Source organism: Saimiri boliviensis, chromosome 21 (genome assembly GCF_048565385.1).
Source record: "Saimiri boliviensis isolate mSaiBol1 chromosome 21, mSaiBol1.pri, whole genome shotgun sequence".
Classification (NCBI taxonomy): domain Eukaryota; kingdom Metazoa; phylum Chordata; class Mammalia; order Primates; family Cebidae; genus Saimiri; species Saimiri boliviensis.
The window spans coordinates 29500951-29573039 of NC_133469.1; the positions used below are offsets into that span (position 1 = coordinate 29500951).

A 72089-nucleotide genomic window follows, 5' to 3' on the forward strand; every position below is an offset into this window, starting at 1 on the left:
CTTTAAAAATTTCTTAGCTGTGATGAATCGGATGCAGGCAGCCTCATGGCTTCTGGCTTCTCTCCTTTCATTCTGACCCAACACCAGCTGCCAGAGAGGTCTCCCTAAAAGGCAAACTGACCAAGCCTTTTCCCTGCTTAGAACCTTCCCTGGCTTCCCATTCCTTTTAGGGTTAAGGTGCAAACTGCACACCACGGTCCAGGTCCTGCTGACTCGCCAGGCTCACCTGCTGGGAACCCCCTCATTCCTCAGACACTCGGGTGAGCTCTTTAGGGCTGTTTATGCTCACTTTATGCTCCTTGGCACGTGGTCACCCTTCGCTCCGACACCTTTCCAGCTCTTGACTGATGAACTTCTAGTCTTTTTCCACCACTGCTCTCAAATATGCAGAGCTGCGTCTAGTCACCGATCTGTATGTGACAGACAGCAGACAGAGAGGTGGGGGGAGAGAGAATGGGAGGGGGGCAGAGGGAAGAGAGGCTGGGAGGGAGAAAGGAAGGGAGGAAGACGAAGGGGGAAAGAGAGAGAGAGAAGAGGGGAGAGGAGGAGGGGGAGGGGATAAGAGGAGTCAATGAAGAGAGGAAGAGAGACAAGCGGAGAGAGATGGGAAGGGTGAGAGAGAGAAAGGGAAGATGGGGAGGGAGGGAAAAGGAAAGGGAGAGGAGAGAGAGATGGAGGAAGACAGGAAAACAGAGGGAGCTATCGGAAAGGATATTTGTCCACCCCAAAGTGTTAAGTGCTTATCCTCGGAGGGGGAAGAACTTTGGAAATTATACTTTCAATTTTGTGTTTTAAAATTGTTTGGATTTTTTTTTTTTTATTTTGAAGCCTACAGCACCCGGGGTTCCCAGGCGGTCTCCCATCCAACTAACTAGCCAGGCCCGACCCTGCTTAGCTTCTGAGATCAGAAGATCGGGTGCATTCGGGGTGGGATGGCCGTCGACTGGCACTCGTGTTTTTAGCCCACTTGCAGATACGCTTTCTCCAGGCAGCATACAACTACAAGAAAGTCACACTCAACTATCACCAGGTCATGGCAGCTGTGAATGCTTTTCAGGACCCCCTCTTTTTTCTCCTAGAATTATGCATGCCTTCTCTTCTGCCCACCCTCCCCAAATGGGGGGGGGGTGTAGCCTGCCACCTGGGAGCAGCTGAAGGACGGGGCCGCTGACTTACCTGCCTGGTCTCCAGTGTCCTGCACCAAGCCCAGCCAGCACAGGCTGGGCCTTGTAAATATCGGTTTAATGACCAGAGGAAGGAAACTCATTGCAGCACCATGCATTGTCCAGGTTAAATCATGGAAAGGATTATTAAAGCAATGAAGCCGCAATGTACTCTCAATTAGCCATGGCAATGAGGAGCATGGGGACAGTTTATGCCACCAAGCTGGGGATCATCAAAAGGCAATTTTCCCTTCTGTGGAGTGCCATGCCTTCTTCGTGTTTTAGTTATGTGCGATTCCCTGTGCATACACCCCACACCCACATACATACACCTTTTTTTTTTTTTTTTCTTTTTAGGGCAGGGACACTGATTCGAATCTCCATCATATCTGGTTGGAGCTGATCACAAAACCACTGCTAGTTTCTTAACACAGATGATGAACCTTCAGTGAGCAGCTGTTCTCAAAAGAGTGGGCCCCAGATTTGCAACCTTGGCATCGCTGCCTGAGAACGTGTTAGAAAGGCACATTTTGGGGTTCACCTCTGCAGGTTGGTGTTCAGAAATCTAAATTCCTACAAGTTTTTCAGGTGATTCTGGTGCATACTCAAGTCTAAGAATCACTGGCTTGAGGCAGGGCGTGGTGGCTCACACCTGTAATCCCAGCACTTTGGGAGGCCTAGGTGGGAGGATCACAAGGTCAGGAGTTCAAGGCGAGCCTGGCCAATATGGCGAAACCCCGTCTCTACTAAAATTATAAAAATTAGCCTGGCATGGTGGCAGGTGCCTTTAGTCCTAGTTATTCGGGAGGCAAAGGCAGGAGAATCACTTGAACCTGGGAGGCGGAGGTTGCAGTGAGCCGAGATCGTGCCACTGCACTTCAGCCAGGGCAACAGAGTGAGACTTGGTCTTTAAAAAAACATCACTGGCCCGAAAGGGGACTTTAGTGCTTGGGCTCCAATTCTTGCTGTGCTGCTAATTGGCTGGCCCTCCCCAGACAAGTCCCTGCACCTCTTCGTGTTTCTACGTCCTCATCTGTAAAACGGGCACATCTACAGTGCCCATCTCACGGGTGTGTCAGGATGGGTGAAGAGCAGTCGAATGGCACTCACACTTAGATCCAGCAGGTGCTATCTGGTACCATATTTCATGGAGTAGAAGCTGCTGTTGATCATCAGGCGCATCCAGAATCCATACAGTAAATGTAGGGCATAAGTTTGCCTTAAAACAGTGTTTCTGAAACTTCAATGTGCACACAAATCCCCTGGGAATGTTATTAAAACACAGACTCCGATTCAGTAGGACTGAGGCCAGAGATGCTGCATGTTTAGCAAGATCACATGTGGGAGGATGCTGCTGGTGTCTGGACCACAGTTTGAGTATGGATTGGATCCAGCCTCTGGGTCTCACAGTGGGCTCACATGACGTACTGACAATGGTCATGGACTGGTCCTGGGAGAGGGTGGAACAGGACGTAGTTCATTTTGCTCATTTTTCTCTGGCTGAAGGATGGCAAGCCTTGGCGTAAGAACTGGAGACATGGTTTGAGCTCCTTCTGAGCCCACCGACTGGCCTAAAGGAAGCCCTTTGATCTCAGCATCCTCATCTGCCAAATAGACCATGCGATGCCCGCCAACTCCATCCCAAGGGCAAGTGGGGAGAATCAAATACCCATGTTCTCAATGAGTGAATGGATGATACAGCTTTTCTTGGCACCATGGATCTTCCAGAGTTTAAAAATGGTGAAATGATGTAGAAATATAAAGGCATCAGGACAAGGCATTGCTGGTGAGGTTGGCTAATTGTTACATTACTGCATGATCATCGTTACCAGTGTCAGTGGTAAGACTTGCACTGTGATTGTCTCTCGATCTCCGGCCAGTCCTTACAGAGTCACTCTGGAATTCTGATGGTTCCAGGGCACACCTGTCAGGCCACCCTCCTGGGCAGGCTTAGCATACTGAGGGCCATACAGAGGGAGCCCCGGTTGCGTCCTCAAAGCCTTATTACTACCACCATCATTTTTGCAGCCACTCTCTGATTTCAAGGCACTGCTCACTTCCAAGGGGACGTGACAGGGCTGGAGAGAGAATGGGTCATCCACACTCATTTCCAGAATGAACAAAGAACACATATGAGGGAGAGGAAAAATGCCTCTTGCCCCCTCCCCGGACATGTGTGTGCACAAATACAACACACACACAGACACACACACACACACACACACACACACACACACACACGCTGCCCCAGACTGCATGTCACCATCAATCAGCGCCTTCCCACTTGCTGTTTTCAGGCAGAGTTCCCTACAGATGTGCTCGGGGGCTGGGAGAAGGAGAAGAAGGTGGAGCTGGGGCTGGGGAGAGAGGGGAGGCAGAGATGTCCTCAAAGAGTTAAAACCTTGCCTCACCAGACTGCGAATCCTCCTCGACTCTCCCCCACCCCCATCCCCCTCAATCCAGCCAAACAACAGCTTGACATTTTCCATCCTTCACGAGAAAGACAAAGACGGGAAGATATTCCCATGATCCCTTTCTGCATGCCTAACCGTGAGCTCAGGTGCCGTAGCGTTTGCCCTGCGCCGGCCCCATCAACATGAAGGGCGAACTCATCCTTTCTGCATCTTTTTCTCGCCACTGCTTGATTAATTGGCTGACTACTACGCCAGTGGAATACCTAATGCCTTTCCTTCCCCTATTCTTCCTTCACAGTTTTTTTTTTCCTCCTTTGCCCCATTTACATATACTTTATATTCCATAATTTTCACCCAAAAAGAAAAAAAAAAAAAAGAGCAGGCCCATCTCAGTAATTTGATGTAATGACGGCATGTCACCAAAAAGAGGAATTAGAAAAATCTGTAGGTATTTAATTTATTCTTGTTTTTTTTTTTCTTTTTTTTTTTTTTTCAAGTAGAGCTCTCTGAGAAAAGCATTAATATTCATGGGCAAGAGAAAAAAAAAGTATACTCAATAGGAAAATTCCAGATTTTTTTTAGGGGTGGGGAGACGGCTAAATTCAATGCATTTTTAAGCACCATTATTTAACTAATAGTGCCTGAGTGCCTCTGGTCCCAGTTCCTGCCTTTCAATGAAAATAAGTGGGTTTTAGGCTGCCTTCAAGGGTTGTGTGTGTTGGGCTCACACCCGCGCTGTTGCAGCAGGAAAGCTGGGTTCTGTGTTTTCTTCCCCTCCGGGCAGGACTCCAATGAAGAAGAAAAACAAATAAAGGCCTTTCCGAGTCCCAGGGCTTGAGTTCTGATTCTCCTTCCGCCTCTCCTGTTGGCTGTTGTAGTTTTCTGCAGATGGAACCATTTCCTTGAGGTTTCCGGCTAGACCACCCTCTTCCCGTTAACTGGGGTTCGGGCTTGGTGCTGTTAATTAACTACCTGGTTATCAGCGTCAGTGCTGAGTTATGCCATAATCATGATAGTTACCAACGAAGCGGGAAATGAAATAACGAAGTATCAGACAGATGCCTTAACTGTGAGGTCTGGAATGGGAGCAGTCTTTCCCTCTCCAAGGCAGGCCTTTCCAAAGGGTCCTGAGGGTGCGTGTCTCTCCTAGAAACGACAATGTATGAGTCATCTGGGATGTGACCCAGTCTAGTAGGAAGTTGAGTTCTCAGCCACAGGGACCTAAATGCCCACCTCCCTTTCAATCAGTGGGATCAAAAACATGCATGAGTTTATGGGTCCTGCGTCTAAATCATTTGCCAACTGTGATCATAAAAATTATTCTTAGCGTAATGATGATAATAAGCAATACTATGTACCATTATTTTTTCTTCATTTTTAAATGGAGTTATAATTTACAGCAAGCTGCACGAATCTTATGTGCAGCTCAATGAATGTTTTACCCATGTTTGTGTCTTGCCCAGATCAATATATAGAGTATTTCCAACACCCTAGAAGGATTTCTTGTGCTATCCAACCAAGTCAATGCATACCTCCTCAGAGATAGCCGCTCTTCTGACTTCTGGCACATAGATTCATTTGGCCTGTTCTTGAACTTTAAACAGATGAAATTTTACAGCACATGCTCTTTCGGGTTGAGGCTGTTTCTTAAAAACAAAGTTCTGGGGACTGATCCATGTTGCTACGTGTAGCGATAGTTCATTGTCATCACTGCTGTGCAATATTTCAGTGCATACACACGTTAGAATTCAATTCTCCGTTTTCCTCTGGATGGTTATTTGGGTTCTTTCCAGTTTGGGCTATTTTGAGTCAGCTGGGCATGAATGCTCTCCTTTATGCCTTTAGGGAAATAGAAGCTCTCTTTTCTCCTTGGACTATACCCAGGAATGGGATATCTGGTCACCGGGTAAATAGACACGTAGCTTTAGTAGAAACTGCCAAACAGTTTTCAGAATGGTTGCGCCAATTTACTCTTCCACCAACAGCGGCTGGGGTTTCAGTTGCTCCGCATCTTTACCAACTCTTTCTATTCTTGTCATTTCTTTTAGCTTGAGCTATTTTAAAGGGTGTAGGAAGGGCAAGAAGAAGCCTTGGCAGGAACCAAGCAAGGAGAAAACAAAGAATGCCAACTGAGAATCAGAAAGAGACGCACAGAAAGAGAATCAGAGACACACACACACACAGAGAAAGAGGAAAACAGCCAGGAGGAACCAGAGACATGCAGTGGAAGTGCAGAGGAAAACTTTGAGAGCAAGGTAAATGGATAGGGAACGTGGTCCAGGAAAGAGAAAAGGCAGAGAGAAAAGAAAAGCAAAAAGAGCGAAGTTGAAAGGGAAGGAGGGAAGGCTGATAGGAGAGAACAGCGGGCTAGAGAAGGGAGGAGATAATCCTGGGTGTCTAACCAGGGAAGCGGGGCAGGTGCGGAAATTGGTCTCTCGGTATTTTATGAAACATGCCCCCCCCCTCAACTTTTTTTTTTTTTAAAGTGCTTCTTGATATTTTTATGTTTATATGTTTTAACTTGGGCCCAACCTCATGGAAAATGCATGAGAAATAAGTGGTCTCTGGGAATGTTTTATACATGGCTGGGGAGTTGTGAGATGCAGCGGTGGGCAGAAGGGAGGGAGGGTGTGAACGGCCCCTCCTTGGGCCTCTCTGGCAGGGCTTGGGCAGGTGCTCTGCGCAGACGGCACTTCTCTCAAGGTTGTGCGGAAGGTAACCCAGGGTGGCAGACAACAGATGCACCCAGGATCCGCTCCAACCCTGTGACCTCGGGCCATCCACACCCCCTGCTCTGAGCCTTGGTTTCCTCCTCTGCAATATGGGAGGCTAGCATTGCCCGTTTTGCAGGAGAGGGGAGCGCTTCATCTGATCCAGGGCTGGACGGGGAACAAAGGGCTCCAGGAAATCTCAGGCAATCCGAGGTTTAAAGCAGAGTGGGAAATGCAAAAGACTGTCTCTGAAATCAACAGAGGACTCAAGGAAACTTCCTCCTGCCTCTACCTGGTAAAACCGTTTCCTAGTGCGAGGTTCTGGTGTGGGCCCCGTCTATTTCCAGGCTTTGTCGCCACCATCCAGGAGCCCCATCCTCTGTTTTTCCAACATGTTGCGTCACTTTGCATCCCTTGTCATCGCACATGCTGTTGCTGTCCCTTGAAATGCCTCCTCATCCAGTAAGACAGTGCTTCTTAAAGTCCTTGTTGGGGAGTAGAAACTAATATCCGTTGTAACAACCAGATGAGAAATTGTACACCCTTTCCCCAGGAAAGCAATCCACATGATCACCGTTTTGTATACAACGTCAGTGGTTTCCCTGGCCTCAGTAGTACCATCTCTGAACTGTGGTTTAGAAGTTTCTGCTTCAAGAACTTGCCGCTAATGTCATTGCCTTCATGGAAGCGTCTATCCAGATTTGTCCTACAACACCATCAGCCTCTCTCCTGGGACTGCTCTCCCTGGGCCTTGGGACTCTGCTCCATCGTTTTTATGTGTCATAGGCTCATATGTCTTCCTCCTCCACTGGCGGAGGAGGGTTTGTGCCTGTCTCTGCATGCCCGAAGACCAACCCAGGAGAGACCCTTGGGAAACGTCAAATGCATTTATCGACATGTCTCTTTCGGTGTCCGTAGTCCGTTTTGCAGTCGCTGCAGAGGCAGGATGGGAGGCTTCTAGAACATTCCTTCCTGAAGCTGGACCTGTCTCTTTGCAAGGATGAAGGCGTCCTCCAGTGGAAGCATGGGTTTGAGTAGGGAAAGCAAGGCCTCCAAAAAGCCTAACACACTCGCTCCCGAGAAGCATGAAGCCTCCTCGTATCATGAGCGTTCTTTACACTAACAGTGGCAGAGCCAGCTGCCTATACTATGGGAGGAAGTAAACTGTGAGAAGTAAGCAGTGGGCTCCCATTCCCGCACTGCCACCATCTCCTGTGTGACCTTGGGCAGGTCATCTTCCCTCTGTGGGCCTCAGTTTCCTCATCTGTATATTGGGGTGGGGTGGGAATGGATGGGGGATCTTCTGCAGGGTTCCCCTCAACTCTGACAGTCTATGAGCTCTGAAGAAGCTCTTCCTGTAATTTATATCACGGATGTGCAGGAGAGAAACAGTTGCAGAGGAGTCCATTTTTCTCTTGTAAATGGGATCTTTTTTAGAGTACTCCAGGGAGAAAGAAAGGGACAGACATCTCTAGAAGGCCTACCCTGAGGCAGAAGACACTGTGTAAACCTGGTCTTGTTCAGCTTCTCACACCAAAGTTTATTTACCTTGCCAATGAATTATATGACTAAAATTTGAAAATGAAACAATACTAGGTTGATGTTTTGTCTCGAAAAATAGGAACCACATGATCCTGAGGAAAATGTGGAAAATACAAAAAATAAGAAGTGGACAAATAATCCATTCATTCAACAGGAATTTATTGAATACCCACTGTGTGCAAATTATGATACAAAGAAACTGGGTTTTTACCCAGCTTTATATATGTGTGTGCGTGTGTGTGTATATACATATGTATTTGTGTGTATATATGTGTGTGGGTATATACACAGATATACATATACACACATGCACATATATAATTATAAGCATCGTCTACAAAATGTAAAGTCTGCAATTTAATTTATATTTCAATTATATTCATTTTGATCTTGTAATGTAACTAGTTCTTAATAAGCCTATCAGGTACAAGTCAGCTTTCTTTCTCCTGATTATAAAAATAACACACATGTTTATTGAAAACTATGTTGACATTACAAGCATATGAAAAGAAAGAAAGATTACTTATAATCTACCACGCGTGCATCTTTCTATTTATACATTTAAAGTCTCAACATACATGGGTATCACTTCCTCACTTCCCCCAGGGGACCCCCTATCGCCCATTCATCAGCCCCCACCAAAGTTACACACCCTAGAATGTTGCATGCTACCCAAAGTCAGTCATTCTGTCTATTTAAATCACCACTTTCTATTCAGCACCTTGAACAGTGCCTGGTGCACAGAACAAGTTCCATAACTCACAAATGCTCTTTGACACGGAAGCCATGATGGACAAGGGGGTCACACGGAACACAAGGTTTTATAATATGCTTTTAACAGAAGTATCACCATGCCACATGTAGTTTCAATACTTGATCTTAGCCAAAAGGCTGAGAAGCAATCATAAGTGGTTTCTGGTGTTATGAAATATTCTACTGTAATATAATAGACGCTGCCTTCATCATATGCTGTCATATAGATAAATGAGAATTTCCCAAGTCTCATCTTGTGGCCATCTAAACAACACGTTCAGAAAGATACTGGTAGCTTCTCTCTGCACAACTTCCTGATCATCATTTTCTTGGGATAAGTTTCCAGAGGTAAAATCTGTGGATCAAAAAATAGGCACATCACATGCAATTCAATATTACTCAGTGGTGAAAGGGAGTGAAGAGCTGGTGCATGTGGCAGTGTGGATACACCTGGGAGATGCCACACTAAGTGAAAGAAACCAGACGTAAAAGATCACATGGTCCATCATTATATGAAATATCCAGAACAGGTGAATCCACAAAGGCAGAAAGTGGATTAGTGGCTGCCCGTGGCTATGGGGAGGAGTAATGGAGAGTGGCTGTTTGAGGGGTTTGGGATTTTCTTTCAGGGTGATGAGAATGCTTTGGAACTAGGAGACGATGGTTGCATGACATTGTAAGTGTACAGAATGCCGTTGAAATGGTTCACCTTAAAATGGTTAATTTTATGTTATGTGAAGTTTACCTTAATTAAAAAAATAAACAGGCAACTTGCTGTGCCCATTTGTGTATCCATCCTCAATGCAGTTGAGTGCCCGTTTCCTCAAAAAATCGGATTCTATAGACCTGGCTAGCTTTGTGAACAAAATATATTGATTATTAGTGATCCCAGTTTTACTTTTTTCCTTGGACTAGTGGATATTTCTATTCCACTGACATGTTTATATTTGCCAGTCGTTCTGGAGTGCTGGTCTTACTGATCTACAAGATTGCATTTCTCCATTCATGATAACCGTTGCCATGTACATCTCAATCTTCAGCACCCATTTATTTTTGCCATTTAGTTTTAACATATTAATTTTTTAATTGTAACTGACCTACAACCAGTGGCTACCACACCATCCTGTTGACTGCCTGCCAGACATTCAACTCCTGCATCCATTTTCTTCTTCCTCATAGAGTCCAAGTCCACCATCACTGTCCTGGAGCCAGCCCTGCCTCCAACCTCAGAGAGCAGCCCCTGACTGACCAATCCAATCACAGCCACTCTATTTCTCTTCTCAAGGTTGGTTACGACATGGACATATGGCACAATCACAGGCCACGAGATATGAAGGAAACTTTGCAGCAGGCCCTTGGGAAACTTTGCTTGGCTTTTACAAAGAGGCATTCATGAGGCAATGTCCCCGTTCTTTCTCTAAATACGGCTAAATGTGGGTGTGATGTTGGGACCTCTGCAGCCATTTTGTGTCCAAGAGGAGAGCAAGCCCGGAAAATTAAGCTAACATGTAGAAAAGGACCCCTGCAGGCACCTTCTCAGTGTTCTCCCACACCGGGCTTCTCATAACGTAAGATAGTGGGTGTCCTGACCCCTTCAAGCAGCTGAGTTAAGATGCCTGTTACTGGCAGCCATGAGCATTCTAACCTACCAGCCCTATCCAGGCCATTGTTTCACTTTTTTGTTTTTTAAATTTACAAATCATCTGCTTCAATAAGTATCTTCTTAAATAAAACTTTTTCCCATAGTTTGATGCATATCCTCAGATTGATTCCCAGAAGTGGAATTAAAAGACTGAAATGATATTAATTGTTAAAGTTGCTTAATTCATACTTTTATTTGCTTTCCAGTTGAAGGCTCTACAGAATTAGTCTCTAAAGCTAGAAAATAAAGGGGTTGGGGCTTGACTCCAGGTCACCTGATATCACATCCAAAGCTAAATATGAAAAGGGAGCTGTTCCTTACTTCCTTTAAATCTGAAATCAAGGGTAATGGGTTCAGTTTGTCTGAATAAAGCATCCCCTGGATAGCCAAACCTTGCTGCCATAAGCATTTCTGTGCTTTCTACTTTATTATGTAGGTGTCAGAATGTATCTCTAAGTGTGATTGGATCTGGGAGTAATGTTGGGGCTTCTGCTGCCATTTTAGGTCCATGAGGAGAGTCAGCCCCTGAAGTAACTGTCCCTGAATAGGGTTGGGGGTTCAGGATGCTCTTAGCAGCAGGTAACAGATACCTTAATCTGGCTGCCTGAAGGGTTTCAGGGCAGCTTTTTGTTTTGTTTTGTTTTGCTTTTTTGAGATGAAGTTTCACTCTGTTGCCCAGGCTAGAGTGCAATGACATAATCTTGGCTCACTGCAACCTCTGCCTCCTGGGTTCAAGTGATTCTCCCATCTCAGCCTCCCGAGTAGCTGGGATTGCAGGTGTGTGCCACCACGCCTGGCTAATATTCTGTATTTTTAGTAGAGATAGGGTTTCACCATGTCAGCCAGGCTGGTCTCGAACTCCTGACTTCAAGTTACCCACCTGCCTCGGCCTCTCAAAGTGCTGGGATTACAGGCATGAGCCACTGCCCCCGGCCAGGACAGCTATTATGTTACCTCGTGGGACACCCATGCAGGGTTGGGACAGACATTAATGGTTGTAATTTCAGGTGGGGTGAGTCATGAGCCCCCATGATGACCTGATGAATCTTGTGACCCATCCCCCAGCAAGTGGCATGCTCATGTGTGTTGGCTTTCTAGGGCTGCCGAGACAAAGTGCTGCAGACCAGGGGGCTGAGAAAAACAGAAATTTATTTGTTTACAGACCTGGAGGCCAGAAGTTAGAGATCAAGGTGTGGGCAGGGCGGGCTCCTTCTGAAGACTGTGACAGCATCAGCTCCAAGCCTCTCTCTCAGCCGCCTGCGGTCCCAGGGGTCCTTGTCTTGTAAACGGCTGCTATTTCCCTGCCTGTCTCCATCACCATCTTTCTATGTATGTCTGTGTCCAGATTTCCCCTTTCGATGAGGATAGATCCTACCCCATGACCATAACTTAGTTTGCTCATCTGCAAAGATCCTATTTCCAAAATAAGGTCCCATTCCCAAGTTTGGGAGGTTAGGATTTCAACATGATTTGGGGGACACAATTCAACCGGTAACACCATCCAAGTGCACAAGCTTGTGCCTAGAATGTCAGGGATCACGAACATATTGTGGTTTATCTAGACACCCCAAGGCGGGATTCTATTTTATTCTGTACTGTTCATTTTTGAGTGAATAATAAGAAAGAAGTGACAGGGTAACCGAGGCCTGAAGAGGGAGGTCCACGCTCTCACAGCACCCATGGCAACATGCAAGGACTGGAACCAGGACTCTTAGGCTTTCACAGAGCATCTCACCAGAATTCCAGCCTTTGCTGAGCCCAGTTCTCTGGCACTCACAGAAGCCGAGCCTTTGAATGAGACAAGCTCATAAAGGATTGGCGGTCCAACTTCAAGGGAGGCAGAGAGAAGCTGGCAGGAGCTGGGAGTGCCTGCCGGGGGATGCTCCTTCCCTGGCAGGTAAAGGAAGCCAGAACAGTGGGAGTCAGGGGCAGGAAGGTGTCAGGGCCTGGGGAAGCCAGAGCTTGTGCAAATCAATATGGATCCCAGGAGGCATGGGAGAGGAAGCTCGCTCTCACGGCAAACTCTTCAGGGTGACAAGGTGGTAGATTCCGGCTTCAGTTCGCATTGGCCAAGACCCCCGGACATTTAAAGGAGCAGCCAGGAGAGGGCGAGGAACCCTTCTCTCTGCTGTCTGTGCCAGCTGCCCATCCATAGGAAGCCAACATGTCAGCCCTCCTGCCCACCGACGCCAGCCCAGAGGTGCCAAGACACCAAGTGCAGTGAAGCCAGCTGGCAGCGTAACGGAGAGCCAACGGCCCGGCCGGCTGGCCCATCTGCTCCTCACTGCCAGCTGCATGCCTGTGGGAGGCAGGCCGGCAGCCCATCCGAGTGGCCGAGGTGCCAGCCACCGGGCGCTCCGGGCCAGCTGGCAGGCTGGCAGGACTGGCCAGCATACCCATCTGCCCACCGGCACCAGATGAACGTGCAGGGGAACCGTGCCCGGGGACCTCAGGGTGCCAGCCTGCCTCAAGTTCCAAGGCATCGGAGGCCCCAGTTCTCCTCCTCCCTCTCTCTCAACCCTCGAGAGCCCTGAGATGCTACTAACAAAGACCCAGACGAAGGCATGGGGAATCCCAGGGTGGGGAAAGGAAGGGTTAAGGAGGCAGGACCCCAGGACGGTGAATTTACAGGCCACCAGGAGCACAGGTGATTAAGAGCACAGACTCTAGGGCCAGATTGCCCGGGTCCATATTCCAACTCTGACACTAAGTAGCTGCATGACTTAGGGCAGGCCTCTTAATTGCTTGAAGCCTCAGTTTTCTTGTATATAAAATGGGAAGGTGGCATGTGCTTTGTTGGACTAAATTGAGGAAGAAATAGAATGTGGTAAACACTCTGGAAGGCCAAGGTGGACAGGTCAGCTAGGGTTAGGAGTTTGAGACCAGCCTGACCAACATGGAGAAACACCGTCTCTACTAAAAATACAAAATTAGCCAGGCATGGTGGTGGGCATGTGTAATCTCAGCTACTTGGGAGGCTGAGGCAGGAGAATTGATTGAACCCGGGAGGTGGAGGTTGTGAAGAGCTGAGATTGCATCATTACACTCCAGCCTGGGCAACAGAGCACAACTCTGTCTCAAAAAAAAAAAAAAAAAAAAAAAAGAATGTGGTAAACACTCAACACATGTTACTTATTATCAATCACTTTATTAGAATCAGATTCAAGGAGTGCTTTAAGCTCAAGCGTGACTCAGACATCACCGGGTCCAATTTCATCATTTTAAAGTGGGGGAATTAAGGCCCAGAGAAGAAAAGGGCCATATTAAAGGTCACAATCACACAAGGAGTCATTTGGGGTGCAGAGGCTAGATTCCAGGTCTCCCGTCACTCTCTTCAGTCCGTTGCCATGGAATGCTCCCCTGAAATACAAGAGGTGATGGAGAAGTAGGGAGGAAGCTTCCTGTCCCGCCCTGATGCATCTGAATGCCTCAGGCGCACAGCTGCTGCGATCCATGGGTAGCCCTCAGAATGCACTGCCTGATACGTGAGTGTGGGTGTTTCTTTCTGAGTGTTGACATCTATTCTTGCATATCTACTGTGTGAGCGTAAATGTTTGGTACTGCCCGACAGATCCAAATCTCAAGTGCAGAGACTATGTTTTATTGGGAACATTACCCCTACCCACAAGTCACCCCTCTGGAATCCTCAGCTATCATATCCAAAAAGCCCTGACATTCTTGAGCCCCTATGCTTAGCACAATGCCTGGAATGTCGCTGGAGCTTTATAAACCTGTGTTAAATGAATGCATGAATAAATGCTTGAAAGAACCTGGTGCAGCTCCTTTGACTGGATGAAGCACGACATTTACTGTCCACCCAGCAACCAATGAGAGTGAAGATCCTGTTAGGATGCGATCTCTCTTAGAGCCTAGCTACCCTTGGTTTGCACGCAGTACTAACAAAGGCGGTTAGCTGGCCTTCCCGTCTACAAATTGAATTCAACAAATAGAAAGGGAGAAGGAGGGGCCAGGCGCGGTGGCTCACGCCTGTAATCCCAGCACTTTGGGAGGCCGAGGCGGGTGGATCACGAGGTCAGGAGATCGAGATCGTCCTGGTTGACATGGTGAAGCCCCGTTTCTACTAAAATAAAAAAATCAGCTGGGCATGGTGGCGCATGCCTGTAGTCCCAGCTACCTGGGAGGCTGAGGCAGGAGAATTGCTTGAACCCAGGAGGCGGAGGTTGCGGTGAGCCAAGATCGCGCCACTGCACTCCAGCCTGGTGCCTGGAGACAAAGCTAGACTCTGTCTTGGGGAAAAAAAAAAAAAGGAAGAAGGAAAAGCTTCAGGTAATAAAGGCCAATGAAGGTGGCTGCTGGTGTCTTTGCGAGCATCAGAAATAGGTAGGATTATTTGCAAATAGCCTCACTAATGGGAAAACCTGAGTGGTCTAGGCCATTCTGTGAAGGGGCAAAAGGGTGCATCTTACAGAGCCTTTCATCTCTCACTGGAAAATAAATGATGCTCATAATGATAGATTTGAGAGTTAGTTCAAGGGCCCCTGTCCAAACTATCAGAGAGCATAGTGCATTTTGCAGAGATTTTCATCCTAAACATAATTGTTAAGATGGTAATTAGAGGCGATCCTCCATCAACCCGAAAGCTTGGCTCTCTCACATGACTGAGTCAGGGAGGTTATATGCTGCAGGATCCACTGCTCTTGGTGTGACTGTAGATGACAATCAGAGAACTGAAGGGAAGCAAAGGGAAGCGGCAGGTGAAGAGCGGGATCAATCAGGATTGCTTTGCATTCTGGACATGAATGTGATCTCCCCTTAGCTACATATGTGTAGGATGGGCAGTTTTCAAAATGATTTCGCATCCATTATGCATCACCTCATTTATTGAGATTCTTGTCTACCAAAGAGGAAACACAAGCACATATGCACACACACAGATGTGCGCACATACGTGAAGACATGCACCCATGCACAAGTACGTGCAGACCCTGACACACAGAGTAAGCCCCATCCTAAAATACCCAAGAAGCAATAAATGAAAAAAACTCTCTTCACAGAAAAGTACTCAATGCACACACTCAAACATGCATGTACAAACACACACAGACATGCAGAGAGATACACGCAGGCTCACACAATTACATGCAATTACACATGATTACACACAATGACACACAATTACATACAATGACACACAATTACATGCAAAGATGCACACATGCACACGGGCATGTACATAAACACACAGGTGTGTACACATATCACCTCAGAACAGTGAGCCTGAAAGATTTTTTTCACTGTCTTGGATTGGTGAAAATTTTTTTGAGACCGAGTTTTGCTCTTGTTGCCCAGGCTGGAGTGCAGAGTGCAATGGCATAATCTTGGCTCACTGCAACTTCTGCCTCCTGGGTTCAAGCGATTCTCCTGCCTCAGCCTCCTGAGTAACTGAAATTACCATGCTGGCTAATTTTTTGTGTTTTTAGTACAGACAGGTTTTACCATGTTGGTCAGACTGGTCTCAAATTCCTGGTATCAGGTGATCCACCCACCTCTGCCTCCCAAAGTGTTGGGACAACAGGTGTGAGCCGCTGCTCCTGGTCCAGGATCATGACTATGAGGAGAGGAGGATGATGATACTGTAACTGCTGCCATTCTGAGGGGGACCTCATATGTTTGAGATCTTGTGTCCACTTACCACCCTCTACATATTTTTCTTCACCCCCTACTCTTCCTTTTTTCTTTCTCCACTTTTTTATTTTTTCCTCTTTCACAAACAGTTCCACGAGTACTTTCTCATTGCAAAACATCGGCATTATACTGACAAAACAAACCTTCCACCTCTATATTTTCCACCTTCATAACCACTCAATTTCTGAGCAATAACGGCTGTGATCAATTTCAAGTGGAACCTGCATCCCCCAATATGACATGCATTTCTGTAGTACATACGGAAAAGCCTCGAGTGTCCATCAACAGGATACAGGCTATACACACTCCGAAATGCCCGTACAATAGCTAAAAATAACCAAAGACAATTTTTGGAATAATATTAGTCAGCATCTACCGAGCCCTAAATGGGAGTTGGCACTCTCCCTGCAGTCCATCATTTAATCTTTTCAAAGACACCTGCCCACGATTAATATTTCCATTTAACAGATGTGAACACCAAGGAGAGGTGGGATTGGGACATTAGGACATTTGTCATGCTCGGACATTAAAATTGGAATGATCCAGAGAAGATTAGCATGGTCCCTGTGCAAGGATGACATGCAAATTTTTGAAGGTTGTTAGGATGTCTGTCCAGCCAGCGTGTTGCAGACCTGAGATTCAGACCACATGATCTGTCTCTAAAGCCTGCATGCTTAAGACTCACATTAAGATGACCAAGAAGCAATCAGTGAAAAAAAAAAATCCCTTTGCAGAAAAAGGCGTATAGTACGATCCCATTCATATAGAAACTGAACACATATAGGTGGGTGCATACATGAATGTATGGCTTTTTATAACTCTTGTGACATCCCGCAGTATGGTTTTGACAAATGGCTGGTGCAGCACAGAGGTGAACAGACTTTCTGAGGCCATGGAGCTGGGTTCAAGTTCACCTCCCTCCGACTACACAGCTTGTGCTGTATTCACAATACTTTCCTTCCTATGATAACAGTGAACTGTGCTTGGGGGTGGGTGAATTGGGAGAGGATTGTTTTGTAAAGAGTTTGCCCTCAAAAGCATCTTTCGGGGAGAATATCTGTCCCTCACTGTGTCGTGCCTCTAGAAGGGCATGTGTAGCCCCATGAGGTTAAAGAAGAAAAAACTCTGGGCTGCAAAAAGTGTAAGACCATCCCAGAGGGAGGACCCCTCCAGTGCTGATGATTGAAAGATGCCTCCAATGCCCCCATATGGAGAGACATCGTTTACCAGCTTCTTGGTTCGGCACTGCAAAGTCTCTTAAAAAATCTTAGCAAGTTTCAAATGCACCGTGAGGCTGAGGACAGTTCTTCAGCTGGAGCCCTGGAGACCTGGGTCGCAATCCTATCTCTGCCCCTTGCTTACTGTCTGTCCTTTTCCTACTCTGTTTTCCAACTCTGCCTCTGCTCGCTGGGGCAGGGGTTTGGATTTGGGGAGTGGACTTGGAGAGCCAGTGGAAAAAACACCAGGGTTAACCTTCAAAACTCAGCCTCGTGTCTTACAAAATTCATGACTCGAAGCAACACACTTGATATCCTGGAGCGTCACTTTCCTCATCCACGAACTAGAAATGATTATTCAATGCCTATCTGTCTCATGGGCAGTTGCTATTTATGAGTTCTTGGTGATGTTCTAGGCAGAGACTACTGTAAGTGCAAAGACCCTGTGGCATCATGCTTGATGCCCTCTGACTGCCATCTCAGAGGGGAAGGCGCCAGCTGCGGGCCGCCTCACATTGATCGCGCCATCTATGAGGGTCAAGAGGACCAGCGTGGTCAAGTAACTGGCTTGAGGTTGCGGAGCTCTCCAATGACAAAGCAAGGGCTGGAACCAGACAGGACTAGAGTGAGACATGTGTTGGGCACAAAACTTCAGGGGCGCCAAAAAGTTCAGCAGTCAAGATAGATAGCGTGTTAATAAAACATTATCTTAAAAATGAAAGTTAATGCAAATAAATTCCTGATGAGCAGAAGATCAACATTTTAAACTGTTACAGGATGAGTATCACTGATTTCTCCTTTTGCCTCAGCCTCCAAAATGGTTCTTCATAAAACTTTATTTAGAATGTTTAGACTTTATCATAAACTTTTTCCATTAAATTTGGTTTTTTAAAAGACTGCATGAAAATGTTTATTTTGGCTGCTGAGGTTTTTGGTGCCCCTCAAGTTTCATGCCATCCATACCCTGGTCTGGGCCCTACAGGTCTGTCAACCAGGATGCCTTGTTCCTTCCCTGCATCTCCTCTCTCATTCATTCATTCATTCATTCATTCGTTCACTTATTTGGTCATTCAGCAACTATTTTGGGAAGTCAGTGATTCCAGGAACTGGGAAAACATCAGTGTCTTAGTCTCACACTGCTAATAAAGACATATCCAAGACAGGGTAATTTTTAAGGGAAGGAGGTTTAATTGACTCTCAGTGCTTTCCACATGTCTGGGGAGACCTCACAATCACAGTGGAAGGCGAAGGAGAAGCAAAGTCACATCTTACATGGGAGGATGCAAGAGAGCTTGTGCAGGGGAACTCCCATTTATAAAACCACCAGATCTCATGAGACTTAGTCATTAACATGAAAACAGTATGGGGGAAGTCACCCCCACAATTCAATTGTCTACCCTTGGGCTCTGCCCTTGACACATGGAGATTACTACAATGCAAGGTGAGATTTGGGTGGAGACACAGCCAAACCCCATCAGTCAGTGAATAGGATAGTCATCGTGTCTGCTCTCCTGAAACTCACAGTCTAGTCGGGGAGACAGATATGACTCAAATAATCACATAAACCACTGTAAAAGTAAAAATGTGGAAATAGAACAAAGGAGCAGTTATGGGGGTGTTGACCAAGAATGGCAGTTATGAGGGCGTTGACCAAGAATGGCAGTAGGGGAAAGCTTCCCTGAAGAGGTGGTGTTTGAGTGAAAAGGAATTAACCAGCTGGGGGTGGATTGAAGGTATGTGGCTGAGGACGTTCCAGGCAGAGGAACATTCTTGTCCTTGTTCTGTGCCAGGATCGAGATGATGGAGAGTTCTAGAAACACAAAAGAAGCCAGTGCAGCTGGCATGCTGAGAGCCAGGAAGAGTGGGATACAAGGCAGGGATGGAGAAGCGCACGGTGCCTGCAGACCCAGTGGGGAAGGATTGGATCTCTGGCCCAAGGACAGTAAGGAGCCGCGGGAGGGTTTTGAGCTAATGAGTGATGTGATCAGGTTTGCTCTTTGGAGTGATGCCCTTGGCTGCTGGGTAGAGGTAGGCTGGCCCTGTGGATGGATCCCCCACTCCCTCGGTTTCTAGTCCAGCTTCCTCCTTGCTTGTGGTGTGACGGTGGGCAAGTGACTCAGCACTTGCTGTCTCTGTGAAGCACCTGCATCTGAAAAGCACTTGCTTTCCAGTTCACTCATCTGTAAAATGGGTTACTGGCCTCTTGAAGTTGTTTAGAAGATTAAATGAGGTATGCATGGCGTGGGTCTCCTAGAATAAGCCTGGCATAGAGTACACATTCTATAAATGTTGTCACGATTATTATTACAGGTGACAGGTTTGGGGGCAAAATAGAAGACAGGGAGAGCTCAACTCCTGCCCTCAGCCCCTGGGGTGGCTCAGTCCATCTTCTCTGCCTGGAGCTCGTGGCTCCCCTCATTAGAAAGTGGCTGTTCTTTCGGCTGCGTGCTCTCTGGAGGAGAGGGCATGGTGGAGGCTGCAGGAACGCTGTGAAGGTCTTAAAAGAAATTATAGCCTGCATAAAAATATTCACTCCAGTGGAAGGCCTTAAACCATTCCCTTGGGCATTGAACAGTGACGGAGAGTATATTACTGTGCACTTAAGGCAACTGCAGCCACCCAAGGTCAGAGAGAACGGAAGGGAAGCACTTACGCATGGAAGGGCCCCTAAATAGGAGCATCCTTCCCGGAGCTGTCCCTCTCCCCCACCTGCCAAACGTCTCATCAGTCCCCTCTTTATCGACAACCCCAAGAAAAAGAACAGTCACTGAGATTCCTTAGGGAGGTAGGGGAAGGAGAGAGGAAAGAGAACGGGCCCGGGTCCAGAACAACAGAGTGTCCCAATTTCAGGGTGCGGTGGCTCATGCCTATAATCCCGGCACTTTGAGGGGCTGAGTTGGGCAGATCACCTGGGGCCAAGAGTTCCAGACCAGCCTGGCCAACATGGCGAAACGGCATCTCTCCTAAAAATATGAACATTAATGGGGCATGGTGGTGCACATCTGTAATCCCAGCTCCTTGGGAGGCTGAGGCAGGAGGATTGCTTGAGCTTGGGAGGTGGAGGCTGCAGTGAGCTGACATTGCACCACTGAACTCCAGCCTGGGTGGCAGAGTGAGACTCCATCTCAAAAACAAACAAACAAACAAACAAAAGAGTATCCCAGTCTTAGCCGTGACGTAGGAAGAGTTACTTAAGACTTCAGACCTCAGAAGCATCATCTGTAAAATCAGAGCCAAGCCACCTGCTTAGCTGTAATTTCAGCTAGAACTGAATGAAGAACTCCAGCCTTCATACCACAAAGAAAGGGCTAGAAAATGATTCTTTCTCCTTGTTGCTTTGATCTTTCTTTCCAAGACATTCTTTTTTCTCTCTCAAACTCTAGGTGACTTGACTTCTTGGCAAGTTTCGTAAGCTCTGCAAGCCTGTTTGCTCATCTTAAAAGCGGGGATAGTAACCATAAGGGCTGACTGGTGGAGCATGGGGATTAATGAGTCTCAAAGTGACGAGAGCAGGGAGACTGCTTCTCACCTGTCTTGATGGGTTTTGTGTTTTCATGGTACGAAGACGGTAGCAGGTAGCAGCCTTCGTCACCCGTTTCTCCTATGCAGTACTTTCTGCTCACGGTCTCAGCAGTGTGGAATCATAGGTAATCACAGGTAATCCATGGATCTTAGTAGGTCCGTGAATCAGTCCTCCGCAGACATACACACAAATTCATCGTGTCTTTAGATGAGGCAAGGGACAGGTCCCCGGCATCCCAAAGAACTAAGGGGCATAGTGTCACAGGGAAAGGTGCTCTGGGCCAGGACTCAGAATCCACACATGGGCTTTCACTGGCCCGGGGACAAACTCTTTAGCTAGCTTTCCTGGTCTCATGTTTGTCACTGAGAAACAATGGGGTAAGCAAGGGGAAAGAATGGGATACGCATCATGGGGTTATTGTGAGAGTCAAGCAGGATAATGCCTCTGAAACCCTTAGCACATAGAAGGAACACGAAATCTATTAGCTTGTTTTCCTCCTTCCTCCGGACAAAGCTACATTTTCAGCAGTGTGCCTCACACTCTTACTTGCTCTCTGACCAGTATAAAAATTAAAAGATATATATGTATACACACACACACACACACACACACACACACACACACACATACATTCATCAAGAGAGACTAAATAAAAAAGAAAAACTAGGTTCACGACTGGTAGAAAGACCCATCACTACCAAGGAATATTTTTTGCTGAATGTGGGGACAAAAAAGCAGCATTCTGTGGATCCATAGTTTAGGTAAGCCTTGCGCTGATGAAAGCAAACGGGTGTCTTTCTCACCGGGTAGGTTGGACCCTTAGAATGAGATGTACACTGGGAAGCAACCAGAAGAACTTAGATGTTCAGTGTTTCTTTTCCTAACCTATGTGGCGGTGGATGCTCTGGATGGGGCATCTCTCTGGACTAAGCCCCTAGGGCATGCCATTTGAGGGTGGGGAATTAAAAACTGTGTGAGCCAATCTCTAGGAGCTCCTCACTCGTGAGAGTTGATGCCTCTATTTAGCTGTTTCATTTCCCCTGTTTTTCACTAACTCCTCTACATAACTCTTCTTCGTTCTTGTCTGTGGTTGTCTTGATGCGGTTTACAGCACAGTTTCATTGACCTTGTTTTCCTGTTACAAAATCACTATGTGTCTGCGATTTGTTTCACGGTATGTCTCAAGAAGTGGCTTCCATCCCCTCTGGGACAGGCACATCACCACGCACCACGGGGCAAGCCAAGCTGCAGGAGGAGCTTGTAGTCCAGGAGGCTCCTGGCTCTCCTCCCACCCCGCTGCCCGCCCCTTAGTGATTAGTTGGAATCCAAGACAGCAATGCAAGAAGTGTCGTTGGTGGGAGTGATGGAGTGCCCGCTGAGTGGGCCGCAGATAAGCACCGTGATTTCGGAGGACGCTTCATCATTTCGCCGTAAGAACATGTTAACGGGTGATTGTTTGAATGTCTTCAGCTAATAGGATATTATTCATAACACTCCGGCTAGTTGGAATGGAAGATGATAAGAAATTAAATCCTTAATGGCTTTCTTTAAGGGAGGACTTTTCCCTGGGGAACCAGGAACCCTGGGAAATCGCTCCATGTGCCCTGGCAGTATCAATACGGAGAGAATGGGCTTTCAATGTACCTCCAAGGGTTACACAAAGGGTAAAAGAAAGAGAACAAAAAGCAATTGACATTCACTGGGGCCCTACTATGTGCCAAGTACGTAGACATTTTACAGACATCACGTTACTTCGTTCCTGTCGTTACTGTTGTGATAAGACAGTATTAAGCTCATTTCGGAACTGGGAAAACTGAGGTACACAGAGGTGAATTGACTTGGCCAAGGTCTCATTTCTGGTACTGGAGTCAGGATTTATGTTCTAAAGCAGTCTTCTTTTCATGAAGTGAATTACAGAGAGGGGAGCTGCCTGGAAGATGGAGCCCTTGCATGCGATTTGAAAGGTGGAGAAGCTGTACTAGCTCAGAGGTAGCTGCAAGCGGGTGTGTGGTACCAGCAGAGGGAAAGCCAGGGTTCTGCAGGTGAATTCTGTTGACTCCTGGGAGTCATCTCCTTCCTGGATGCCTGCAGTCAACATTACCTATGAATATTCCCTGTGATTCCCGCGCTTCTGGATTTCCTGGAAGCTTTTCTGAGCTTTGCTCTCCCTGTCTTTTCAACAAGTAAGGAAGCTTCTAATTCCATGTATTAAATCCCTTCCTGCTTGAAATACTGAGAACAATGTCCGAACCCTGCTTGCAAAGTACCCTGGTAAGCATTACACACACGCATGGTACACACATGCACACACACACACACACACACACACTTAACTCATAAAGATGTATTCCCAAGAATAAAATTGCAGGTCACACATGTTGGGGACATAAGATATTACAATCATAACAATAACAATATGTGTTTTTTTCCAACATGGAAACCATTTCTGGAACAATTTCTAGAAGCCTGGGAAGAAAGAGCCACACTATCTTTTGCCAACAACTGCTTTCCCACGTAATGAAATCCTCCTTCTAGATAAACAGGACAGAAATGGCGGTGAAATTCCTCAACAAGCAAGATCCACTTTCAATGGTAACTCACCATAGCAACTGGCTGCAAATATTTAAAAGTGAATGAGATTTTTGTTGTTTGTTTTTATGTTTGTAGGATACAAAATACCCAATATGTTCCCAGCCTCTCCACTCTTCTTCCTTCAGGTCTCATCAGCTCCCACAGTGAAAGCCAGCTTGGTTTTCCATTTGCAAAGTTCACAATCCACCCAGCCATGAGCTGTGCCTTTAACCACTGGTAAATTGTTTCCTGACAGCCTTTGCTACAATTTTCTCCCCTGACATTTGATTTACATATGATCTTTAAGCACTGCCATGGCGGTAATAGTGATTTGGTTAATATTCCGAGCGCTCCCCCATGCCCCACATCTTGCAGGGACATTTCATTGCTGCAGCGTGGCAAAACGCATGTACCAAATAAATGTATTGCTAATGAAATAAACGGATTATGGGGAAGAATCAATTGCCCTGCTGCCGGCATGAGGCACCAGGAGTTAATTTTGTCTGGATCTGCAGTGGTAGCTGTTAATAGAATAGGCTTTTTACCTAATTGGAGGGAAGGTAAATGAAGTACAGGAATATTCCATGATGCATTGGATGAATTTACTTCATTTTCTCTTAGTCATGCTTGATGAGTGTTTACAGCACAATAGAATTTATGGTCTCTCTCCTCTCCCCATTTTTCTTTCCTTTCTCTTTTTCATTCTTTATTTTTCTTCCTTTTACATCTCATTTTCTTTCCTTTCTTCCTCCCTTCTTCCCTGTTGTCCTTCTTTCTGTTCATTCATCCTCATCCATCCATCCATCCATCCACCCATCCGTTCATCCATCCACTCACCCGTCTATCCACCCATCCATCTATCCATCCATCTATCCATCCATCCATCTACCCATTCATCCATCCACTCACCCATCTATCCACCCACCCATCTATCTATCCATCCATCCATCCATCTATCCATCCATTCATCCATCCATTTATTCATCCAGCTAATAAATCAGGGTCTCAAATACAAATGCCTCCAGGTAACAGTAATATGAATGAGAAAATCTTGGAGAGTCCTGTGGCAAAACGGAGCCGTCACTATCCTTCTCCTCCTCCTCATCAACATCAATGTATCTGTCATTTATTGAATTTGTCCATTCATCTTCCATTCTTTCAACATTTACTGAAGCCTTTACTAGGCTATTTAAGGCCTGATTGGCTTCTGTGAATATGATCAAACAGTGTTGCTGAAAAGCTCCTTTACACCAGTCTGTGTATCTGGCTAATGCCTAGCCTCTTACTCAGGGCCTTTTCTCTGTCTTCTCCTGATGAACACATTGAAATTCTTTTGCAAAAAAATGTACTCGCTAAGGACTGGAACCAACAGGTGTTGGGTGAGGGGCGGTCAGATCAGTGGTATCGGGAGTAGGAGACATCACTAAAAGTCTTAACGAGAAGGGTCTAGGCACATTCAAGGTTTTCAGGAGTTTTTTCCTAGTGCAAGGTCATGCATAGGAGATTAGACACCAGTGGAAGGAAGAGAACATGGCCTACTGAATGGTGAGGTCATGAGTCGGGGGCCGAGGCCTAGGACAATATCAGGGACAGCCTCAATGCCTTTAATCTGGGCAAATCTGAACTTGTAAAATAACTCCTAGAATACTCTCTCCAGTAGCAATAATCCTAAATGGCATTTACCGAACACCTACTGTATAGCAGATATTGTTATTTCCATATATTACATCATTGGATCCCACTGTGAGCTTTCAAGAGGGTAATCACGTTATCCAGCTATGGATGAGCAAAGAGACTCAGACTCAAAGAACATCGTGCCATGTTATGCAAGGTCACATGACTGATAAGAGGCAGAATGAGGATTGAAACCCAGGATTTAGAGCCCATCGATATCCTCAAAATCCTTCCAGCCCATTGATTCTTAGTGAGTAAGATCCCCAGGTGATCCTGATGCAGGTGTTTTGCCGACCACACTTTGACAAACTCCACCTGAACCTTGCTGAGTCACGTTTGGGGGGACTTTCTTCTTTTTATTTTTGCAGCATCTCTTGGTGGCTCATTGTCATGAGGAATGTGACAGTGCTCAGAGAAGAATCAATGTGGGGCTGGTGGACTGCCCAGGTAGCTGTTACCTATGAGCTTTTTGTTTGCAAAAGGTTTCAGGTTTTATCTTCAAGGGCATGACTTCATCTACTATAAAGGTGGGACAGACTAGAGTCTGTCATTTTATTCCTGAAGACCAAATCTCTGCACAGGTCTAGAACCCAGATTTTGATTTCTAGCTAAGTGCTCCGTCCAGAGTGAGTCATTTCCTGAGAGCCTGCTATGTGGCAGAGACTTTGCTGGACACTGGAGTTGCAGAAATAAATCCACCAAGATCTTAGCCTTCAGGAGTTCAATGTCAAAACCACATTCCCCTCTCTGTTCTGCATCAGTTGGGCTGGGACCCTATAAAGCATTTATCATCTCGTTCAAATGTCTCCTCCTTCCCCCTTCTCTTACTGCAGACTTCCGCTAGTGTAAACTTTGCCGAGAATTTGAGCAGAAATAGTAAATAATGAAGCTCCAGAGGGTTGCACTAATTTCCCAGACATTTAATCAATACGGAGCTGCCCTGTTCATTACAGCTGTCAAAAATATGCAAAATCGTCCATCTGGTCCTCTCAGGTACAAAGCTCTGAGCTGGAGTCACCAGTTGCCTGCTTAATTACCACGCCCCATTTTCCCTCATTCTGAGGCCTCTCCATTAACCACGAGCTACCAGCTCAAGTATAAAGGCAAACAATAAATATTTGAAATGGCATTGCCCAGTCTGGGGACTTTAACGGTGGTTGAGTTGGGTCTCTGGATGAGGAATACAGGTGGAGTTTCGTGGAAGAGCAGCCTCCCGCAGCTTCTCCCCTGCACCACGGCTTCGCGCAGTGTGCAACCTCCCTCCTTCGGAGGCCCCTCCCTGGCCCTCAAATATTTAGACCTATTAAAAACCATTGGGGGGAAAAATGATCTATACAAAAGCTTTGCATAAAAAAGTGATCAATGCAAATTCCTCTGAGGAAATTGCTTCAACAGATGGAAACGGCCCATTTGCAACAAATGCCGCTGGCTGTGCAGATGGTAATTATGGGATGTATGTAAACATGCAAGCTCTGGCAGGCAGAGCAAACTGCACTGCTGAACTTAGCCTGCATCAGGGCCACCTGCCCTGGCACCGCCCCTGCCCTGACTGGCCCACAGGCCAGAGGTTCAAGAAGATGGATTGTGATTTGGAATTCCAGGACCTATTCGCCTCTATTTAATTATAGGTCTTTCTGAGATGTTCCCTGTGAGGCAAACCACACATTCTCTAATCTCTGGGTGGGCCAAGGCTATGGCATGGTCCCTTGGAAGAAAGAAACCAACAGGTATTGAGCTCTCACTGTATGCAGGGCACTGTGCTGTTAATCTTGAATGCATTATTTTATTTAATCTTCATAAAGACTCTGGGAGGTTAGTTTTATGATATCATCATGATCACCACCATTTTTTGAACGAGCAAATGATGGCTTGGAGAGGTGAAGTGATTATTTTCAAGATCACCAAATTAGGAAGGAAGGGGACTAAGATGTATCAGTTAGCTGTTGCTGAGTAACAAGCAACCCCAAAGTTCCGTGGCTTTGAATAACAAGCATTTGTTATTGCCTACAAGTCTACAGGTCAGCTACGTAGTTTTCATAGTCTGGGCTAAACTCAGCTAATCATGACTGGGCTTATTCATGCAAAAAGATGGACTTGCTAAGTTTGGTGATTGGCTGACTATTGGACTGGGAGGCTGGAGGTTTAGGCCCATGTGTCTCTTATCCTCTAGCAGACTATGGTGGATGAGCAAATTCCAAGAGAAATAGCAGAAACTCACAAGGTCTTTTTGGATTCAGGCTTAGAAAAGGCACAGGATCCCCTGCATACATTCCATGGGTAAAGTAAGTGACACAGCCAATCCAAATTGAAGAGGTAGAGACAGACACAGCCATCCAATGGAGGGAACACATTACAAGTGGCAAGGACACAGAAAGGCAGGGAAAACTTGGGCCAGTTTTGCAAGCAAATAAATCACATAGGACTGAAACTTAGAGTCCACTGGCTCTAAGTTCTAATGTTCCAAGGCCAGCCATGATGGGCCATCATCCTAGAGATAAGCTGGCCCTTCTTTTCCATCTCACCCTGGCTCGCTCTCATTTGCAGATTAATCTTGGCTCATCTCTTCTTTCTCCCGGTGATTCTCACTCCCACTCACCAACCCCCTTTCTTGGACATCTGAATTAGATGGCATTTTGAGCCGGAAGGGAAGAGTTGGCTCATTTAAGCTCTGTTTCTATCTCCATCAAAAATACCCTTTTGGGTCTCAGGCAATCCCTCACCCTCCCTGAGCCTCAATATTGCCATCTGTATGAGATGGAGAAGATTCTATCTGAGGTTCCTGCCAGGCAAATTCTTTATGATTCTGAGTAGTAAGTGATTCCCTGGCCCTAGTGGTCTAGCTCACACCTGTACCTGTTCTGAAATTACCCCCACCTTAGCCTCTACTTCAGGAAAAATGTCTGGACTCCAGAAAGTCTATATTGGATAGTACATGTGTATAAAGCTTTATCACTGAGAGTCAGTATAGTGTCATGGATTTCAGTTCTGGAATGAGATGGGCCTTGATTCTCAGGCAAGCTTATTCAGGCAATCTGTTGGCTACATGGCTTTAGGTAAATTCCTTGTCTTCTCCTCCATCAGGCCAGCCTGGGCTTGTTCTTATGGTCTGTGGTCCATGGTGCATGGAGTCTCTCTCTAGAGTCCAAGAGAGAGAATTGCAGGATGCCCTTTGTGATACCGACTTGGAAATAGCACAGTACCTCTGCTCCCATATTCTCTGAGCTGTTTTTTCATCTACTCATGAAGTCACTGTTGACTAACTAGCATATAGTAGAGGATTAACAAATATGAGTTACTACACTTACCCTTATTCATGTCATAGAACTCTCTTTTCTACACATCATCTCATTAAAGCCCACGATACAAGACAGGTGGATATTTTTATAGATTTATTTCACCGATGGATGAAAAAATGGAGACCCTAAGATAGGATGTGACTGGTTCAAGACAACACAGAATGTCAGGAGCAAAGCTGGGGTTGGCCTCTTGACCCACAGTCCAGTGCTTATTTCGTGGTGACTCATCGGAGCTGTCCTCTTTCCCACTTACTATTCTGGTGTCCAGTGTACTCAGCTTCAGCTTACCGTAGGAATGGAGCAGGCAGCCTTGGGAGTGGAAGGACTCAAAGGGAGGAAGTACAGCTAGGAAGAAGCAATGAGCTTGGGCTCGGCTGATACATACACTTGGGTTTGCATGCCAGATCTACCGTCATCTGACTCAGTGACTTCACCTCTCCGAGCCTCAGCTTCTTTGTGGCACCACTGCCAGGATTAAATGAGATAAAGCTCATGTAGGCGATAACACACAGTAGGTACTTAATACATCGTGGTTCCCATTTTTCTAGCAATAGTTGCCAAAATATTGTGTTGTGGGCGGATGGTAGGGGAGTGCTTCAGAAAAACACGTTGCACAAGTTTTAAAGCTTTAAGGTGTATCGAATCTTTCAGTAAAAGATATATCCCAGAGTCCTGCCACCGGAGCCTGATTCCAGAGGTCTGGGCCTGCATTTCTGAATCAGCAGTCTTTAGGCCACAGCTGCAGAATCATTGGCTCAGACACCAAGGTTCTAAACACTTCAGAGTTTTGTGCAATCCTTCTGGTACCTACTGAGAGCTTCTCACATCCATGATTTTACTCCCAATCACTTCCAACATTTCCTCTCACCACATGGCCTTCGTATTTGCTGCTCTGTCTGCCAGGGAGGCCCTCCCTTCCCGCTCTTCCTCTAGTCCTCATCTCTTCTCAGCCGTAGATCTCAGAGATGCTGATCCCCAATCTCTCAGACCAGGACAACTTCTGCAGCTCCCTCTTAACCTCTCTCCACAGTGAGGATATGATATATGTAGTTATCCACTGCATAACAGAAAGACAGCCAACAATGGACCACCTATATGACTGTGGTCCCATAAGATTATAATGGAGCATATATAGAAACCCGATGAATAGCATTTGATATTGACATTGCAGATCAAGTAGGGAAAATGATTGGCATTTAGCAATGGCGCTGAAACATTTGGTTTTCCATATAAACAAAAATATTAGGTTGGCTTAAAAGTAATCATGATTTTTTTTTTTGCCATTGCTTTGAAGGCAAAACCACAATGACTTTTGCACCAACCTAGTATGTAAATAAAAATATGCAAAGATATCAATACCATGGTTGTGTAAGCACACCATGATGTTTGCACGATGATGAAATCTCTTGATGACACATTTCTCAAAACATATCCCCCTTGTTAAATGATGCACTACTGTATTTACATGTTGTTTGATGAAGCTTTGTCTTCCTGCTCTAGAGTGTAATCCTTGTGAGGGCAGGAAGTCCATCTGTTTTGTTCAACTCCGTATCTAGTGTCCTGTGATGGTTGAATAAATGACTGAGCAAGGCAATGAATAGTCAAGGATGCTCAACAACTCCTGAAATCTATTCACAGACCCCAAGTTAAACTTCAGTTATCGGTATCACCCACTTCTCTCTGCCCCTTTAAGCTCTTCGTGCTTGCTAATACGAATGGGTGGCAGAAAACACAGCTAATCTCTCTCATTATTAGTGACCAGATTAAGGAGAAGCTTTGGAAGTACCTAGGAGTCCATGTAGACTTTTCTAACTAGTAGAGCTGCTTCCGGGTGGAGCTGGCTGTCTCATAAGGTAGTGGTCTCACAACCACTGTGTCTTTGCTTGTTGTGGGTGTGAGTCCTGGATCCTACTCCTGGAAATGCCAATTGCGCTTCAGGATTTGATCTCACAGGACCCAGAATCTTCAGTACCTGTGACATGAGCTTTATAACTTGCCTTGCAATATTCTCCTTAATGATGTTGATGGCAACACTTCACGTGGAGCAAACATTGTATCGTTTCATTCGCTCGCTCGTTCAACAAGCATATTCTCCTCTGTGCCGATCACAGGAGATATACAGGGATAAATAAGACAGGGTTCCAGTCCTCCCAGGTTGCAGACTGCAGAGGGACACAGTCACGTAAACAATCAAGGAAAATTCAGTGTGATCCATTCCAGGATTTTTGTAGAACCCAGAGTCATGAAGCTACAGAGAAGGCACTGAACACTTTAAAGGGATTAGGGAGGACTGCCTGGAGGAGGTATGACTTTAGCTGCACCTTGAAGGAGAGTAGAAGTTTTAGCCAAGCAAACCTGAGGTGGGAACATGGGAAACAGCATTCCAGGTGGGACAAACAGTCAAAGCACGACCATAAAGGTGGTAAGGGGCATCCGGGTTCCAGGAACTGAAAGGCATCAGTAAATGTGGAAGGATGTGTGACTTTGAGGGCTTCTTTGGGCAGCCATAGTGGAGACAGCATGCAGGGGCCAGGAGAGAGAGAAAAACCAGTTAGGAGAGAGACTAAGGCAGAGGCCGTTGGTGGCAGTGAGGCTTAGAGAACCAGCCAGACCCAGGGAGTGTTACGGAGGGTGAGTCCATGGGGCTGCTTCTCACCTTACAGGAAGCAGGTGAGACAGAAGAAGGAGGCTGTCCAAGTTTCTGGTTTGAGAGTGGTTCCCTTTCTCAAGAAGATAAATGCACTTGGGGAGGGATGACAGGTTGTCATTGCAAGCTCTGGGAACTTAGAGCAGTGGGCCATGACCTCCATGCCTATCATGACCACCTTTGTGCATCCATGCAAAGCAGTCTTCAGGAACATGCCCTTGATCACCAAGGCACTGTCCTCAGTGCTTTGCAGGGAGAGGTCACCTAATCCTCACAGAAACGCTCTGAGTAGGAATTGCTACTGATTTCACTTTTCACCTGAGAAAGCCGTGGCACAGAGAGGCTAAGTAACTTGCCAGAGATCACACAGCCAGCCAAAGGCAGAGCTGGCAGGTGAGCTTGGGCAGTTTTGTGCCACAGTTTATGTACGGTGATGATCTTACGTGCACACGTGTGTGGAAACAAACAGGCTGAATGTGGCGTCATGCATTAGCAGAAGGCCATCGACTCACAAGGGAGTCGGCCCAGAAGAAGCATGGAAAATGGAAGGCCCCTGGCTGTATATGGCCAGCAGAGGTGATTATACTTTGTTAATGCAGAGTTGTGAAAATTCTAAAGTCGCACATCCAAATTCTGCTTCTCTTTAAAAATTAGATCCGGTGACATCAGACTGACATCCCTGCACGACATCACACTTCCTGCCTCTGCAGGAGGGAAAGGGTAGGTAGTGCTGCCTTCCTTCAGTGAGGCTTGCACTGCGCTGTGCCCCAGTCTCCACCATTCCCTGTTACTCTTCACCTGGCCCACCTCTCTCCCACATGTGTATCTCTGATCAGCCTCTATAGGTATTTGAGTTTGCAGCCCCTCAACTCAGAACCTCTCTGGCACTAAAATTATTTGGATCTGTTCTATCTCAACAGCTCTGTGAAGAAGATAGTTTTATCATGCACCCATTTTACTGGTAAGGGGACTGAAGCTTATGGAGTAGAAGGGACATGTTAAAAGCCTCAGATCTCTTGAGTCTGGCCTGGAGACAGAACCCATGTCTTTTAACATCCAGCCTTCCATAGAGGAGGTCAGAGGTCCAGGATGGGACCCCCAGCCAGAGCCAAAATTCTCCCCAAGGCCCAGACAGATACTTTTCCCCCTGAATCTGTTTCTTCATCCTTCAGACACTGCAGGGAAGCCAGATTCCTCTCCCTGCTGCCTTCAGCTCCCTGACTCACCCCTGCATCGATCTCCAGCTTTATGAGGGCGACAGGCCACACCTTTTAATTGCATGATTACATCTTTATGACCTACTCAATGAGCAGGTCTTCGCTGCTGGGCAGCCAGGCTCTGGAATTTATATGCGGAACCGAAACGTTTATTGGAATCATATTGATAAAGGCATATTGTAAAAAGGCCTGTGGCTCTAAAGAAGAGACTGGGATTCTCAGGAGACACGGGGAGAAGGCAAGTCAGCATACTCCCATGGAGAGAGTTGGTCACTTGTGAGATATAAGAGCAGGGCCTGCCCTCATGCCCTTCCCAACCCTGACATATATCCTCTTTCATCTGCCTGTTGGGAGCTGGGCAGGAAAGAACTGCCTGGGAAAAGCACAGAGAAAGAGACTAGTAGATTTCTGAAGAGCAGGATTCCCAGTGGATGCGTTGGGATTGCAAACATAGGGATGGCCCCTGTTGACGTGAGGGAGGGGCCTTCAGGTAGGGGCTTGGTATGAACCAAACACACAGCAGGGGCCGTGAAAGGGCGGAGTCGACTTTGCCTGGAGCAGGATCTACAGGGAACATATCTGGTCTACTTGACGACCCCATGTGACTGTCGTGCAGGCAGCTCACACACAGTGTGCCCCAGATGGAACTGATCCTCCGCGTTCTGTCAACAGGTGTGTCCATTGTGGGTAATGACAAATCCGCCCTCCCAGGTGCTTGGGGCCCCTGGGAGTCTCCTTTGTCTCTTCCCTTTATTCCACTGCCCACCTTCCACTCCATCACAAACACTGCAGACTCTACTTTCAATATCTTTGGAGACGTTCAGCTGCTGCTGAATCGCCAGTTTCTCCCATGGGTGGAGGCCTCGTTACCTTTCCTTGGATTCTTTCAGTAGCCTTGGAATAAAATTTTGTCTCATTCATCATCTTCTCAGCAAGATCTTCCTGATAACCCTACTTTAAATCACAATCTCTGCCCCACACTACAGTCTGCTGCTTGACCCTGATTATAGAACTTTTCTCTACCAAAAGTAGTATGTGCTTTATTATTACTATTGTCTGTCTCTCCCACTACAATGTAAGTGTCTCTTTCTTTCTTCTTTTTTATTTTTTTAGAACCAGGGGAAAGCGTGAATGCAGTCCCTCACTACCACAAATTATGCAGTCGAATTTCCCACATTTGGGAAAATCACAGGGTTCAGCACATCTGGAGTGCAATGGATAAGCCTCACCCTGGGAAAACCACCTTTGTGATCACGGTATCTCCCCTGCCAGGTAAGTATACAATGTAAGTATCTTAAAGGCAGAGCCTTTTATCTTATTCTCTGCCCTAGCTCACATCTTCAGCACCAAGGACAGTGTCCTGCACATAGTGGGTGATATATGTGTATATATACACGTGTATATATATACAAATATATATTATATATGGATATTTTAAGAGACAGGCTCTCACTCTGTCACCCAGGCTGGAGTGCAGTGGCACAATTACAGCTCACTGCACCTCCAACTTCTGGGCTCAAGCAATCCTCCTGCCTCAGTTTCCTGAGTAGCTGGGACCACAGGTAGGCACCATCATGCCTGGTTAATTTCTAAAATGTTTGTAGAGATGGAATCTCACTCTGTTGCCCAGGTTGGTCTCAAACTCCTTGCTTCAAGTTATTCTCCCACCTCAGCCTCCCAAAGTGCTGGGGTTATTTACAGGTGCAAGCCACCATGCCCAGACACAAATATTTGTTTAATGGGTTCAAGAATGGATTTGGTTGGAGCCAGGTCCTGGGGTGGGGGAAAGGGAGTTCTTCCATGTTGCTCTGGGAGCTGGAGCATGTGCCCTGAGCTCTGATTTTCACCTGGCATAAAACTGTGCGTTAGCAGAGTCCTTACCCACATTTCAGGCAATCAGCATGCCTTCCTGGAGCTCTGAATTAGTAATATCACGCGCCATGGAGTCAACCCTAAATGGAGAATTTGGAAGAGGAATAGCTCAGGGGTTAATTTGAATGTATTTCCGTGTCTCAAAATCAGCACGCTGTAGGAAAAAGGAATCTGCTTAGCATAGTAAATGGCATTTGATGCGTAGCCTCTTCCTTTAAGTGCGATCTGGGTCGTCTGTCTTTTTGATTTTGAGATGATTGTGGTACCAAGTTGAAGGGCAATCCGATGTTAATTGGTGGCAACTAATTAGACTCAGTTTGTGAACTCTCCCAGGCCATAAGCCATGGATGCTTTGGCTCAATGTTATAACAATCACTGCCCGTCTTTAAAGCGGTTCTCTCTTTGATGAGAAACACTGCAATATGGCTAAACGAACCTCCAGAGATCACTCTTAAAGAGGGGGAGAGTGGATGGTATTTTAGGGCTGGGATGCCAAGCTGGAAAGATTAGATTACAAAGTTTAGACCAGATGTCTGTGAGTTCAAATCCTGGCTTAGCCACTCCATAGCTGTGTGACCTTGGCCAAGTCCCTGACCATGATGGGCCTTAGCTTCCTCATCTTTGTAATAGGTAGGTCATAGTTTTATTCCCAAAGTCCTTGGGAGGCTTAAATTAAATAACCGGAGGAGGGAAGATTGAGCGCCTTTTATTTAACTAACTGTGGCTAAGTATATCCCAGGTGCTTCATGCTATCACAGGAGCATTTGAAGATTACCCAAAAGTATCTATTAGATGGGTATCTGAATGCAAGGGCTGTTGTTGAGTGAATGGATGCAATTCAGAGATGATAGGAATGGACCACATTTCCAAAGAAGATGGTAGGACTCAGTCTTGAAAGTGTGAAGACTGCTCATAAAGAATTCTAAAGTTTCAGAACTTGAAGCGATCTCTAAGAGCCTTCTCATTTTGAAGGTGAGTAGAATCAAACCCCAGGGAGGGAAAGTGATGGGACTAAGGGCACACAGTGAGGGAAGGACAGAGTTGTGGCCAGGCGCAGTGGCTCACATCTGTAATCCCAGCACTTTGGGAGCCTGAGGTGGGCAGATCACGAGGTCAAGAGATGGAGACCATCCTGGCCAAGACGGTGAAACCCCGTCTCTATGAAAAATACAAAAACTAGCTGGGCATGGTGGTGGGTGCCTGTAGTCCCAGCTACTTGAGAGGCTGAGGCAGGAGAATCGCTTGAACCTGGGAGGCGGAGGTTGCAGTGAGCTGAGATGGAGCCATTGCACTTGAGCCTGGTGACAGAGTGAGACTATCTGGAAAAAAAAAAAAGAAAAGAAAGAAAAAGAGGGAGGTTCGAACTAAGGTGCCCTCTACCCCACAATGTCCCCAACTCAGCCTCTTCACTGGTGCACATGGGAGGGAGAGACGCAGAGCCTAGAACTGGGGTTCAAACCCTGGACGGGGAAAATCAGCAACACTCAGAGAGTCCTTCGCAACGTCCACTACAGGCCTGGGAACTCCCTGTAGTAGAAGATGAACAAAGACAGAACTCATGAGCATCAAGGAGAAGCAAAAAAGAAAGGCACCATAATTCACAACCATCCGCAATAGATTGTGTTGGGGTGAGCATTGAGATGCTTATTGATCAAAGGAGTAAATGCAAATTGCTGCCAAGTGTCCCTCTGGCCCTGGGTCAATATGCTTCATATACAAAGAATACAGGAGCTACTCTTGATACTTATACATTTTTTTTTTTTTGAGACGGAGTTTCACTCTTGTTACCCAGGCTGGAGTGCAATGGCGCGATCTCGGCTCACTGCAACCTCCGCCTCCCGGGTTCAGGCAATTCTGCCTCAGCCTCCCGAGTAGCTGGGATTACAGGTGTGCACCACCACACCCAGCTAATTTTTTGTATTTTTAGTAGAGACTGGGTTTCACCATGTTGACCAGGATGGTCTCGATATCCTGACCTCGTGATCCACCCGCCTCGGCCTCCCAAAGTGCTGGGATTACAGGCGTGAGCCACTGTGCCTGGCAATACTTATTCTTAATCAGGGTGGCCAGGAGAGCTTGCATCCCGCAGAGATGTAGCTGCCTTGTGAGCTGGTCTAGTACAGATGCTTTTTTCATGACTTCATCCATTTGTTCATTCAACGTGTTCTAAATGCTAACTACATGCTGAGTTTCTTGGAGGTACTCGGGTGGAGCAATGAACACGAAGGCAGTCCTAGCTCTGCCAGCACTCACAGAATGGACAAATAAATGAAGGGGGTGATTTCAGATGGTGATGAGTGATGTGAAGAAGGTCACATAAGGCCAGGGGGATGGAGAGTGAGGGGATGGTGTCTTGCTGAGATTAGGTGATTGGGAAGAGCCTCTCTGAGAGATAGTGATGTGTGTGCCAAGATACCAATGAATCAAAGGAGTCAACCTCATGATCCAGAGTGAAGGGTTCTCCAGGGAGAGGAAACAGCATGTGCAAAGGCCCTGAGGTGGGAATGAGCATGGTATGCCGGAAGAACATAAAGGATGCAGGAGATGAGGTCAGAGAGGTAAGCAGGGACCGGGTGATGCAGCCACATCTTCCAGGGTAAGCAGGTGGATTTGATCTAAGTGATGAGGCCAGTAGAGAAGGACCAGCTGTCCCCTTTCAGTGTGAGCACCTCAGCAACGAAGCACTCACCTAGAATAAGGGACAGACGGGCTCCTGGTTGGAGTCCTGCGGGCATGGCCTGGGCTGAGCATGAAAACTTGGGCAAGCTCCTCTCTGCGGTGAAACCTCCATCTCCTTATTCACAACATGCAGGACTTGGACTCTGGATCCCCAGCTCTATCATTCTGGCATTTTCTTCAAGAAGATGCGGTACAAATATGCAACCTCAACACGCTTCATTCATTCACGTGTGGGAAAACCCTGGCCAGTGGGTCTCAAGGCTCTACTGAGCATGTGCACAGGTGGCGGGTAACCACACTGAGTGCAAGAAGCCTGGCAGAAAATCCAAGGAGGATTCAAGGGCATCCTTGAGTTCGAAGTCACCGCCTCACTCAGCCCTGGGTGTCCTTTTGTCTCACCTCCACGTATCTCAGACACCAATGTGACCTCGGAGAGCTGGTTTGACCCCTCACCCTTTGGGGTCTAAACTGTGGACTCCTGGCTTGTAGAGGCCCATAGCACTCTGAAGATACAGGTTCCTTTGGGTGATGTGGAGTAAACTGAGCTCCTCCATCAGTTCCTACGTCCGTGGGACGAGGGAGGCAGTGATTACAGTGGAGGAGGAAAAGCAAAATTCTGAAAAACGCTTGCATGAGAAGGGGCCCCACCTGCAAAAATGCAGATCCTGGGCTCACGTGTTTCCAGGTCCATGCTGGTAAGGGTGGGTGCACACCCGTGTAAGGCTTCTCGGGCGTGTGTGAGCGTGAGTGTAAGGACTACGCAGGCAGGAGCTGCGTTCCATCTCATTCACTGCCGATTCCCTAGCACCTGGCGCGTGGTGAGTAATCAATAAACATTTGTAGAGTGAATGAATAAATGTGTGCTCATGTGTAAAAGTTAAAGTTATCTGTTTTCTAACTTGACAATCTGTTATTTGAGCTTTCTGTCCAGGAAATACATTGAGAAAATACTTGGCATCACTATCTACACCCACCGTTTCTTTTTTTTTAATTTATTTTAAAATCTTTATCGACGAACAACGTGCATGTGGGAAAGTGTAGACATCACTGTGTACGTCTTGATGGATTCTCACAAAACGAACTCCCACGTAATCAGCACCCAGATTAAGAATCAGACTGTTCCCAGCACCCAGTTCAGCTATGATTCTTCATGGATAGCCATTATTCTGTGCTCTAACGGCATAGACTAGTTCTGCCTGCCTGTACACTTTATGTAAATGCAATTACACAACACGTACTGTGTGTGTTGTCTCCTTTCACTCAATATTATGTTTGTGAAAATCACCCACTTTTCTCAGAGAAGTTATAGACTGCTCATTTCCATTCTTACACAGCAGGAATTGGTAAATTTGTTCTGGAAAGATCGGGATAGTAAATGTTTTAGGCTCTGTGGGTTACAGTATCTCTGTCTGTTGTGACTACTCAATTCTGCTGTTGCAGTACAAAAGCTGCCATCAACAATAAAGAATGAATGTGGCTGTGTCTAATAAAACTTTATTTGCAAAACAGGAGGGGGCTGGACTTGGCCACCAGCTGGATTTGCCAAGCCTGTCAGACGGTACACCATTCTGGGAATATGACGCAATGTGGATACTTAACTGCTGATGGACATTTGGGTAGTTCTCAGTTTCAGGGATTAGAGGAGTGTACCCAGAAAATTCTCACACCTGTCTGTCAGTGCACAAATGCAGTCATTTCTGTTGGCCGTGTACCTAATGTGGGAACTCTGGGTTATGCTGTTGGCACCCGTTCAGCTTTAAGAGATACTGTCAAACCAACAATTGCAACACCACCGGTTCTTAATTAGGTGAGCACATGTGTTTTCATGCGGTGCAACTGTTTTCTTTACTTTGTGCTGTCCTGCTGATTGGTACCTGGCACTGCTCGTTACTGTCACCGGGCACTGCCCTGAGAGGTTGCAACTTCATCAGAGGCGTGCTTGGAGGGCAGCCACCAGCTCTTCAAACATGGCCGATCCTTAGTACAACCTGGAATCAAGGCACAGGCAACCCGTTAACTCAAAGGAGTCAACTTTGATGAGAGGTTTTATAAGTAAATTCTTCTCTTTTATATATGAACCTATCCTGTCGCTTCACCTGTCATTGCCTTTACTGTAACAACCCACCTTTCGTGGCAAGCAAAGGGGGGCCTTCCAGATAAAATGAAAGACAGGGTCTTTACTACTGCTGTTTGGAAATAGTCACTCACTTCGGTTCCTAAGTTAACTTACCAGTTTAGTGAATCCCATGTTTCTTTGAGTATCTCCCTTTGAAGACCTTTGAGTCATTCAGCCTAGAAAGTCAACTGCTATGATTCTGGATTTCTGTAAGCACCGGTCATCAGGGTAGCAAGCACCATGAATGTGATGACTGAGCAAACACACACCTGAGTTCAAATTGTGCCTGTGTCATTACTCCCTCTGGCTTTGGGCACATTCTTTAACCTTCCCAAAGTTCAGCCGCTGTGTATCAGCCCATCTAACCCCTCCAGTGACAGCAATGAAGGTGGTACTATCATTATCTTCACTTTAAAGATCACGAAACTGAGGCTTAGAGATGTCAAGGTCTTCCTTGAGCACACCTCAATCCTGAAATCTAACTTCAAAGACCATCTGTGGCTGCTACGCACAGGTTTCAGTTAACGCAGCAAAATAGCTTCCTTCGGAAAAGTCGTCACTTTGTGTTTTTAGAATCCTGAGTCTGGCTCATCGGGAACAAGCTCCTTTTCTTGGAGAAATAATTCAATGTTGGATGCAGTCTTATGGAAAAAGTGACTTCCCTTCAAATTCTTGTAATGAGACAGTACTTGCTGAGGACAAAATATTGAGGTCTTTTGAGGAGATGGTACCTTTTAGTCAGTGGAGATACGCAATTTTTTTTTTTCAGCAAAGGACCTGCTGTTTTAAATTTCCAGCAACTTGCTTACTTTTTAAATGCTGGAAAGGAGCAAGCTTTTAGTGCCATGAGTCATCTCTGGGCTGGTGAACTCCACCAATCCTGAGCATCAAGTCATCCAGACTTGAAACTGGTGTTTTCAAATATAATTCCTCTTCCTCAGAAATAAAGCTGGTTTTGTTTTTTGAAAAAATTAAAATTACATGATCCATTATTCAGTATAGGAGGTAAAGCACTGGTGATCCTTCCTCCACCAGCCGATCATGGTTTGCCTGACAATGTTTCATTCAGTCAATAAGTATATAAGCCTAGCACATTCACCGCTGTCACTTAGCAAATACGCCTAAGGTGTTTACCTGTGGAGGTGGACAGGTAGATTTCTAGCTGAGTGGTTTATGAATTCACCTGGTTAAAAAACCTATCAGGGAGGGCGGGGCTCAAAGTTTCCCCAAAAGGTTGCCCTAGGCTCAAGACCTGTTCTTTGAACACTGTCAGGCATGTAGGAGGCCGTTTACATCCAAGATGGAGTAAAAACCAAGATGGTGCCCTATAGAGTAAGAACCAGGATGGTGCCTAGAGAACCAGAGGTGGCCATTTACAGCCATGGGCTACTGAGGTTTGGCATGCCAGGACATAAAGTGACTTGGAGGCTAAGCCCACAGCCCTGGAAGGGCCAGAAACTGTAGAGTGATCTACAGATCCTGGAACACCAAATGACCCCAGGTCTTAGGAACCACCCCCAACCTGCCAAATACTGGATTGTCCCATCAGAGATCCCCCAGAGGGAAAGACTCCCAACTTCCTAGTCAGCATGACTATGAATGGTGAAGGGTAGATTTCAAGCACTGAGGCGTGAGAGAATTCGTGTTTCCATTTGCCGTTTTTCCAGCTAAGACTTTGTTAAACATCACTTTCTGTTAATTACGCATTGCGGAGAGGCTTGTGCTAGACTGCTGGTAAGAAGGTGAGCAAACCCTGGCTGACCTGTCTTGTAGGTACTTGGAGGTGTGTGAGGGAGAGGAACAGGAATGTGTGGCACAGGCAAAGTGACAACACTGTCCAAGACACAAATTACCCCCATGTGAGCAGCGAGACGATTGTTCCAATGATCAATGTTGGAAAACCGAAGTTGCTCACCCACATCTGGCCTTGCCCTGGCTGCAGACATAACCTGGAGAAAGCAATTCACACTCATTTTTCCCAGCCCTGGGATCCCACCTTCAGCCTGGGACCCAGGCCTTCGGTAATGAGCAGCCCGGGCGAATGAGGTTTGGAGTCGAAATCCATCTGAGGCCTCTCTCCCTGCCAACGTCTACAGCTTAATAATTGCTTCCTCGCTCCTGCTACATTCAGGTTCAAGAGGAGCGTGAGCCCCTCCAGCAGCATTATGCAAATAGGGCCCACTCCGTTCCGGCGGCATATAGAATATGTAAATTTATGGCGGTGGTGGAGGCTGTTTAAGACAGAAGATTTCTCAATGATGAAATTAGATTTTCTGGAAAGAGGCTTCCGAGGACCTGTCTCGGTTCCTCTGCCTCGTGCTGTGCTGTGGCCACCAAACCGGGGCTCTGGGAAATAATTAGGCGAATTACAGTCTCAAGCTTCTTTTTTTAAAAATAAATAAATAAATAAATAAATAAGGACGGAAAGAAGAAATAGACCAGGTTTCACGAGGCCAGAGAAAATGCATACTGTACGGAATGTGTAAACAGGAAGGGAGGCTGCGAGGGCGGGAGGGAGGCCGGGGAGGAGCAGGGGCTCTGGTTAGCAGGAGGCATTAATGCCGGGCAGAGAGGCTACAACATCGCCTTGGCTCTCAACCCGGCCCTGCAGAGCCTCCAAGAGGGGGTCAAGGATGGGGAGAGTGAGCAGAACCATGGGTCCTGGTGGCTGCCTCACCCCTGACACTGCAGCTCTGATCTGCTTCCTATGCCTGCCTTCTCATGAATTTGCTAGAAGGAAGTATTGATGTCATTTCAAAAAATGCAAAATTAGCAATCTAGACCAGAGGTTCTCCAACTCAAACATGCATCGGACTTACCAGAAGGGCTTGTGAAACACAGATGACTGGCTATCGCTCCCAGGGTCTCAGAATTTAGTCACTTCAGGGAGGGCTGGAGAATTTGCATGTCCAGCAAGCTCCGGGGTGATGGTTAATGCTGCTGTCCCAGGCAACCGACGTTGAGAACCGTGGCCCTAGAGTTCTGCTTCCATTTGACAGATGGCGGAAACTGAGGCCCAAAGAGTTAGGTGGTTTGCCGAAAGTCACACAGTGGAGTCAAGGCCTGGGTACGGATCTGCCTCTTTCCACCATCATCGTCTTTGGTCATTATCACCATCATCACTATTGTCACTGTCGTTTGCTAAGACCTTTCTATGTGCCAGGCACTGTGCTAGGCACATGTATGCCTGACTTCACATAGCATTTACTGCAATCCTACATGAGAGCTGCTACTACGATCCCCATGGGGATCCTGAGTCTCAACTTCAAATTGCTTCACCTCTTGAGCCTCAGGTTTCTCATCTGTAAAATGGGGAGTTCTCACCCTTCAGAATGCTGAGAGGATTCAACGAGATTCTACGCTTAATGTGCTCAGCACAGAGCCCAGCACACAGAAAAGACTGTTATTAGACATTAGGGTAATTATTATTATTCTTATCTGTCAAGTTGTGTGGATTAGGAAACAGAGCGAGGTTGTGAAGTGAGCTGAAGGTTTAAGAATATAAAGATCTTGATTTCAGCCCCGAGTCCTAAACTCACCTGCTGTAAGACTGGGCAGTGGGGGGGGGGGTGTCACCTCACCCACCTTTTCTAAGGCCCAGCTTTTGTGAAAAGGAGTTGAGGCCACTTAAAGGTCCCAGGATATTTTCACCTGTAAAATTCTCTGATGCTGTAATTCTCCACATTGCCCGAGTGTGGATGCTATCCTCCTCTCCTGACTTCACATAGGACTGTATCCGCCTCCTCCCGGGCTCCTTGCCTCTGGTCTCAACCCAGCCAATCCACCATTCTAAAATTCCCAAGTGGCAACCTGATTCTGTGCTCTCCCACTGCAACTTTCCATAGCTCACGACTTCTCTGCTTTCAGTCAAGTCCGGCATTCGAATTCCTTCACGACCTGCCTCCTCATCTGCCTCTCTCTCTTCCACTGTTTTCCAATAATGTATGGCAGCACATTTTACCCTCAGACACCATATTATTTCCTGCTTCCCGACTCTGGTTACTGTACCTTCTGCCTCACAGCCCATACCTGCCTTTCTTCTCTTTCCCTGCAAACTGTTTGACCTTCAGTGCTCAGCTCAGATATTTTGTGCCCTGAAAAGGCTTCCCTCTCTTCTTCCTGTCTCCAACCCTGGGTTGGATAAGGTATTTTATCCCAGCTGCCTACAGGCGTCTCATTCTCATGCTTAATAGTTACATTGTAATAGTCTACTGACTTTTCTGTCTTTTTCAGTGGACAGTGACTGATTTAAAGGAAAAGACAAATTTATTCATCAAGCTTTTTGGAAATTTCCTGGCTTGCTGTTTGTTTGATCTGCTGTCGGTAAGCCCCATGAGTGCAGAGGCCTTATATATGTTGTTTGCCACTGTCATTGCTGTACTTACTACCATGCCTGGCACATAGTGTATGTTCAATCCTTGAATTAATAAATCTGAAATCCCTGCCCATTTTCCTAGTTTTCTGACTAACCATTACATCCCTACTGCCTGGCAAAATGTCTGGCATGGAAGTGCTCGGGAAATATTTGCTGAATGAACAAACGTGTGAATAAAATGAATGACTTCACACATAACTGTATCAGTCAGCTGTTGCTGTATAACAAACAGCCACTAAATCCCCATTGCCTACAACAATAAGCATTATTTCTCATCTTAACTTTATTCTGCAAGGAGCTGGGGCAGCCCTGAGCTGCAGGTGGTGCCTAGCTTGACTCTGCCTGTCCGTCAGCCTCTGTGTGCGAGCAAGTTAGCCAGAACATGCTTCTTTCAGGGCAGGAACAGAGATGCAAGAGACAATGTGGAATGCGCCAGGTTTCTTAAGGCCTCACCCCAGAACTCGCACACTGGCCCTTCCACTTACGTTCCATTGGCCAAAACAAACCACGGGATCAAGCCCAAAGTGCAGGGATCCACCCTGCAAGAGGAGAGGCTATAAAGTCACACGGCAAAAGTCATGGATAAAGGAAGAGTGAAGAATTGGGGTCAATAATTCAACTCATTCCAATGGCCGATCCCAGCATCCAGCCCAGAGAGCTTATAGCACATGGTCACCATTCTCTTTCACCATCTAGACAAAGTGAGCCTGTGTGGATCACCTCCCACCCTGCCCTAGGTGGCTCTTCCATGTTCAAACCTCTAGAATATCTTTGTACTTTCTGCGTATAACATTCTCTTTCGTCCCCCACCCTGCAGTTTCCAATGATTTTCCCCAAGCCCTTATTAAACAATCTCTAGATCTCAGCCCATGATATTGGTGCACTGGGGCATGTCAGAAGTGTCCCCTTCGCCTGTCCTGATGCACAGAACTTCCTCCTCCCCATCCTCCTCCCGCCCCATGGTGTATGTTGCGAGGGTCCCCCTGATGTTTAATGCATGAGCTCCACATCCTCCCAGCAGCCGCTGCAGACAGATTCTCTCAGCATGGGAACGGCCATGAAATCAGATGACTGTACAGGAAGCAGCTCCTCACCCCTCCCCGACGGCTGTGAGGCTGCCCTGCTTCAACTCACTTCCAGTTTTGTAATCTCTTTTATTAATGTGCCAGAGGCAGAGAAAAATGCATTTGTAATTTCTCCTTAATGGCTGGTAGAACTTCTTTCTGCTTCCTTTCTGAGCATTTGTTTGTGGCACACACACACACACACACACACACACACACACACCCCAGGTCAGGAGGAATTGGGCGGGAAGGCAGTAGAAGTAAAAGCACAGAGTCTTGGAATATTTAAGGAGGAGAGGATCTGAGTCCAATGGCTGTCACATTGTGTTCCCAGAGCCCTGGGGTCTCTCAAAATAGCATCAGAGAGTGCTGCAGGGTGAGAAGAAGGAAGAAGGAAGGGGCTGCAAGCCCTCCTCGAACCTTGCTTCAATCAGAACATCTCTGTTCTTACCTGCTTTGTAGATCGTAGTTATGCAGGAAGCTTGTTTGGAATTAAAGTCTTTGCTGCTGCCCGGAACATATGCAACAGCCCTCATCTCCCGCACTCTCGGTTTCACAGAAAGGGTAGCCCAGTCTCAGAGAGTCTGTGAGACTTATCCAAAGTCATAGAGTGAGTTAGTTGCTGGAGCGGACTCAGGGACTAGGCCCCCAGCTTTCCAATTCCAAACTTGATGCTATCGCCTGCAAACAGGTTCTGTCTCAGAACGCCAAGCGTCTTCCCTGAAACGGCTTGATAGATGTTTTTTCATTTCCCTAACACACAGACCATGGATTCTTCTACTAAGGGAAAAGGTGATGCAGGGAGGTCTCTCTTTTCTGTGAAACAAACAGATCGTGAGCACCTAGCATGCCATTGGCACTGAACTGCTGGGGTGTTAGATGCCTATTACCAAATCGAAACTGCCCCAGTAGGCGGGCATTATTGTTTTCTGTGTTTACAGAAGAGGAAGCTGAGGTTGGGCTGGATGAACCACTTCAAAGACGCAGGGGTCAGGACAGGCGAAAATGAGATTCAGATGTGGGTTCACCTTACACTAAAGACCCTCATGGTCTGTAAAAGCCCAAATCATGCAGATGATGATACATGATGGCAGAGATCACAGCTGCTGCCAGATCTGAGTGTTTGAGCCTGGCCCAGGCTGAGTGCTTTCCATGCAGGACTGCCAGGTACAGTTGCGCAGGATGTGTACTGCAGAAGAGCTCCCAACCAGAGGCAAGGGACAGCTGAACCCAGTCTTTGGGCTGCTAAGCAGACCATGGCATAAGGCAGTGCCCACCTGGAGCATGGGAAAGCCGTTCTCTAATTGCTCTGCCAGTAGGGGCTGGCTTTTCCTAATTCTCACAAAGGCATACTGTGCAAGCTGCTGTTCTGTTTGCATACACGATCTCAGGCTCCCACAGCCTCTGGGGCAGCTTCGTTACTGTATCCATTTTAAAGATGAGGAAAAAGAGGCACAGAGGAATTGGATGTCCTGACCAGCATCTTGCAGCTCCTTCAGGGACAGACAGTAATTTGAACTCAAGGTTGCAAAGCTCCAAGGCTAGATGAGATAGGAATTTGTAGGTATATCCACCCACACTCGTGAGTTTCACAAGGTTCTAAGGATCAGATCTGGAGATGCAAAGTTTGGGGGTTCCTAGAAGGAGGTATTTTCTGCCCTGAGTAGTGGGAATCAAGAGAGATTTTGAGACTGGAAATGACACCCTAGAGAATCGATCCAGCTGGGCCTTTTCAATTAGTCTGTTTTGGGATCACGTGATTACATTCTTCCCTTCCACCTTCCTCCTTAAAAGAGACACCCCCAGAGGGAGCGAAAGACCTCCAGTTTCTGTAGATCTGACCTTCCCTTCCCCATCTCCCCTGCCCCGCACCCTCTGTCTCGGAAAACATTAGAGCTGAAAGAAGAGTCCCCTGGCGATAAACATCGCAGCAAAGCCAACCGTCAGGCAGTGTCCCAGAGCCAATTATTCATTCTGAGGGACCCCGAGGTGGTTTGAGGAGTTGACAGATAAAGAGGAAATAATTCGCAATTTGCTGTTTACACATAATCAGTGTGTGTACCAGGGAGAAAAAAATAGTGTCACGGCTTCCAGCTTCCCACGTTTTATTTTGATCTTCTCCTAAATCAACACGTAAGTGGAAAGGTGGAGGGAGACACATGTTTTGGGAAAAAGACATTTGGGGGTGCTTGGCTATAGAAAAGACCCTGTAAACACAAGGGCGTGGCCAAGGAAGGCTGAATGAGAACGTGTTCCCCACTTCCAAAAAATGGGGAGCAGCAAATGACAGTGAAAGGACTCTTCCTCCATGCCAGACGCAGAGACAGGCACTTACCCCAGCGATTACTGCATGTCCTCCCGTCCACCCTGAGAGGTAGATTCTGCTGTCAGTTCGATTTCGCAGGTGGAGAAATTGAGGCTCCGGGAGGTCAAGTTTCCTGTCCAAGTACATGTGACCCGAACGAGCTGAAACCAGGACTAGCCACCCAAGCCGGGCTGACCGTGAAGTCCGGGATTTTTTTTTTTTTTTTTTTGACTTATCATTTTGTTCCGCGTTCAGTTTCTTGAGTTTTGATGCTGTCCCTTATTTTGAAACCCTTAAGGAGCTTAAAACATGGCTAGTTCTCTAGGGGAGAGGGTCTTGCGGAGGTTGTCGTCGGCTCATTGTCAAGACGATAAGTAGGTAATAAAGTAGGAGAGGTCCCTGGGGAGAAAGGGGACTTGACAGGAGACCTCAGGGAGGGGGTCATGGTGACAGTCAGTGGCTGCTGTTCGTGGCTTAGGAGGAAGGGTCCACTCAGGGACGTCTCCCAGTTCTGCATTTTTTGGAGTTCATTCTGTCTGTTTCTTGGGCTCCTTGAGAAATTGATTATCTCCTGCCAACATCTCTACCCTTCTCTCTCACCTCACTTGGACTTCACGCAGTGAAGGTTCCTTCTGAGAACCTCAGCTCGTTCTTCCTCTCCTACCTGAACATTCTCTCTCCTCTCTGTGGCCTAAGACAATAGATTTTGGAGCCACGGGGACCTCAGAAATGGACCTGGTCTGGCCCCAGAGTCAAGAGAGCTAAAGGGCCTCAGCCCCATTTTATAGACAAGGCCACTGAGGCCAAGTGCCAGCTGTTGGCCCAAAGTCGGGGAGAGGACTCAGATCCACCCTCCAGCCCTCCTGACCCGGACGACCTGGCTTCTTCAGCGGGGAAGCCTGTCTCTCTCTTTGTTCTCTATCTGCCACCGAGTCTCCCAAGCTTTGTGCAATTTACATCGACGCGCACCCACATTTGCATTTAACACACAGACACACGCAGACACAGGACTGCTCCTGGCTTGAACAACAAGGGATGCCAAATGCCGTTCACATCTTTCTGGGGAGGCGCGTATCCATCCCGATTCTGTCTCTGCCAAATGTGCCATACGTAGCAGACGTACATATATTCCGCGTGAATTTCCTTAATCTCCCTCACAGCTGTCCCTTTCCGCGGCCTCTGCTACAGCGTTCCCAAATTACTTGTCTCCTGACTGGTATCGCAGCCTGTTCCCTGACTCCTCCAGCCCTTTAAAAACAACAACAGCAACAACCACCGTCACCACGGCTGCTGTTTATGTGGCCCTTGCTCCGTGCACAACATAAGGTTCCACGCGGGATGGCATCTTCACTGCTCTTTCAACAACCCTGGAACAGAAGCATTACTAGCTCCATTTTACAGGTGAGAAAAATGAGGCTTCAAGTTGAAGTGTGCTACGCAGGGCTGGGGGTTGAGCTATGGAGCTGTGGTTGACGCTGAGACCCATGCCAGCAGCTCATGTCATAGGCTGCTCCCTCGATCATCCCATTCCTCCCAGCCGCTGGCCATGACACAGTGGACAGTCCTCGTTTCAGAGGCCCCAGGAGGCAGCAGCTGAGAAAACGCACCATTTCAACCTCTGATCGTGTCATTTCTGTCTAGGTGAACTTGGGTAAGTCCTTTAGGCACTCTTGTGACATGTGGACCACAGTTGCACCTAGACCCACAGTGTCGCTATGGAAACTGATAAGATCGTTGCAAAGGAAGCAACTTGCACCATTCTCAGTGCCCAATAATTAAAATATTGTGAAATGAAGAGATGATTGTGTGTGTGTGTGTGTGTGTGTGTGTGTGTGTGTGTGTGTGTGAAAGTTCTTTCAGGTGGAGCCCTGCCCTTCTTTCCATCAAGGATGCTCACCACAGCTATCCTGCATCCCAGCCTTTGACCAGAAGGAGCCCCTTCTGGTCTCCCGAAACTCCCCACACTTCGCACCTCTGTTGATTGGTCCAGATGGGTCCATCTGCCCATCTGCCTTGCTCTCTCTCTGCAGACCCAGAGTCAGCTTGTCCTCCGTGCCCAGCTCAGAGACTGGTTCCCACTTGGTGTCCCCCCCATTTTTTGCCCGTGGGAAGTCACCTCCCCCTCCTCTGGACGTGGCCTTGACTTCCAGTGTCTCTCAGTCCTGATGTCTTACTGTGTGCCACGATAAAGATTTAGCTAGGCCTTGAGGACAGGATCTCACCTTGTTTTTTCTTTCCCTCACCTTTAAATGCCACTAGATGGGAGAAACCCTGGGTCTCTGAATGACTGTGGGAAACAAAGCCCCACCTCCTGCCAGCCCACATAGGACGAGACATGACAGAAAACAAAACTGATGAAGCCAAACTCTAGTCTTGGAAGTCAGGCTAGTTTTCACCTCCAGCAAGGACTGAGGAAGCTGAGATTGAGAGAGGCCCAAGGAAGGGCCTTGGGTGCTGGCAACATTCTATTTCTAGATTTGAATGAGATTTGTTCATGAGCTGCACATCTACGTTCTGTGTCCACTCAAGGATATGTGTCACCTTTCAATTAGAAATGTAGTGCCTATTCACTGAGGAATATTTAGAACAGTAAGAAAGCGTGAGGATAATGAAAATGATGCACAACTTTCTATCTCAGGGCTGTCTTCTGTTCACATTTTGGTTTAATCAGTAGATTTTCCAGGCACAAAGTGAGGGGGTCCAGGAACGGTGTCCATTTGACCTTGACAGCCCTATCCCAAAGTGCCTAGCACAAAGCCTTGAATTTAGAAGGATCTCCATAAACAGTGGTCGAATTACGGATGATTTCACTGTAAACCTACCGCACTTGGGTTTGGCCGTCTTGGTGGAGACGATGCTATGGGTTCACCTGGCCTCTTGCATTTTCCTCTTGGACACACAGGAAGACAACGTTTTTCAGCCTCCTTTGCATTGTGATGTGGCCACGTGACTCAGCTCTGGCCAGTGGAATGAAGGTGGAAGTGACGTCCGCCACTTTTGTGACTCTTGAGCAACGCTATCCACCCGCTCTTTGAGGATCCCTTCAGAGGAACCTGAGACCCTAAGGGTCACTGAAACAGAGGCTGAAGGAACCCCGAGCCCCTGAAAGGTCATATGGAGCAATGCCTCCCTTCCTACCAACCCACATTGGGCTGTGCCATGAGCAAGAAATAAACCTTGATTGTGTTGAGACATTGAAAACTGAAGATTGTTGTAACAGCAAAACTGCCACAATACATCTATCTACCTAATGTCTGTCTTTCTTCCTGTCCCTATAATGTTCCAGAAAAAAATTGAAGTCATTTACAAACATACATTTTTACAAGGAATGAAACGAAATTAGAAAAATGCATGTAGGAACATAAAACAGGGTCAGAAATAACATGCAGAAATGTATTTGATTCAAATCAACACCCTTTCTATGTGTGGACCAAAAATATAGATCTGAGCTTCCTAGTAGCCAGTGTAAAAAGGGAAATCTGTTCAATTACATACTTCCCAGAGTCTTTGAGATAAATGAAAATACATTCACAGAATAAATACAATGAAATATGAGATTTTTTTCTACCTGACATATGATATATGATTTTTTTTCCTACCTGACATTTTCATGAAAAAGATCATTGAGTGGTAACAGCACAACTCTTTAGTATTGCTGGGGACTTTCTCTTCATAGTGAACTTTTTTTCACACCCTATCTTCTTTAAACGCTTGAGAATACATGTACATATAAGCTTACTGATGATGTCGAGGATCTCTCTTAATGCATCTGAGGGGGAGGGACTTGGGTTCTCTGTAGGCCTGAGACACCCTTGAGGGAAGAGACGCTACCGTCTTCATTCCTGTATTTTTACAGTTTAGTGGGGATTTACATGTAGTATGTCTGTGTTTTATGGTATACTAGCTATATGATACATGCAAGTTGAGTATGTGTGCTGTGTATTGAGTGTGTGTTGTATATGTGTGTTGTGTGTGCATCGTGTGTATTTTGTGTTGTGTTGTGTGTATTGTGTTTGTTGTAGGCATGTCATTGCATGGATTTTGTGTGGGTGGTGTGGGGATATCATGTGAGCATTGCATGTGAGTTTTGTTTGGGTGTGGCATGGGTAATATGGGTGCTCTGTGTGCGTTGTGTGTTTTTGTGGGGGTGATGTGGATGATGTAAGTATTGTTAGTTGTATTGTATTGTAGAGTGCTGTGGTGTGTTGTGTGTGTGTTGGGAATGTCTAACCATGTGCATCTCAGCACTCTGTATGCCCTGAGTGTCCCACCTATTCCCTGAAGGCTCAGGGCACACTCCTTGTGTATGACTCATGCCATTGTGTGTCCCTTTTATAAGTGCAGGGCATGCTTCTTGGATGTCTAAGGGCATATGGGCTTGCACCCTGCCACCCCTCACGCTTCATGCAGAATCTATGTAAGCACGAGTTAGGCGTGTGCCCTAAAGTCATTGCAGATACATCTCGAAGGTGGTGACTATTGTCTTCAAACAGAGAACAGCCATTAACACATTCATTAATTAGGATCATGTTGACACTTCTACTGCCGACTAAAAACATCTGTTTGTTTAATCAGAGTCACCTTAATTCCTTACACTTCTTCTCTCAGTGAGAGAGAATGGGCTTGCTTTCCCCACGTGTGTACACTGCGGTTTTATGAGGCGGGAGCACAGGCTCTGTCAATATTGTCACAGGGTGACAGCTCTCGGGACAGCCCACCATCTTCCTAAGCTCACAAATGAGCCTCCGTTTCCACGGTGAACAACGAGTCGTACATGGGTCAATTTGCCAGTGGCCAGCCCTTGTTTATTGGTGTAGCCTGGATGACATGTTATAGATCAGGTGGAAGAACTCTGCCACAGCCCTGGGTCTCAACGCTGCAGGGTGTGCTGCGGCACAGGGCGAGGCAGCTGCTTCGTGTCTCTGGGCCTTCCACCTAGGTCTGTACCTTAGGTCCCTCAGTAAGCAGCCAGTAACCCTGGCTGAGTCAGTTTCCCGCTCCCGTGACCTCAGTTTTCTTTCATGTAAAATGGAACAACCTCTTCCTCCTTCTTCCTCTCCTTCATTCTTTTTTATTTATTTTATTTTATTATTCTTTTTTCTTTCTTTCTCTCTTTCTTTCTTCCTTTTTTCTTTTTCTTTTTTTTTAAAGACTATTCCTGCAACCTATGTGTTAAAAAAAATGGAATAATAAAAATACCAAACTAAAGATTCAGAGAAAACAAATCTACAGGCATCCACACCACAGAACCTGGAGCCCAGGGACTGTATGAGAAACGTCGCTTCTGTCCTCTCAGCTCACACCCTACATGAATTCACAGGGGACGGGGAAGATGACCGAGGAAAAGACTCAAGGTCAGGGACTGACCTTCGTCAGGGACCCCGAGTCATCGGTTTCCCATAGGGCACACCCTTGGACGTTCACCCTGTGCACTGCCCCGCTCCTCTGGACCAGGCTGGGATCACTAATGAGCTCACAAATGAACTGGGTGCTGGACACACAGCTTCCCAAGGTACAGTTTCCTTGGGAGACTCATCACGGCCCGATGAGAGCCACTTTGCAGGATGAGGGATGAGCTTGAAGACCAAGCAGGATCTCATTGACCAAGGTGGAAAGATAAAAGCATTGCCAGCAGAGGAATGGGGCAGCCGGGGCAAGATGACGGCTCCCAGGGCTGGGAGCCACAGGGAGAGGGGCAGGGTTTAGGCTGAAAGGGATGAGGGGGTGGACCATGGAGGGGTTTTACTCTGGAGTTTTTGGGTTTGTTTTACTTTGTGGTTGTTTGGCTTCTTGTTTTAGGTGCTAATATATTTGGTTAACTTTTTACAGTAAACATGCTCTTTGAAAACGTTTATTTCTGGGCAGGTGCAGTGGCTCACGCCTGTAATCCCAGCACTTTGGGAGGTCGAGGGAGGTGGGTCACTGGAGGTCGGGAGCTCGAGACCAGCCTGACTAACATGGTGAAATGCCGTCTCTACTAAAAATACAAAATGTTAGCCAGGCATGGTGGCAGATGCCTGTCATCCCAGCTACTCAGGAGACTGAGGCAGGAGTTCGCTGGAATCCAGGAGGCGGAGGTTACAGTGAGCCGAGGTCTCACCACTGCACTCCAGCCTGGGTGACAGAATGAGGCTTCGACTCAACAAAACAAAACAAAACAAAAACAAAACAAAAAAACCCACAAAAAACAGTCCAAAAATATTTATTTTTCACCATTTAAAAAATTGTGGTTACATATTTTATATATGAAACATAAGTGTGCAGTTTATAATAGAGTGAGACGATCCTAGTTTTCTTCTTTAAGCATACATAGTGCCCAGGATGGCTGCTTCTCTTTTGTACAATGGGAACCAAACTTTCTCAAAGGGTGATAAGAGGATTTGATGGGAAGACACGCGCAGACAGAGCCTTCCTGAGCACCTGATGCACAGTCAGACTCCGAGACCCAAGAATTATTAGTGGGAATTGGCACAATTCAATGGTTAAAGGCACTGACTCTGGACTCAGGCTAGCCGGCTGTGTGACTTTAGTCCAGTGACTGCACCTCTCTGAGCCTCCGTTTTTCTCATTGAATTGTGAACGTTAGAATAAGATAATATGAAGAATAGGGAGGGGTGCCATTTGGATGTGCAACCAATGATATTTTATTTTCAAATCATCATGATTCCTTTGTGCTAATTCTGGACTTGAACAAAACCTGTTACCTCGATTAAAATTTACTTTTGTTTTTCAGCTGTGGTCCAGGTGCTGCTGCCTCACGTCTCTTCCACAGGACGATGCATTCTAGCAGATCCAGTTCGCGCCTGCAAATGATGCTGATGGTGGTGGTAGAATCTTTGTGATGATAGTTTTATCCTTTCTCATTGCGAAGTCAGTCTCCAAGATAAGAGGAAGGACTGACTGTATTTTATGCGTCTTTTCTTAAAAAAATATTTATTATACTTTAAGTTCTGGGGTACATATGCAGATCATGCAGGTTTGTTACATAGCTATACACGGGCCATGGTGGTGGCTTGCTGCATCCATCACCCCGACATCTGCATTAGGTATTTCTCCTAATGCTATCCCTCCCCAATTTCCCCACCCCCTGCTATTCTGCCCCTAGCCCCCCACCCCCTGCTATTCCTCCCCTAGCCGCCCCACCCCGCAACAGGCCCCAATGCGTGGCATTCCCCTCCCTGGGGCTATGTGTTCTCATTGTTGAACACCCACTTATGAGTGAGAACATGTGGTGTTTGGTTTTCTGTTCTTGTGTTAGTTTGCTGAGAATGACGGTTTCCGTTTAACTAGAGTCTTATTTCATCCTCACGGCAACTCTTTGAGGGCGGCACCGTATCTAGTTTACAGGTGAGGAAACTGAGTTTCAAAAACCGTAGGCAATTTTTCCCCAGATCACGCAGCTGGTAGATAGCTCAGTGAGGAGCGGGACTTGGATCTAACTTCGATGTTTATACACTTTTCTCTATATCAACTCATTTGTTAGATGGGTGGACCTGAAAACCCTAATGGAAACCTCATTTAATACAGTTTAAGCAAAAGGAAAATTTATGGGTTCTCATACTTAAAGCCTGACTTGGATTCGCAACTGGCTGAATGACTCACAGTTTCCTTAGGACTTGGTCAGTCTCTTTCCACCTCTCGATCTGGGTTTCGTTTCCTGGTGTGTGGGCCTCATTTTTATCCTCATGATGACATGACATCCCCCAGCAGCTTCAGGCTCCATTCCTCAAAGCCTGGTAACCCCTGCTTAGAGAGGAGCATCCCCAGAGAAAGTCCCAGAATCAGCCCCAACTGGCCTGACTTGGGCCACGTGTGCATTGATAAGCCGATCAGTGAGAATGGATGGGATGCTCTTCTTGACCAGATCCCATCCATGTGGCTGCCTCCGGATTGTGGAGGTCACATTCCTTCCATGCTGAACCAGAAGACCCTGATTTGGGGATTTTTCCCAGTGGGAACTCTGGGTGCTTAACTTAAAGACTTGGCTTCTGGGAAGAGAATAGGAATGGGCGTCCATTCCAGCCAGCTTTGGATTACACAGAAAGGCATCAGAGAGGTCTTAAAAGGAACTTCAGCGAGTCTAAAAATGGCAGCATTTGTCCCCGTACCAGCCTCCAGGCAGGGGGACGGACCACGTGACTTTACTGAAGTCCCTTCCCAGCCAGCCTTTTGGGACAGCTCCAACCAGGACTTATTGTTCTGGCAAATCCCCCAAAGCTCTGGGAACCGAAAAGCGCAGGAAAATGCAGGACCATCTGCCAGGTCCTTGCCTGCCTTCTTCTTCTTCTTCTTTTAATTATGAAATGTCTATTGCTGGACTATTGATCTCCTGTTTGTACGAGCAACTGGGGTGATATATGGTGTGCTAGTCCACTCCTTTAATTCTGCAGCGCGATTGAATGCTGCCTTCGGTGAAGCCTTGTTCGTCATGCGTCCGAGAAGTGAAATCGCTTGTAGCACTGAGCGAGGGCTTTCAAAGGAGGATGGGCGGTCCTGGGGTGAGATGAGGGTGTCTCTTTGGGTCTCCCTACTGAGAAGGGCAGACCCTTATCTTGGGTCAGAGGGATGGTTGTCCCTGTTGTAACCTTCTATCACTGCGTTGGCCTCCACCCCCAGTCTTTCACTCAAAAATGCACCAGCTCCTTTTCCTGGCAACGTACCAGAAATTCCACCATGAGGCCATTCCTTGGGTTTAAGAAGTTACCCATAAAAGGCCCTGCTAACATGAATATGAATTCTAAAACTACTGTTACAACCACACTAGTTACCATTTGTTGAGCAATTATCTCTTCCTTTCTTTTTTTTAAATTTACACATAAAGAAACAAATGTGGAGAAGCCAACTATTTAATAGATTATAGGTGCTAGGATTGGAACCCACGTGGACAAACTCTGGCCTCTGAGTTTTTTTGTTAACACATGAACCTCTTAACACAGAATTTTAGGGGACTGGGAGGAAGGAGCAGGACAGCTAACAATTGTCTCAAGGCTGGGGATGTAATAGAAAGATTTTAATTTGCTAAATTGATTGCTTTAACTCCCTGTGCCTCAATTTTCTCATTTGAAACGTAGAAAAACTCATAGTATGTGCCTCACAGGATTATTGTAGGGATTTAAGAAGACGATCCTTGTAAAACCCTTAGCAATTAGCAAAGACCCAATAAACATTAGTGGTTCTTGATATAACTATACATATTAACCTCTCCAGGGGTCTGTTTCCCTGTGTTTCATACTGTAGGCATTCTTTAAGTGCTTATGGAATTAATTCATTTGTTCTGTCCTCTCTGACAAAAATCTTGAACTAGGCCATTAGGGATACTTTGGTCCATGCCTTGCTTTCATTCCTGTGTTAATTACAGCCACTCCAAAATAATGATGATGAGGACGGTGAGGATATGATGATGATGTTGACGGTGATGATAATGATGACAGCCATACCAAGATTCCCTAAGCAAAGCCTTAGATTCTGGGTCTGTGAAGGGGGTTAGATGAGTTAGAATTGCTGAAGCCCTGGTGGGCTGGGGCAAGCATAAGAAGGGGGACGATCCCACCTTTTACTGAACTTCTAAATCCCAGCCACATCTGTGAGGAGATCCCTGCTCATGTGCCCACTTCCCCTACCTCACTACTCCCAGGGACAAATGCCCATGCAAATCAGATGACAGGCATGCCTCAGCCCCAAACCCACCACAGTAAAGATCAAAGACACGCTCTGTTCTGTAGCCCTCAAGGGTGTTCAGGGTCTGGCCCTGCTATCCCCACTCTTGTCTCCTGCTTCACTCTCCCTTGCCCTCCCCTTTCCAGCTACCCAGCCTTCATTCTGTTATTTGACTCTCTCAAGCTCTTCCCAGCCACAGGGGCTTTGCACTTGCACTACCCTATGCTTGAAATCCTCTTCCACTGGCCCTTTGCTTGGCTGATCCCGTCTCATCTTCAGGTCTTAGTTTAAATGTAAGCTTCTCAGAGACACCTTCCTTGATCTTTCCATCTAAAGCAGCCTCATCCCACTCTGAGTCACCCTTTATCCCAACACCTTGTTTATCATCTTCATAACACAGAATCTAAATGAGTTCCTATATTCTTGTCTTGTTTTCTGCTTCATCCACCAGGACGATGAAGGCAGAGATAGGGCTACCTTCATTACTGTTGTGATCCCAGAATCTAGCACACAGCAGGTGCTCAGCATCAAGTTTTCGGATTAAAGGAGTGTGTCCCCATCTGGGGTAGGGGGTGTGGCTGCAGAGCCATTGCCATGCTGAATTATATAAGCCATCTTCCCCAGTCTCTGAGGATTTAGGGTCTCTCTACAATGAGAGATTAAAAGGAAAGTATGTCTCTGGTTCTAAATCCCTGTCTGTAGTCACAGGGAGAAACTCGACTTCTCCTCAAGTCTGGAAGAGGAAAGGGAAGGAGAAGTTGGACTGGAGGTTGGTGCTTGCCATCAGCAAGAAAGCCGGAGGCAGAGGTGCTGGGGAAGAGACATCAGTCAAGAGTTATGAGGGGGCAGCTGGGAAGACAGATGGAGATAAAGGGAGAGGTAGAGGAAGAGATAGAAAGAGGTGAGAGATAGATGGAGACTGAGATAAATGGAGAGAAGCAGAGACAGGGGGTGGGAAGAGAGATAAAGAGAGAAATAAACCAAGAAAGAAAGGAAGAGGGAGAGAGGGAGTGAGGAAGGAAGAAAGGAAGGAGAGCGGGAGTGAGGAAGGAAGGAGGGAGGGGGAGGAATCTATAAAAAGAGAGATGTGGGAGAGGAATAGAATCATGGCAAGAGGAAAAGGTAGAAAGGAAACAAGAGAAAAACATCTTTCGTGGGGAAATAATCTGAGTGTGCGTGTGAGACCATGGGAGTCAGGACATGTGTGCACCAGCCTCCAGTCAGAGTTCAAGAGACATCTGCTGAGCTGTCGCCCTCCTGTTTCAGCACATTGGACAGAGCCTACCCTGGGTCTTCTCATTGACCCTGTCACCCTTGTGACCTTGAATAGGTTATTCTCCTATCTCAGCCTCAGTTCCTTAGCAATCAAATGGGTCTGTTTACCTCTGCCACCCAGAAACCTTGCTCCAGAGATAATCTAGAGTAACTACCATCTAGATGCATCTGTGGAGTTTTAAAAAGGTTTGATGCCTGGGTTCAAATCTTCAGATATTTTTATGCAGTTGATTTGAGACAGAGCCCGGCATTGGTATTTTTAAGAAACACACTGAGTAATTCTAATGACAGATAGTATAAAGAGTGCTAGTCAGCATAAAGGCTTTGCCCAACGGGAAACTCAAGGAAGCTAGCACTGTTCTATCTTATCTCCAAAGTGCTTGTTTCACTGATAGAGAAATTGGAGCCCAGAGAGGGAAATGACCTGCCCGCGCCACACAGCAGGTGGGACAGAACCTTCGACACGCAGAAAACCTGGAGGGACACGGGGCTAGTATAAAAGTTGAGCAGCAGCTCCCCTACCTCCCTGCCTGAGGGCTTCCCTGTCACCCTGAGCCCCATGGGAAATCTGTAGGCGCAATTCATTTCCCGCGTGGCTACACTCTAGCCACAGAGGAGCCCAAACATGTTAAATTCTCCTTCCTCATTTGTTCTCTGACCCATTTCACATCTGAGTGCCGCTCAGCAAACCCACCTGCTGTCTTCAGCCCCAGCTGAGAGGGAGGAAAGAAGGATTCGAGCTGGCCCTCCAGAAAGGGCATCAGTGAAAAGAATCACTGCCAAGCTTTGCAGGGTTTTGTCCGTGGCGAATCTCTTCCACATCGGAGGAGGATCAAGGCAGAATAGTGTTGGCTCTGCTCTCTGAATGGCCCCCTGGTCCGAATGCTGGTTGCTTCTCTAGGGATCTTGTGGTGACCCAATCAATACAAACAAATAATATTTCCAGTCTTATGTTTTGTCATCTGGAAAATAGGGTAATGGTACCTTCCTCCTAAGTTTGCTGTAAACGTTTTTGAAGTGTGTCTTGAGTATGGTTAAAAAAAATACTTAATAAACATGAACTGAGGAGGAAGAGGGAGAAGAAGGTAGAGGAGGAGAGGGAGAAGAAAAGAAGAAAGAAGGAAATGGAAGAGGAGGGAGGAAAGAGGAGGAGTTGGAGGAGGCAGGGGAGGAGATGATAATGATGGTGGTGATGATGGAGCTGTTCTGTTTATTGCTTCAGGGAATAGTTATGACCCGTGGTAGATGGAGTATCTAAGACGTAGGGATGACACATGACTTGTCTGGCTTCATCCAGAAAGCTAAGAGCAAAGCATAGACCGGAACTCACCTTTCCTCACTCGACATTCAATAAAGCCTGTGAAGCTGATTGCATTAGGAGACCTGAGAGAGAGCCTGTTTCTCCTGGAGTCGTCCGAAGCCCTGAGGATAGGTTTGCTTCTGCCCACCCGCTGCTCCCAGCATCTTCGTGAGAAGGTGAATACTGCAACACACAGAGAACAGAATCCCCGCTCCGCACCAGCCGGTGGCTCTGTGTCTTTGAACAAGCCACTTCCTCTCCCCAAGCCTCAGTTTCCCCTCTGTTCAATGGGAAGGGGGTCAAACTAGGTGGCTGCTGAGGCTTCAGAAGCACTGATTTCTGGGGCTTTCTGACATCCTGCTGTGATCCACACTTCACAATGAGTCCCAGGAGCCTCAGCGATTCTCTGGGGCCATTTAACAGCATCCAAATTCTATGTATGGGGGATTCAACTGATGTCTGGGGAGTTCTCTGTTGAGAAAGTATATTTCAATAGATGCAGACTCAGGAGGTGCTTTCTCTAGAGACAGCATTGCATGGCAGGGTGAAGACAGGAGAAAATCTCCAAGGCTTCCTGGGTCCCAAAGGCTGCAGGAGGAAAAGCTGTAGAAGGTGCATGTTTCTTGTGAGCCCGCTTTTTAACCAATACAGTGTCAGGAGCATTTATGTGGGTTATCTCAGAGAATCCTCCAATCCACCAAACCCTGCAGGTACCATGGCTCTCAGGTGGCAGGTGAGTGAACTGAGGCTGATTGGACGCACCTTGGACTCCGTGTCTAGGAGGCGGTGAAGCCAGATTTCAACTTAGAAAGTCCAGTGCTCACTGCTGGACCACGTCTGCTTCTCATGGGTGGGAGCCCAGCTTCGGACTGGGTTCTCTGGGCAGGGCTGTAGAAGAATGGCAGGGGCTGACCCTGTCCCGTGGAGCTCACAGTGAGGTCCGCAAGAAGAGACAGGTAGGCACAGACAGTGATAGCAGAATCAAGAATCAAGTAGATGTGACATTGGAGGCAAAGGTTGAGGCAAGAAGCCGTGAAAAGACCAAATGCCCTACACTAGCCTCCAATGACCTGTGTTCAAGTCCTGGCTCTTAACACTAACTATATATTTTTTTAAGTTTGATTTTAAGTTCAGGTTTGGTGTGCAGGTAAACTGGTGTCGTGGGCATTTGCTGTACCTAACTATTCCATGACCCAGGTAATAAGCCTAGTACCCATTAATTATTTTTCCTGATCTTCTCCCTCGGCCAAACCTCCACCCTTTGGCAGGTCCCACTGTGTGTTCTCCCTGTCTGGTCCATGTGTTCTCATCACTTAGCTCCCATTTATAAGTGAGAACATGTGGTGTTTGGTTCTCTATTCCTGTGTTAGTTTGCTAAGGATAATGGCCTCCAGCTCCATCCATGTTCCTGCAAAGGATATGATCTTGTTCTTTTTTACGACTGTGTAGTATTCCACGATGTGTACGTACTGCATTTTCTGTATTCAGTCTACTATTGATGGGCATTTGGGTTGATTCCATGCCTTTGCTGTTGTGAACACTGCTGCAGTGAACAGGTACAGGTATATGTCTTTATGATAGACACATCATAAAGATATGTATCTACCCAGTAATGAGATTGCTTGGTCAAATGGTATTTATGTTTTTGCTCTTTGAGAAATTTCCACGCTGCTTTTCGCAATGGCTGAACCAATTTACGCTCCCACAACAGTGTATAGCATTCCTTTTTCTCCACATCCTCACCAGCGTCTTACTTTTTTGACTTTTTAGCAATAGCCACTCTGACTGGTGTGAGACGGTGTCTCATTGTGGTTTTGATTTGTATTTCTTTAATGATGGGTGATGTTGAGCTTTTTTCTCATATGCTTCTTGGTCGCATTCACGTCTTCTTTTGCAAAGAACGAAAGACCACGTCTGCACATCTCTTTCATCAATTTTTTGTAATGCAGTTGTTTGCGTTTTTTTTTTTTCTTCTTGTAAACTTGTTTGCGTTCCTTATAGATGCTGGATATTAGACCTTTGTCAGATGCATGGTTTGCAAAAACGGTCTCCCCTTTTGTAGGATATTTGTTCAGGACTCCGCTTTCTCATTGGGCAATATTACCTTCTTTAAGCTCCTCTGTTTCAGCTCCCATGGCCTCCCCTGGCCTTTTTCCTTAGGGAGGAGCCCAGGACAGGTAAGAGCTGAGGTTTTCTTCAGTAACAGATGGGTAAGAACCCAGGAGGAGAAGCAGATTTTCTTGCTCTTCTCCTCACCTCCCCTGCCCTCCTGTGGCACTTGGTGTCTGTTTGTCAGGGAGAAAAGACGGAAATGTACTTATTCCCCGAAATACACCAAGAATGAAGACAGGAGGGTTTGTTTTTGACATTTATAATGTAGAATCTTTATTCACGTGGTGACTAGAAGCATAGAGGCTGGAGTTAGACCCCATGGGCTTGCAATGTTGTCTCCACTGCACCCCAGCTGTGTGACCTTGGGCAAGTGAGTTCACTTCTCTGAGCCTCAGTTTCTTCTTCTGTAAAATGGGGACAATCACTTCCCCGCTGTGACGTTCATATTTCCTGTCTGCATTGGGAATTTGTAACTATGCTGATAATCACTGTCTACTTAGCAATTTCTCTCTTGTGTAGCTTCCTAAAAACAATCACGACGAAAGCTGATGTATATAGTAATGTGCTCACTGCATGCCAGGCACCATTCAGGGAATGTCACATGCATTAATTAACTCACTTGATTATTCTACAGCCCTGTGAATTGTGTGCTATCGCCACAGGAACTACTGGACAAATGGGGAAATGGGGACTCTGAGTGGTTTAGTCTGTTGGTCAAGTCAACCTAATATCATTACTATTATTTTTGAGAGATAAGGTCTTACTCTGCCTGCCAGGCTGGAGTGCAGTGGTGGAATCATAGCTCACTGCAACCTCAAACTCCTGGGTTCAAGCTCTTCCTACCTCAGCCTCCAAGTAGCTGGGATTACAGGTGTGTGTCACCATGCCTGGCCTCCTTTTTGAGTTTTATTTTGTGTAGAGGTGGGGATCTTGCTATGTTGCTCAGGCTGGTTTCAAGCTCCCGTCTTCAAGAGATCTTCCAGCCTCAGTCCCTCAAAATACTGGGATTACAAGTGTGAGCCACCATGCCCAGCCAATGGCACTTACCCTTAAAGTGGCAGAGCTGAGATTGGAACTCAGGTTCTGTTGACTTCAGGCTCATGTATGTATCCATGACTCCCTAGGCCTCCCGACACCTAAGACATGGTCTGCCAGGCAGGCTGCCTCAGGTACCCATGTGTCCCCCATCCTCATCTGGGCTTGCCAGCCTTTCACCTCCATACACAGCGCTGCCTCCCCCTCCCTGGTGGAGCAATCTTGCTGAGCCCTCCGCAGGGCTCTGGCCAAGGTCCGGACTGATTATTGACAAATTAAAAATATAAGCTATTGACCAGACGCTGGGATGGAGTCCCAGAGCTGCAGACCTGAATCTCAATGAGGCAGCTGAGCGTGCAGATCGATTCTGCAGGTGGAGGAGGAGGCGGACAAATTGCCCCATGCATAATGCAGAATCTGATGTTCTGGTTAATAACTGCCTGGTGGGGAACAGACGGGGGGTGGCCTGCCTGAGTCAGCTCTCTCACCACCCAGCAAGGCTCCCACATTTTACACACCTGATCCAGCCCTCAACAGTCCCATTGGAGAAGGAATCGCTAATTCCATTTTACAGACAAGCACATTTAGAGACACACAGGTATTGCCCAAGGTTGAAAGCCACTGAGCGTGAGGCCCAGAATTTGAACCCAGGTCCTCCTAACTACAAAGCCTGGTGCTTCGAGGCTCAAGCATACTATGGTTTCAATCCCAGCTCCATCTCCAACTTTTCTGTGTGACGTTAGGAGAATCACCATACCTCCCTGAACCTCAGCTTCCTCTTTTAAAAAGGTGGATAGGCAGGGCCCGATGGCTCACACCTGTAATCCCAGCACTTTGGGAGGCTGAGGCAGGCAGATCACGAGGTTGGGAGTTCAAGACCAGCCTGGCCAATATAGTGAAACCCCATCTCTACGAAAAATACAAAAAAAAAAAAATTAGCTAGGCATGGTGGCGGACACCTGTAGTCCCGGCTACTTGGGAGGCTGAGGGAGGAGAATCATTTGAACCTGGGAGTCAGAGGTTGCAGTGAGCTGAGATCGCACCACTCCACTCCAGCCTGGGTGACACAGCGAGACTCTATCTCGAAAATAATAAATAAATAAATAAATAAAAATAAAAAGGTGGATAATAAAATCTACCTTACTAGACTGTTGTAGGCATGAAATGAGAAAGTGAGGGGTGCTGCTTTCTGTGTTGGGCATCTGTGTGTCCCCTTCGATCCTCTTTCTTCTGCCCCACCCTTCTGCCATTCGACTCAGGCAGCTGATGGTGGGCCATTTCAGTGATGCCCCTTGCTCTTTGGCTGCCAGTATGGCTCAGCCAACGGGAGGTGATATCAGAAAATTGGAGGCTGGGAGGAGTGAGGTTTCTCCCCTCTGTTCCCTCCCTGCCTGGCTCTGGGTCAGCTGTGGCTAGGCTGCTCTACCCAGTGCCTCTCATGAAGGCAGTCACAGCTGTCTCCAGGGCCCAGCCCCACTCACCTCCTGCAGCCCGCATCAGCCTAGGGGCAGATGGAAGGGCTCGCCGCCATTGCTCCCTGCGAGGGTGCTGCGTCATCTCTGCTGCTCTTTCGTCTTCCTTCAATGCTGGCGTTAGTGTCCCACTCTTAAACTCTCCTCGGTGACCTCACCGAATAGACCATCTCTTGTCTGATGATCCTTTTTGTAAACTGTAAAGTGTGGCACACAGGCAAAAGGCTATACTAAAAATCATTGCTATCTGTGTCACCCTCGTCCGTCGGTGTCTGCCTCTTTCACTCCTTCATCCCTCTCCCTCTTACACCCCTCTGTGAACACCCATCTCACTAAATCGAAACATACCAGTTTGTACAGGGGCCGCTGCTGCTGGGCTGTGACCTCTTCGAGGGTAGAACCTGAGGTTATACAACATGGCCCCTTGACGTACAACCCCCATCACAGGGCCAGGGACCAAGGACAGGTTCAGCGAGTCTTTGGCAAGTAAATAGGTGAGCTTTAGTTGACTTCTGTGGGCCACGCAGTGAGGGTCTGATGTGGAACTAGAACTCAGCTCTCCCAGCTTCCAGAACAAGGATCTGAAAATGTCTGCTGAATGAATAAGTGAATAAAAGATGGACAGATCAGAGACAACTGATGAAAAATGCTTCTTCCTTCTTCCTGGCTGCAGTGGTGCTCAACTGGGGGTGATGTTTGCTCTTCCTACCCCATCAGGAGACATTTTGGCAACTTCTTGAGATATTTTTGGTTGTTTGATATTTGGGGGTGGGTATGCTACTGCTATCTGGTGGCTCTACTGCCCAGGGGTGCTACTGAATGCCCTACAACCCCCAGATCAGAGAATTATTTGTCCCAGAGTGTCCACAGTCACGGAGATTGCAGAGGCTGGGACATGTTGACTTACCAATACGCACCTTCTGAGGCACCTGCCAACCCAAATGCCCCCAGATTGAGGGAGGGTTTTCTAATTTTACCGAATTGACTGGAATTTTTCCCTTATTATAAAAACGTGTTTATAATCCAAAATGTAAAAATACACAAAAATGGAAGTAAGAAAATGAAACATGGTCCCCAGTTCCCCAACTCACTGTTAATTTTATGGTGAATATCCTTCTGCTAATATTTCTGAATTGACACAGTCCCCATGCAGACACATGCTCACACACATATCAAAGTCACTTAAAAAATAAGGTTTTCTGTACATTTTCTTTTCTTTTTTCTTTTTCTTTTTTTTTTTTTTTTTTTTTTTTTTTTTTTGAGACGGAGTTTCGCTCTTGTTACCCAGGCTGGAGTGCAATGGCGCGATCTCGGCTCACCGCAATCTCTGCCTCCTGGGTTCAGGCAATTCTCCTGCCTCAGCCTCCTGAGTAGCTGGGATTACAGGCACGAGCCACCATGCCCAGCTAATGTTTTGTATTTTTAGTAGAGACGGGGTTTCACCATGTTGACCAGGATGGTCTCGATCTCTTGACCTCGTGATCCACCCGCCTCAGCCTCCCAAAGGGCTGGGACATTTTCACCATATTACATCTTAATCATTAGTCTTTCACAACTTTTCTAAATGGCCGTACAGAATTCCATCTTATGTACCATCCGTAACAGCCTGTGGATATGTAAGAGGATTCCAATCTCTGTATCTATGATCTTCTCCCAGGACAAGTTCCTGGACATAGGATCACCAGGTCAGAAAACACGAGTTTCTAAAGTATCTGATGGGCAACCGGATGCCTTCCAGAAAAGTGACTCTTCCTCCAGCCACGGTCAAGGGCTCTATCTTGCCTTCCTCTTGCCAACATGAAATAAACTCATTAAAAATGTGTTCCAAACCCACCATTTGCTCCTAGTGAAATTGGCTCTGTGAATTTTTTTTTTTCATGTGTTCATTCAGTAATTTGCATTTCTCCTTCTGGGAGCTGTCCATTTCTGTTGACTCTTTTTCTCTTAGGGTTTTAACGTTTTCTATTAGATATGCAAGAGCTTTGTAAAAAAAATATTGAGGGCACGAAGCATTTGTTTATCATAAGTGCGGCAAATATTTTTCATCAGTTCACCAGTTGGATTTTAATTTCATTTATGATGGCTTTAGTCACACCAATTTTTTTTTCTAGTTTAATTTCAGGTACACAAATCTATCCAATTTGCCCCTTCTTTGTGATTCATTTCTTTGCTTTTCTTTTTAAGAAATGCTTTCCTATCCCTGGTGTCGTTAACTCCTCATTTTTGTCTGCAAATTTTTTATTACATGTTACATTTGACTCCGAGTTTACAAAATCCATCTGGATTTAATTTTGTTGAATAAAGTGAGAATCCATGTTGACCTCCTTCTTTGCTTTCCCCATACCCTCAAACCTCAATATTCCTGAGGGAGGATTTGCAATGTGACATCTAGTGCTCCCATTCCACCTGCGCCAGCCTGAAGGCTTAGCAGGGCTAGACCCTTCAGCTATCACAGCATAACCAGGGCTCCTCTGTGGGAGCTGCAGCCCAGACTCCACCTTGGTCATCTCAGAGGCTGGGATGGGCCCAGCACCATTGGAGCCCAGAAGATGAGGGATATGCTGGCTTTCCTTCTGCAGGGGATTCAGAGACTACCTTACAGCAGTTGGGCCCTCCAAAGGTTTAGAATTTTCCCGTCATGTAGGTCTGCTGCCTCCTCCCTGTATCTATTTACTTTATGTTTTGCCCTTGAAGCTAACTCAAATTGGATGCGGATGTGACCATGATCAGATGCCTCCTGTGTTCTGGCCTGACTACGTTATTTAATATAGTGTCTTATGTCCCCAGGGTGAGGGGTGTTGGAGCACCCTGGTGGGTGGGGTGGGGAGCAGGCTGGGCCTGGGTGACTTCCCTGGCACCTAAAATCTCTTCTTTGTGACATTAAGCAAGGCTCTCTCTTTTTTTTTTTTTTTGAGACGGAGTTTCGCTCTTGTTACCCAGGCTGGAGTGCAATGGCGCGATCTCGGCTCACTGCAGCCTCCGCCTCCTGGGTTCAGGCAATTCTCCTGCTTCAGCCTCCTGAGTAGCTGGGATTACAGGCATGTGCCACCATGCCCAGCTAATTTTTTGTATTTTTAGTCGAGACGGGGTTTCACCATGTTGACCAGGATGGTCTCGATCTCTTGACCTTGTGATCCACCCGCCTCGGCCTCCCAAAGTGCTGGGATTACAAGCAAGGCTCTCTACCTCACTGAGTGCCACATATTTCATACATTAAATGCGAACTGCCCTGTCTACCCTTAGGAAGTTAACACAAGTGGATTGCTCCCCACCGTGGTAAAAACACAATGGGGCTGAACGAGGTGACTTGCGCCTCTAATCCCAGCTCTTTGGGAGACCAAGGAGGGCAGATTGTTTGAGCCCAGGAGTTTGAGACCAGCCTGGGCTTTTCTATCCCTACAGAAGATAGAAAACCTAGCCAGGTGTGGTGGAGCTCACCTGTAGTCCCAGTTACTCGTGGGCTGAGGCAGAGAGATTATTTAAGCCCAAAAGTTTGAGAGTGCAGTAAGCTATGATTGCACTGCTGCACTCAAGCCTGGGCAACAGAGCCAGACCCTGTCTCAAAGGAAAAAAAAAAAAACATAAAACAGAAAACAAAAAAGAGAAAACACCAACACCACAATGGGTATCTGCTCAAGAAATAGAACTATAAAAATTATGCAACTATTTTCCACTTTCAAAGCAAGAACACTCCTATCTCACCCAAGGATTTGATTTGCTTCTGTTGATGGCTGGGGAGAATTACATAACTCTCCAGGCTCTGTTTACTGTGTTGGCTTCCAGGAAAGTGTTACCGAAGGAGGCAGTGGGTGGAGAGGTTAAGAGTATGGGCTCTGAATGTGGAATCCCTGGGCGCACATCCCTAGCAGTGCTCCCGGGCTGAGGCAGTTTGTCCTGCTCAGTCTCTTAAATTGTTTTTCTCATCTGAAAATTGGAAACCAGACACTCTACTTCTGAGAGTTTCAAGGATCAGATGAGATAATCCATTTAAAAAATGCTTATGCCATTGGCTGCAAAATAGAAAGCCCCCCATTCCATTTCCCAGAGCTTCAAAATTTACAGTCGTTTATTCATTTGTTATTTTTCACCTCTGTATTTCCCAACACCTGGTACATAGTAGGGGCTCAGATGAATAATTCTGGAATAAGTGAATTTTAGAGCATTATCATGAGTCAAGTTCTAGGCCAGTCACCACAGATACTCAGGAGCTCAGGATCAAGCAGGAAAGACAGACACAAAACCAAACCAAACCAAACCAAACCAAATATTTTAGCATTGTTAGTGCCACAAAAGAGACACGCCTAACATTGGAAAGGGTTGCAAGGGCAGTGTTGTTCCCATCTGAGCTAGCAGGAGCTGGTGATGCCTAAGGTGGATTCTGAATCCAGGTAGGAGCTTGCAGGGTGCAGACATGTGTTCTGAGCACATATATGAGCTCGCCTAGTTGTGAGCCTTAGTCAGCCTTGAGTCGTGGCTTCCCATTTTATAGCCAGGAAGCCTGAAGTCCCGGGAGGTTGCAAGACTCTTACTGGTCACACAGATGACCATGATGAAGACTAAGCTGAGTTGTTGAAATTTTAGAGCCAATGTCTTATTCTAGAGCTCCCTTAGACCTGGTGTGAGGCCAAGGTTAGGGTGGGAGGGTTTTAAATGACAAACACAGGAAACGCACTTCAGCCCCTGTGGTCATTTTCCCCAGATGACCCTGCCTTCCTTGTCCCTGTTATAACAGTCTGTGACTGGGCCATTTACCCACACACCTTTACATCCTTTGAGAATCTAGCCTCCGAGAACTGTTCATGCTCCATCCTGGAGAGCCCTTGGATCTGCCCATCTCCCTCCCACTCATCTCAGGCCAAGATGCTGCTGAAGCCTCCTCATGACCTCTCCCAGCTTCTACTTCTTCCCATCTATGATCAACGTCACAGCCAGACATATTATTTCAAATCACACATATGATGACGCTCCTAACACCCTCCATGACTTCCACCGTCCCTGGGATGAAGTCAAAACTCCTTGGCACGGTCCACAAGGTCCTGCATGACCTGGCTCCTGCTGACCTCTCCAGCTCCATCTCTGGGCACCTTCCCCTTCTCACCCCCACTCCCTTGAGCTGCCTCATTCTGTCCATTTCTGGGCCTTAGCATGTGCTAGTCCCTCTGCATCTCCCCCTTCCTCACAATCACCTAACTCACTGCAGCTCTTCCATGGAGCTTCGGTTTAGGACTCACCTCCTCCAGGAAGCCTTCTGGGGCTGCCCTCAGGAAGGTGTGTATCACATGGTAAGAGGATTGTCTGGTTGCCCTAGCCCTGCATTTCTGAAAGTGTGTACCATGGAACATCTGTATCAGAAGCTCCAGGGAGCCGATTGAAATGCAGATTCCCAAGCCCCACACCAGGCCTCCTGCCTCAGCATCTCTTGAAAATGGACTCTTTACGTTTTTAAAACATTTTTTTTTAAAAACCATGGACATTCTCAAACAAGACACGAAAGTAGAAAGGACATGATAAAGCCATGGGTAGTCTAGTAGCAGCAACAGCAGGATCCCCTGGCATCCTCAGACCTGCAGCATCTGCTCCCAATGCCAGACCTATTGGATATGCGTATCTGGGGTAGCTTCCAGGAATCTGCATTTCACAAGCCGTTCAGGAGTCTTTGATGCCCACTTGATGTTGAGCTGCATGAGCAACCCCCACAGCTGTCCGCTTCTGGCCCATCTTGTTCTGTTGACATCACTTTTCCCTCAATGTACTGCCTCTTCTCTTATTTTGCAGCAGATCTAAAAATTGTGTCATTTCATCCTTGGATATTGCTGTATGCATCTCTAAGAGATATTGACTCTTTTAAAAATACATTTTAAATTCTAACCACTAGGTCATTATCCCCTTGGGTCATTCTAACATGTGTCAAGTCTGAGATGCTCCTTGGGTATTCTGTGTGTTTCGGGAGGGCAGGGGCCAGAGCTGTCCTCGTCACCATAAGCACTTGTCAATATCCGGCTGAATGTCGGCAGTTTGAAAGGGAACGCAGAGTATACAAGGACATCGGGTATGGGAAGAGTTAAACTCTTCACAGGAGGAAGGAGCCAGACTTCACCGGCAAAAGGAATCTTTTTTTTTTCTTTCTTTCTGCCTTTGCAGCCCCAAGCCTGGAGCTTGGTACTCTGGGGAAGGCACCAATCAGACTGTTGCCTGCATGTTGGAAAATATTTATGTCACCTACCAAGCTGGGAGTATACTCAGCAGGCTTCCCGGGTCCTCCTGATAGACAAGGTCACATCCCAGCAGCTGTGAGGGAGGAGGCGTGCCGGCCTGGCAGCTGTGCTGGGTGCCAGGGGGCTGCAAGCAAACGTGGCATCACGCAGGAGGGAGAGATGCACTTCTGTGACCCCCGGCTCTCAGGCAGCGGGTGATGGGGGATCCCTGCTGCCTGAGACAGCTCCTGGGAGCACGGACCAGCTGAGGGCAGGGAGTGGGGGCATGAGAAAGGACAAGCTAAGGGCAAGGACAGGAGGACAGGGTAAGAATGAGCCAGGCTGTCACCGTGCTAAGTGCTCTACAAGTGAATCTTTGTCACATTCCCTGAGATGGTTAGGGGCATGCCCATTTCACAGATGAGGAAGTTGATGTTTTGAGAGTCAGTGAAGAATGGAGCTGGGACTCGATCTCTAAGTTGTCTTTCTTAGATCCTGCGTACATCACAGATGTTTACCATTCGGCCATAACTCTGATGTAGAAAAGAAACACCAATAACAATCTATCTATCTATCTACTTATATATCTACCTACTATCTGTCCATTCATCCACCCATCCATTCCATTCAAATCTATCTCCCCTTCTGTCTATTTATTATCTCTTCATCCATCCATCCATCCATCCAACCATCCAAATCTATCTGTCTCCCTCCCTGTCTTCCTATCTGGTCATCTATTCAAATCTATCTATCTATCTATCTATCTATCTATCTATCTATCTATCCATCCATCTACCTATCAATTTATCAACTTAAATTTGACAGTGAAGTCTCAGTCTGTAGCATTGGAAAGACCTCTAATTTTGATTACAAGCTATAGCAAGTTGTGTATCAGAAAATGTGAAGCCAAGACACTGATGACCAATATTATGGTCCTCTCACTACCCTCAGGATGCAAATTGCCCCAGGCTGTGCTTCCCAGTTGTTAACAGTGTGCATTCTGGAGCCGGACTTCCTGGGTGCAAATTCCACTTAGGCAACTTACTTCTCTCTGGGCCTCAGTTCCTCACCTATTAAATTGAGACATTAATAGGCCTTCCAACTTACGTTTTGAAGATTAAACCAATGAATATTTGAAAGATGCTTAAGACCGTGCCTAGCACCGAGTACTGTATTATATATAGCTGTGGTCCCAATTACTCTGCCTGTGTAAAAAACTTACTCCAAAATTCACATTTCGTGTAAAGCAACCACAACTTATTTATCATGCTCATGGAGTCTATGGGTTAGGAGTTCAGACAGGCCACAGTAGGCATGGTTTGTTCCTGTTTCATGTTCTCTAGGATTTCAACTGGAATTCTTGAAGTCTGGAAGCTGGAATCTCCGAAATCTCATCCACTCACATATTTGACAGTCAGAGTGGTTTATAAGCTAAGGCTTTATCTGGGACTAGAGCGAAGCACATCCACCTACATGTGGTTTCTTTATGGAGCTTGGGCTTCCCCACAACTTGGTACTTGGTTTCAAGATGGAGCATCCCAAGAGAAAGAAGGCCAGGTGGAAGCTCTGTCTTTACAACCTAGCCTCAGAAGTCACATAGTATCACTATTCATATAAATTGGTCAGAGAGTCTACAAGCCCTCCAAAGTCCAAGAGGAGGGGGGAAAAGGTTCTACCTCTTGATGGAATATGGTGCAGCCTTCGAATAAGGTAGGATTGGAAATACCGCTGTGACTGTTTAGGGAAATGTCATCTGCAGCAGCCATGGTTCGCTATATTCAAGCTACAAGCAGCAGGAACTTGGGGCAGAGGGTCTCGGGGAACACCTGTAGCCAGGATGATGCCTCCCTGGGCTCACCCATGATTGCTCCTTCCAAGGTCCGGTCACCTCCCCAGTATACTCAGGTACCTTCCCCACCGTCCGTCGTCAACCTCATTTTGGTCCCCAGGCACTCCATCTGCATCCCCGTTGCCCTCACATTTTGCCTGCAAACACCTGTGATGTACGCAGGATCTAAGAAAGACAATGTAGAAATCGAGTCCCAGCTCCATTTTTTACTGACTCTCTCAAAACATCGATTTCCTCATCTGTGAAATGGGCATGCCCCTAACCACCTCAGGGAATGTGACAGAGATTGACTTGTAGAGCACTTAGCACAGTGACAGCACCTTGTCAATGCCTGGCTCATCCTTTTCCCCTTGAGAGCATCTGGGGTCGTATTTTCATGCAGTCAGACACTTAACAAAATAGATGAAGCTCCCCTGGTTTATGTCTGCACCTTCTCCTCTAGGTGGGGAAGGACCTCAGGTCTGGGTCCCAAATGAAAGAACAGGAAAATGTAGGAGAATCAACATATTTATGCTATGAATCAGGCCCAGGCCCAACTCAGAGGCAAGCATTGCCTGCCTCCTCTGTCTCTTCTCTCCATGCCAAAGGAAGTCATGGGGCATAGAGAGGCACTAGGAGCAGGGCTGGAAGCCTTGACAAGGGCAGCAAAGAATTGAGAAACCCAGTCTAGCTTCAGCTGGCATCTGTGTAGTTGATGGGGACAGACAGGATACCTTGGATGCAAGCCACAAAAACACAACTCAAACAACTTCAATATGTTTCCAGACC

At 46.7% G+C, this 72089-nt stretch overlaps 1 long non-coding RNA gene, 2 other non-coding genes and 1 pseudogene across 3 annotated transcripts; 1 reads left to right on the forward strand and 3 right to left on the reverse strand.

Moving 5' to 3' along the window:
• Positions 1-826: 826 nt before the first annotated feature.
• Positions 827-944, reverse strand: LOC120361082 (5S ribosomal RNA; annotated as a pseudogene).
• A 15431-nt stretch (positions 945-16375) lies between these two features.
• On the forward strand, positions 16376-16480 carry LOC120361087 (U6 spliceosomal RNA). Its single transcript, XR_005577447.1, has one exon. It is a non-coding gene; the product is annotated as a U6 spliceosomal RNA (small nuclear RNA).
• Positions 16481-28146: 11666 nt separating this feature from the next.
• LOC141582599 (uncharacterized) lies at positions 28147-41754 on the reverse strand. The gene is made up of 4 exons (XR_012515473.1): positions 41503-41754; positions 40595-41065; positions 29618-29770; positions 28147-28477 (listed from the first exon to the last, which is right to left on the reverse strand). It is a non-coding gene; the product is annotated as an uncharacterized LOC141582599 (long non-coding RNA).
• LOC120361104 (U1 spliceosomal RNA) lies at positions 33133-33296 on the reverse strand. The gene has a single exon (XR_005577461.2). It is a non-coding gene; the product is annotated as a U1 spliceosomal RNA (small nuclear RNA).
• Positions 41755-72089: the final 30335 nt, after the last annotated feature.